The 55638-nt window shown below is 41.9% G+C and overlaps 3 protein-coding genes and 2 long non-coding RNA genes across 9 annotated transcripts; 3 read left to right on the top strand and 2 right to left on the bottom strand.

The window, feature by feature from the left end:
• The first annotated feature begins 9417 nt into the window (after nucleotides 1-9417).
• On the top strand, nucleotides 9418-11820 carry LOC146234858 (uncharacterized). Its single transcript, XM_084688289.1, has 2 exons — nucleotides 9418-9627; nucleotides 9968-11820. The coding sequence occupies exon 2, from the start codon at nucleotides 10204-10206 to the stop codon at nucleotides 11254-11256; it is 1053 nt and encodes a 350-aa protein (XP_084544415.1). The 5' UTR covers nucleotides 9418-9627; nucleotides 9968-10203; the 3' UTR covers nucleotides 11257-11820.
• Nucleotides 11821-13740: 1920 nt separating this feature from the next.
• On the top strand, nucleotides 13741-25727 carry LOC146234857 (uncharacterized). 4 transcript variants are annotated; one of them, XR_014741577.1, is made up of 5 exons: nucleotides 13742-14597; nucleotides 24285-24628; nucleotides 24710-24882; nucleotides 24959-25189; nucleotides 25289-25727. XR_014741577.1 is itself a non-coding variant. In XM_084688290.1 (3 exons), the coding sequence occupies exons 2-3, from the start codon at nucleotides 16798-16800 to the stop codon at nucleotides 18885-18887; spliced, it is 1866 nt and encodes a 621-aa protein (XP_084544416.1). In that variant the 5' UTR covers nucleotides 13741-14597; nucleotides 16562-16797; the 3' UTR covers nucleotides 18888-19206. The 4 variants fall into 4 exon arrangements, 1 of the variants encoding a protein (XP_084544416.1); XR_014741579.1 differs by having other exon boundaries at nucleotides 13749-14597; nucleotides 24572-24628; XR_014741578.1 differs by lacking the exon at nucleotides 13742-14597 and having other exon boundaries at nucleotides 19748-24499; nucleotides 24572-24628.
• A 1558-nt stretch (nucleotides 25728-27285) lies between these two features.
• On the bottom strand, nucleotides 27286-38664 carry LOC146234856 (uncharacterized). 2 transcript variants are annotated; one of them, XR_014741827.1, is made up of 5 exons: nucleotides 36815-38664; nucleotides 34340-36662; nucleotides 33623-34121; nucleotides 33286-33454; nucleotides 27286-27964 (listed from the first exon to the last, which is right to left on the bottom strand). It is a non-coding gene; the product is annotated as an uncharacterized LOC146234856 (long non-coding RNA). The 2 variants fall into 2 exon arrangements; XR_014741826.1 differs by having other exon boundaries at nucleotides 27302-27964; nucleotides 34340-38652.
• Nucleotides 38665-42087: 3423 nt separating this feature from the next.
• Nucleotides 42088-43609, bottom strand: LOC146234855 (uncharacterized). Its single transcript, XR_014741549.1, has 2 exons — nucleotides 42536-43609; nucleotides 42088-42430 (listed from the first exon to the last, which is right to left on the bottom strand). It is a non-coding gene; the product is annotated as an uncharacterized LOC146234855 (long non-coding RNA).
• A 6522-nt stretch (nucleotides 43610-50131) lies between these two features.
• On the top strand, nucleotides 50132-55350 carry LOC146234854 (uncharacterized). The gene is made up of 4 exons (XM_084689504.1): nucleotides 50132-53428; nucleotides 53895-53963; nucleotides 54719-54862; nucleotides 55183-55350. Exons 1-4 carry the CDS (start codon nucleotides 53324-53326, stop codon nucleotides 55348-55350), a joined length of 486 nt encoding a protein of 161 aa, XP_084545630.1. The 5' UTR covers nucleotides 50132-53323.
• Nucleotides 55351-55638: the final 288 nt, after the last annotated feature.

Below are 55638 nucleotides of genomic sequence, written 5' to 3'. Positions count from 1 at the left end.
TAGCTCGATTCAGTGTTTCGTCTTTATTAATGGGGATTCATAGGTTGTGGAAAGTGTGTGTAATATGATTTTATGTTATGTAGATGCAGACAGTCTTTTGATTCTCAATGTATTTACTCCAGTTTTGTGATCTTTAATTTGACCGCCCTCGTGGGCAGCATAAAGGTAGTGTGTTTTTGTTCTGTATTGCTGCGGTGGAGCCAACATAAATTGAGTACTCATAAACATTCCGTCATTTCTATTCTACATTTACATTCCATTTATTCATTTAGCAGACGCTTTTATCTAAAGCAACTTCCAAGAGAGAGCTTTGCAAAGTGCATAGGTCACTGATAATAATAACAAGATAGCCCCAAAAACATTGCAAGATAGCCCCAAAAACATGAAGTACATATTGTGAACAACCAAAAATAAGTCCCAAAGGAGAGAACCATAAGAGCATGTCGTTAAGCAGGTCAAAATTAAACAACATTAATCGCTATAAGTGCAAGGTTACCTGTAGAAAAGCAAGCAAAAATTATATATATATATATATATATATATATATATATATATATATATAGCCCATATATTTCACAGCGAGTACAGCAATTTAAAGCAGTTACCACTAACCAACAAGAGCAACAAGTCTCTGAGCAAGAGTCATTGTGATCCTTGAGGAAACTGACATTGGGTCCAGCAAACCATTCCTAAGGACTATTGTACTCCTGGAACAAGTGTGTCTTGAGCCTTTTCTTGAAGGTGGAAAGACAGTCAGTGTCTCTGATGGAGGTGGGGAGCTGGTTCCACCATTGGGGGGGCCAGACAGGAGACAAGCTTGTGTTGGGACCGGGCGGTCTTGAGCGGTGGGACCACCAGGCGGTTGTCTGAAGAAGACCGTAGGTGACGGGTGGGGGTGTAAGGCAGCAGGAGAGACTTGATGTAGTCGGGTGCAGTCCCGTTCACTGCTCGGAAAGTCAGTACCAGGGTCTTGAATCTGATACGGGTGTTGATGGGTAGCCAGTGGAGAGAGATGAGGAGCAGGGTAACATGGGAGCGTCTGGGTAGATTGTAGACCAGGCGGGCAGCTGCGTTCTGGATCCTCTGAACAGGGCATGTTCCACATGCTGGGAGACGAGCGAGCAGCAAGTGCAGTAGTCCAACTTGGAGAGGACCAGTGCTTGGACTAGCAGCTGGGTGGAGTGCTCAGACAGGTATCTCCTGATCTTCCGCATGTTGTAGAGGGTGAATCTACACGACCGGGAGACTGCAGCAATGTGGGCCGTGAGGGAGAGCTTGTCATCCACGGTAACCCCAAGGTTCCTGACAGAGGATGAATGGGTCACTGTCGCAGACCCCAGGGTGATTGACAGATTGTGGGAGATAGAGGGTTTAGCCGGGATGATGAGAAGTTCTGTTTTGGCGAGGTTCAACTGGAGGTGGTGCTTGGTCATCCAGGCAGAGATGTCTGTGAGGCAAGCCTCAATCCTAGCTGAGATCCCCGGATCGGTCGGGGGGAACGACAGGTACAGCTGCGTGTCTTCAGCGTAGCAGAGGTAGGAAAAGCCATGGGAGGTGATGATTGGTCCAAGTGAGGTGGTGTACAGAGAGAAGAGGAGGGATCCAAGGACGGAGCCCTGTGGGACACCAGTGGAGAGCTGGCAATGGTCTGACAGTTTGCCTCCCCAGGAGACCTGGTAGGATCTTCCCGACAGGTAGGATGAAATCCACTGGAGTGCAGTGCCAGTGATGCCCATCTCAGAAAGTCTGGAGAGCAGGATCTGGTGGTTAACCATATCAAATGCGGCAGAAATGTCCAGCATAATGATGATGGATGACCTTGAAGCCGCTTTGGCATACTGGAGGGCAGTGGTGACTGAAAGGAGGGCAGTCTCTATGGAGTGACATATCACAATATGAGCTTTTCTTAACATTTTCAGTCCGTTTGTTTCAGTACAATGCAATTCCGGATTTGGATGGATTAGCCTAAACTACGGCAGACATGCTACAAACACATTTAATTTCGTTAAGGCGGTACTGGGCGTGAATTAATACATGTATCGTCATCCTTGTCATCCATCTTTTGCCAAAATGGAGCCCTGACAGGATACCATGGGAGAATTCATAGTGTTAGATTTACTGCTTCAAATTGAAAGCTGAACACAGAATCATTATTATACAGGATAAATGTGTTACATCTTCAAATTTTCCAACAACACAGAGTTGATATTTTTTGTAAATTAAAATGTCTTTGTGTAGTCAATTAAAAGTCTAAACTTTACGAAGCATTTACAAAGATGATCAGTCCAATGCACACTGATCTTCTTCTCTCATTGTTGAAGAATATGGACAGACTTCTCTGTATTTACATTTGCATGTAAAGGATCAAGAGACTGGAAGGTTCTGAAACAAAAGGGTGTATTGTCCTATTTACAAGATGATAGCCTGATAACATTTACATTTATGCATTTAGCAGACGCAATTTATTCAAAGCGACTTCCAAGAGAGAGCTTTACAAAAGAGCATAGGTCACTGATAATAACAACAAGGTATCCCCAAACATTGCAAGCAGCCAAAACATGAAGCATACATTGTGAAAAACCAAATGATGCCAAAAGGGAAGAACCATAAGAGCATGCAGTTAAAGAAGTTACAATTAAAGGACATGAAACTCAAAAAAGTATACCTGTAAAAGAACACTCAACAGTAAAATAGTTCACAGCAAGTACAAGGGTTTAAATCCGTTATAACTAACCAACAAGAACAACAAGTCTCTCAATAAAAGTCATTGTGATCCTGGGGGAAACTAACATCAGATCCAGCCAAGCATTCTTAAGTGCCGATGTACTCCCGGAACAAGTGCGTCTTGAGCCTTTTCTTGAAGGTGGGGAGACAGTCAGTGTCTCTGATGGAGGAGGGGAGCTGATTCCACCATTGGGGGGCCAGACAGGAGAAGAGCATGTGTTGGGACCGGGCACTCTTGAGCGGTGGGACCACCAGGCGGTTGTCGGAAGAAGACCGTAGGTAGCGGGTGGGGGTATAAGGCTGCAGAGACTTGATGTTGTCGGGTGCAGTCCCGTTCACTGCTCGGAAGGTCAGTACAAGAGTCTTGAATCTGATGCGGGCTGTAATTAGCCTGACGTTGTCATACTCATAATTCTAGTCAGAATATGAGTCTGAAAACTCTCCGTTGGGCTGTGACTACGGGGCGTGTTTCAACCGAACTCGTGAAACAAATGCCTCTACGCTCAATTGGATAAACCTACAACCAATCAGAGCAACGTAACATGTTGTTTGTTGAAAACGAATTCAACCCAAGGGCTCTTTCGTGACGTTGTTGATTACGTTACTGTTGATCATCTGTCCATCATCGTATAAAACCCGCCCTGGCAATTTCATTGGTCCGTCCAGATCCTGGTTTTATGTAGTTGTTCCCAATACGAGTACCTCCAGACCCAACTTCCCGACCAAATTTTTTTGTGGGAGGGGAGAAGTTGGGCTGGCAGTCAGGCTAGGCCGTGATGGGAGGCCAGTGGAGAAAGATGAGGAGCGGGGTAACATGGGAGCGTCTAGGTAGATTGAAGACCAGACGGGCCGTCTCGTTCTGAATCCTCTGGAGAGGGCGGGTAAAATCAGTATAACTTATTAAACTAGGGCACTAGAGCCACTGCAGCTGGAGCCATGTTATTTTTACTATATCACCTTCAAACCTTACTGTTACACTTCCTGTGACAGTCGAGTTTCAGGAAGATCTGTAGTCACTATGTATATCACACACATGCACACACCCGCTTAAACACAGCACATACATACACATGGAGTACACGAACACCAAAGGGGAAAACTCAGTCTTTTGTGCAACCCGCCCCTGGTTCTCAGACACCCTGGTTCTTGTGACATTGTAAGGTAATACGACAGGGATGTCATTACATATGGATCATTTGACTGGAGATGCAGACAGCTGGGAAGGCCCTGGCAGTCAAGCACAGAAAGGTGATTGCCCTGAACTCTGTTCAAGCTGCTCCATAGAAGTGGACCTGCTCCCCAGGCCATTGGCCCCTGAACCTTGTAGTGATGGACCATTCTCACAGTTGGCAACATCTCCAGGCCAAAGCAGGAAGTAGTGTGCATCTCATAAGGTTATCTGTTATCCATGTCATTTTCTAAAGCATACATGAGCACATTGAGACAAATGTATATTTATCTTCATGGATATGTTAATTCAATTGTAATATGTGATATTATTCAAAACTTTTCTTCACCTTTGTAAATAAACTCATGATTCCCTGGTGATAGATAATGATTTATGGCGTGTGAGAACCACTGTTTGATAACAACCCCATTCCCCCTCCTACAATCCACCGTTTCTCTCTTCCTCCTTCTTCCACTCTCTGCCCTCCCCTCATCCAGCCCTCCCCCCCCCAAAAAAAAAAAAAACATTTTCAACACAGACAAATTGACCAAACTATGTGTCTAAAAACGTTATAAATGCTAGTGCTTTATCTCAGTTTTATACTGAAGTAAAGTGGATGTGTAGTACTATTAATGTGACAATAATTGACCTTTGTGTGGCTCCAGTCCTGATATGGAGATGGCACAAACCTAAACACAAACAGCTTAGCAATTACAAGGGAGGTATGACATAAATGACAATGTTTTTTTCTTTATTAAAACATTAAAAGTATTAATAGCTCTGTTATGCATTTCAGAGTGGGAAATGGCTACGGTGGTTGTTGTAGGGACAGGTCAAGGGTTCGGTAACAGTTTGATTTTCCAGCTACGGCAGCTAGCTCTGTTACAGAATACAGTAGTGGCAGAGAATGTCTAATATAGAGAGAACTGCCACTCTCGGGAAACTTCCGGGTTCTGAACTGGTTGAAATTCCATGTGAGGGCGCTAACGAGCGAGTGCAGAATGAATGGAGGTCTATGGAGCGGTACCCCTCAAAATCCACTTTTCTCAGGATATAATTTTTTGTCCAGTAATTTGAATTCTGAATTCGAAAGGGGAGGCCAAAAAAATACACACTGCCGGGTTTTAGATTTTTTGAAAGTCGCCTTTCTGTTCTAAAAAGCTTTTGAAAATGTCATTGACGTCATACACATCGTACGACCAGAGCTACTGCTTGACGGCAGGCTCTCCCTGTCAATACACATGCTTGAAAGAGTTTTGGCTTGCTAATGTTGCTAATGCTCCGACATTCTGATTCCGCTTCGGATGCCATCAAGCTATGGAACGCCGAGTTAGTCAAAATTAAATCAATAAATAAATAGGTAAATAAATAGATAAATACATACATAAATAAATATGGCTATGGAATACATTCTGAAATAAAAAAAGATGGCAATAAATATATAAATATAGCATTATATAATTACATAGCTGAATCCATTTACCGACATCAATAAATAAATACATTTATTTATTTCAAAATGACGTTTTTGTAAAGACAAAATGTATTTATTTCATGGGACTTTTACACGCCACATTTATTTCCACACTACATTTATTTCTGTGCTGTATTTATTTCAAATCTCACATGCAAACGAGAGGGGCGTGGTTATCGTCAGACCAACGCAGCAGATAGCTATGCTACCTGTATGGGGGTGACAGTGGAATCGCACTGCCGAACGGCATGGCTTGTCAGGATATATTATTTTGGCACAGATAGTAGATTTTGTAGAGGTACTTGGGCGGATAAGTGCTCTACAGAACATAGATATTGAAGTCTTAAATAGTTTGAGACTTATCGAGCACTGTTCGTGTGCAAGATGTACAGGTAGTGGGGGGTGATAAGTGCCAGGTAATGTTAGCTAACACAGCTAGCAACAAAGAAGACAATCACTGCCACCACCGCTACATCGCTCTGCTATTATGTGGATAACTAGGTCGATAAGGCACCTGATTATAACGATCTAGCCTCACCATTATGCCATGCATTATCATTTAGTGAGACGAGACCTGAAGTGAAGCCAGACCATTCCAGACATTACCCATACCTTTGGATTTACAGTAGGCTACTGCTTCAAATTGAAGTCAAGTTTCTTAACGCTTTGTTATTATTGGCAATTCAAAGTTGCAGCTAACCAAGACGTGTCAAGACCAAGACCCATTCAACACGGTACACAATAACCAAACCCAGATATTAGGTACAGGTTTATGGAATTATTCAATATTAAATCAAACCACTACCACTGGACTCGCTTTAATGACCATTCAGTGACAAAACGGGTTTGGCTGTTCATATGTGCCAATACAGCACAACACTACTAGCTCTACAGTAGCTAGCTCTAGCTGAAATGGCCACATTTCCCACGCCCCTCTCATTTGCATGTGAGATGTGAAATAAATACGGCACTGAAATGTGGAAATACATGTGGAAAAAAATTTGGTGCGTAAAAGTCTCAAAAAATAAATAAATATGGCATTAGGAAATAAAAGTCCCATGAATTAAATACATGTTGTCTTTACAAAAACGTCATTTTTAAATAAATAAATGTATTTATTTATTGATGTCGGTAAATGGATTCAGCTATATAATTATATAATGTTATATTAATATATTTATTACCATCTTTTTTTTATTTCAGAGTTTATTTCATAGCAGTATTTATTTATGTATGTATTTATCTATTCATTTACCTATTTATTTATTGATTTTTTTATTTATTAATTTTGACTAACTCGGCGTTCCATATCAAGCGGGAGCTCTGGTCGTATCAGTCCTTTACTAACCAATCAGCATTCAGTAGCAGAATGCTAGCGTGTTATGGGCAACAACGACTCACCATGTAAGAAATCAAAAGGACATAAGTACTTGTTCATTCAATTTTCGACCTATAATCCATGTTGAACATGCACAAACTACAATCAAATCGGAGATTTCTCAACGACAATCAGGCGAAAGAGACAAATTTAGCCGTTCAGCTCCATAGACTCCCATTCAACATGCACTCGCTCGCGATCACCCCCAGTGGAACTCTGGTGGAACTGCAACCAAATTCGATACAATGGGGTTTAATAGGGAGTGGCAAGGCTGTCCTTAAACAGGCTCTGGTAGTGGTGAAGGAATTGGCTAACGCAAATGCTAGCGATTGGTTATAGCAGATCAGAGTGGCTCTAGGCAGATCCAATAGTTTTAAACTTCCACAGAGTACCCTTCTACAAGGAAGTCAACACTGGTCAATGGAGCGAGACCAGACTCTCTGTACACATTAAATGTACGAGTCTGGTTAGGACTAGGCTAAGTAAGTGCAACTGTAGCATTATCTGCGTTGCTTTTGGCGTTGTATCTAGGATTTGCGACGTTGGTTTAAACTCATTTCGGTGCTACAGTAGCTAGCCAGACTAGCTTTACTTCGATTGTGTTGTTAGCTAGATTTACTGTTTCGTCCTTATTAATGGGGATTCATACGTTGTGGAAAGTGTGTGTAATACGATTTTATGTTATGTAGATGCAGACAGTCTTGAGTCTCAAGGTATTTACTCCAGTTTTGTTAACTTTAATTTGACCGCCCTCGTGGGCAGCAGAAAGGTAGTGTGCTTTGTTCTGTATTGCTGCGGTGGAGCCAACATAAGTTGAGTACTCATAAACATTCCATCATTTCTATTCTACATTTCCATTACATTTATTCATTTAGCAGACGCTTTTCTCCAAAGCGACTTCCAAGAGAGAACTTTGCAAAGTGCATAGGTCACTGACAATAACAACAAGATAGCCCCAAAACCAGATATTGTGAACAACCAAAAATAAGTGCCAAAGGGGAGAACCATAAGAGCATGTCTTTAAGCAAGTTACAATTTAACATGATTCGCTATAAGTGCAAGGTTACCTGTAGAAAAGCAAGCAACTGTAAAAAAATAATGTGTAAAAATTGTGTTGGGACCGGGCGGTCTTGAGCGGTGGGACCACCAGGTGGTTGTCTGAAGAAGACCGTAGGTGGCGGGTGGGGGTGTAAGGCTGCAGAGACTTGATGTAGTCGGGTGCAGTCCCGTTCACTGCTCGGAAGGTCAGTACCAGGGTCTTGAATCTGATGCGGGCCGTGATGGGTAGCCAGTGGAGGGAAATGAAGAGCGGGGTAACATGGGAGCGTCTGGGTAGATTGTATACCAGGCGGGCTGCTGCTTTCTAAATCCTCTGAAGAGGGCGGGTTGCGCATGCTGGGAGACCAGCAAGTTGCAGTAGTGAAACTTGGAGAGGACAAGTGCTTGGACTAGCAGCTGGGTGGAGTGCTCAGACAGGTCTCTCCTGATCTTCCGGATGTTGTAGAGGGTGCATCTACACGACCAGGAGACTTCATCAATGTGGGCTGTGAGGGAGAGCTTGTCATCCATGGTAACCCCAAGGTTCCTGGCAGAGGATGAAGGGGTCACCGTCGCAGACCCCAGGGTGATTGACAGATCGTGGGAGATGGAGGGGTTTAGCTGGGATGATAAGTTCTGTTTTGGCAAGGTTCAGCTGGAGGTGGTGCTTGGTCATCCAGGCGGAGATGTCTGTGAGGCAGGCCTCAATCCTAGCTGAGATCCCCGGATCGGTCGGGGGGAACGACAGGTACAGCTGCGTGTCGTCAGCGTAGCAGTGGTAGGAAAAGCCATGGGAGGGGATGATTGGTCCAAGTGAGGTGGTGTATAGAGAGAAGAGGAGGGGTCCAAGGACGGAGCCCTGTGGGACACCAGTGGAGAGCTGGCGATGGTCTGACAGTTTGCCTCCCCAAGAGACCTGGTAGGATCTTCCCGACAGGTAGGATGAGATCCACTGGAGTGCAGTGCCAGTGATGCGCATTTCAGAAAGTCTGGAGAGCAGGATCTGGTGGTTAACCGTATCAAATGCTGCAGAAAGTTCCAGCAGAATGATGACGGATGACCTTGAAGCCGCTGTGGCATACTGGAGGGCAGTGGTGACTGAAAGGAAGGCAGTCTCTGTGGAGTGACCAGTCCTCAAGCCTGATTTGTTGGGGTCAAGCAGGTAGTTCTGAGAAAGTTTGACAGTTGGTTAGATACAGCACATTCAATTGTTTTTGAAAAGAAGGGTAACAGTGATACTGGTCTGTAGTTCTGAAGGACGGCAGGGTTAAGGGAGGGTTTTTTAGGTGGAGGGGTAACTCTGGCCTGTTTGAAGGCAGAGGGGAAGGTGCCGGAGGTAAGAGAGGAGTTTAGGACATGGGGATGAAAAGTTATGATGGAGGGGGAGATGGTTTGAAAGAGAGGGGAGGGGACAGGATCAAGGGGACAGGAGGTGGGGCGATGAGAGAGAATGATGTCAGAGATCTCTGCCTCGGACAGGGGAGAGAGAGAGTTTAGACACTTAGTTGGGTCAGTCATGGAGGGTGAGAGGGTAGAAAAGGTGGGTTTAGGGAACCAACTGCAAATGTCAGTGAGTTTTTTTCTCAAAGGAGGAGAAGTCGTCTGCTGTCAGGGTGGAGGGGGGGGGAGTGGAGGTGGTGGTGGGTTAAAAAGGGTGGAGAAAGTAGAAAAAAGTTTGTGGGGGTTTGAAGCAGAGTAAATTTTGTTTAGAAAGTTTTTGCACCAGTTATGTGAGAAGAGAAGGATTTAAATAGGGAGTTATACTTATCAAGTTCCAGACCGTCTTTGGACGCCATCTCCTCTCAGGTGCCTGAAGGGGTGGACCGTTCTTCACAAATAATATCCGTAAGCAACGGGCAGGAGGGAGAACTTTTGTAACTATGCATTTTCAAATAGAAAATTAGACCCATGCCATAAAGTATATTAATATTATTGGATTTAAAACTTTGCAATTATAATCCAAAGTCATTTTATTGTTCATGTATATGTCATGCTTATTGTGTAGAAATTAATCATATAGGCTATTATTATTTTGAAGAAAATCAAATTAGTATGAGGAATTGTATGCCAGAGATTACGTTTTTATCAGACAAACATTACATATGCAAAGTGGACACTATGACAGACAAGAGTTCCTTCATATGTGAAAACTGAGTTGTCATTAACTTGGAACTGTTTCTTCCAGATCCACTATTGGCCAATCATACTTGATCATGGGCGGAGACTAGACGGAGAAGAACCTTAAGGCTCCAGAGAGACTACAGAGACCCAACCAGAGAGACTACAGACAGAGACTCAACCATAGAGACTCAACCAGACACAGCAGTAACCAGACAGAGGATCAACCAGGAAAAACAAGCTTCCAGACTCTAGATACGGGATCCAGAGAGACCAGACAGAGAACAAAGAGAGAGCTGAGTTATGAAGACACATCACTGTGATACATGTGGGAAGAGCCTTTCCTCATCCAGAGGCCTCAAGATGCACATGAAGATCCACACTGGAGAGAAGCCCTACAGCTGTGACCTCTGTGATAAAACCTTTATCAGTCTTAGCAATTTCAAAGTTCACCGCAGAATCCACACTGGAGAGAAGCCCCACAGCTGTGACGTCTGTGGTAAATCCTTTCGCCAGGCTGGTCATTTCAGAGCTCATAGCAGGATCCACACCGGAGAGAAGCCCTACAGCTGTGACCTCTGTGGTAAAACCTTTAGCAGTAATAGCACTTTCATAGTTCACTGCAGAATACACACTGGAGAGAAGCCCTACAGCTGTGACTTCTGTGATAAAACCTTTAGCAGTGGTAGCAATTTCACAGTTCATCGCAGAATCCACACTGGAGAGAAGCCCTACAGCTGTGACCTCTGTGATAAAACCTTTAGCAGTGTCCGCAATTTCACACTTCACCGCATAATCCACACTGGAGAGAAGCCCTACAGCTGTGACCTCTGTGATAAAACCTTTACCCAGGCTGCCAATTTCACAGTTCACCGCAAGATCCACACTGGAGAGAAGCCCTACAGCTGTGACCTCTGTGGTAAAACCTTTAGCCAGGCTGTTCATTTCAGAGCTCATAGCAGGATCCACTCTGGGGAGAAGCCCTACAGCTGTGACCTCTGTGACAAAACCTTTAGCCGTGCTAGCACTTTTACAGATCACCGCAGAATCCACACTGGAGAGAAGCCCTACAGCTGTGACCTCTGTGGTAAAACCTTTAGCCGTGTTAGATATTTTACAATTCACCGCAGAACCCACACTGGAGAGAAGCCCTACAGCTGTGACCTCTGTGGTAAAACCTTTAGCAGTCTTAGCAATTTCACAGATCACCGCAGAATCATTACTGGAGAGAAGCCTTACAGCTGTGACCTATGTGGTAAAACCTTTAGCGATGTGAAAAGTTTCACAATTCACTGCAGAACCCACACTGAAGAGAAGCCGTACAGCTGTAACCTCTGTGACTATTCAGGTAAATAAAATGACCATCTGAAGAGTCACCTGTGTGTCCAAAATAGAAGCCCAAAGCAGTGATGTCAGGGGCCAAGCTGTCCTAGCAGTTACCACCCACAGTATGACTGTATGACCACTGTATGACCCACCGCTGGAAGAACTACCAGACTACGACTAAAAAAATCCAAAATCCTCTGTTAGACTGCTCCTTGCAAGGTTTCTTCCATTTTGTTGTCCAACTTTTAATGATGTAAGAATGTTTAGCCTGTCTTAAAAACCTTGTTTAGGGGGGAAGGCTGTAACACTAGACAAACACACAAGACAGAACACACATGCAAACCGGGCGAAGGACAGAACACACATGCAAACCGCGCGAGGGACATTGAACAGCCTGTGTTCTGCACCTGAGGAAAGCACTGAACTGTTCCTCCCAAGGTTTCTTCTATTTATTCTCAAATTTTCCCTGTCTTTTCTAAAGGGTTTAGGTTAGTTAGGGGCAGTTCTATGGGCGTATGTCAAGCCCTCTCTGACACTGCTTGTAAAAATGTCTATACAAATAAACTTATGTCGTATGTCATAAAATGCATGTCATCACAGTATAATTTTGCAGCACGAACAGTAACGGTGGGCAAATATCACGATATGAACTTTTCTTAACATTTTTTGGCCATTTGTTTCAGTACAATGCAATTCCGGATTTGGATGGAGTAGCCTAAGCTACGGCAGGCATGCTATAAACACATTTAATTTCGTTAAGGCGGTACTGGGCGTGAATTAATACATGTTTCGTCATCGTTGTCATCCATCTTTTGCCAAAAAGGAGCCCTGACAGGATACCATGGGAGAATTCATAGTGTTAGATTTACTGCTTCAAATTGAAAGCTGAACACAGAATCATTATTATACAGGATAAATGTGTTACATCTTCAATTTTTCCAACAAAACAGAGGTGACATTTTGAGTAAATTAAAGGTTCTTTGTGTTGTCAATTAAAAGTCTAAACTTAACGAAGTATTTACAAATATGATCAGTCCAATGCACACTGAACTTATTCTCTCACTGTTGAAGAATATGGAAAGACTTCTCTGTATTTACATTTGCATGTAAAGGATCATGAGACTGGAAGGTTCTGAAAACAAAAGGGTGTATTGTCCTATTTACAAGATGATAGCCTGATAACATTTACATTTATGCATTTAGCAGACGCAATTCATCCAAAGCTACTTCCAAGAGAGAGCTTTACAAAAGAGCATAGGTCACTAATCATAACAACAAGGTAGCCCCAAACATTGCAAGCAGCCAAAACATGAAGCATTCATTGTGAAAAACCAAATGATGCCAAAGGGAAGAACCATAAGAGCATGCAGTTAAACAAGTTACAATTAAACAACATGAAACTCAAAAAAGTGCAAGAATGTACTTGTAAAAGAACAATCAACAATAAAATAGATTACAGCATGTACAAGGGTTTAAATCCGTTATAACTAACCAACAAGAGCAACAAGTCTCTCAATAAGAGTCATTGTGATCCTGGGGGAAACTAACATCAGGTCCAGCCAAGCATTCTTAAGTGCCAATGTACTCCCGGAACAAGTGAGTCTTGAGTGATTGCAGCCGCTGCAGCTGGAGCCATGTTATTTTTACTATATCACCTTCAAACCTTACTGTTACACTACCTGTGACAGTCGAGTTTCCGGAAGATCTCTAGTCACTATGTATATCACACACATGCACACACCCGCTTAAACACAGCACATACATACACATGGAGTACACGAACACCAAAGGGGAAAACTCAGTCTTTTGTGCAACCCGCCCCTGGTTCTCAGACACTTTTGTGACATCGTAAGGTAATACGACAAGGATGTCATTACATATGTATCATTTGACTGGAGATGCAGACAGCTGGGAAGGCCCTGGCAGTCAAGCACAGAAAGGTGATTGCCCTGAACTCTGTTCAAGCTGCTCCATAGAAGGTGGACCTGCTCCCCAGGCCATTGGCCCCTGAACCTTGTAGTGATGGACCATTCTCACAGTTGGCAGCATCTTCTGGGCAAAGCAGGAAGTAGTGTGCATCTCATAAGGTTATCTATTATCCATGTCATTTTCTAAAGCATAAATGAGCACATGGAGACAAGGGAGGTGTGACAAACTTTGTCATTTTTTTCTTTATTAAAACATTAAAAGTATTAATAGCGCTGTTATGCATTTCAGATTGGGAAATGGCTACAGTGGTTGTTGAAGGGACCGGTCCTCTCTGTCACGGAAGTAAGGTCAGGAAGCAGGCGCCTCTGTCTAGCCTCTACAGGTGAGTCATGCAGCTACAACAGAACGCCTTGGAGAGAGCTGCAGAGATCCTGCGGAAGAAGCCTTTAATGGACTTCTTCTTCTCCTGTTTCTATTCTCCTGGGACGCTGGAGGACTAAGCAGGATCTGGGCAGAAAATTCACCTTATTTCGCCCCGCCACTTTTTTCATCTTTTCGCACTTACGTTGTATTGGCATTTCCTGTTTACCGGTGATATCATTCAATTCAATGGAGAACTGCTGAGAAGTCCCGCTGCTAAAATATTAAATAATTTTGTGTATTTGTGCCAGATGTGCTATGTTCGTGTGCTACAACAAGTAGGCTAAACAATACACCCTTTCACTGGATGGCTTAAAAACGACTTTTAAGTGTTTACATTCTAATCCTAATTTGTTTGCTGGTCAGATAGCTGCCCTGTGCTATTGATATGATCAATGACATTTACTAAACAAGGTGCATGAAAGATAAGTGAATCAATCAACAAAAATAAATAAATAACCAAAAGTCACCTTTATAACCTGGGAATCCTCTACCCCTAGGTCAGGGGTAGGCAACCTTGGTCCTCGAGAGCCGCTGTCCTGCATGTTTTAGATGTAGCTTTTTTACCTTTCTGGTGTCACCTGGTGTTTCAAATATGCAACTGCATCCTGAGTGTTTGTATCATGGATTATATGAAGTATTTTGTTTGTATCCACGGTTACGTGAGCTCTAAATCAATGTAGTTTATCATGGAGATACTGTACGTAGGCTAAAGTTAAGTGTCTCTACGTTTAACGTTTATTTTGAGACCTAATGTATTTAAAGTTAACGCTCTGTTGCAGTTTTAACACCTATGAAGGTGAACAGTTTTGATTTTCCAGCTAGGGCAGCTAGCTCTAGTGGTGATGGAATTGGCTAAGGCGAATGCTAGCTAGTGGTTATGGCAGATCAGAGTAGCTCAAGCAGATCCAATAGTCCAACTTTAACAGAGTACCCGCCTACAAGGAAGTCAACGCTTGTCAATGGAGCGAGCCCAGACTGTTCAAATGAAATGTACAAGAGTCTGGTTTGGACCATGCTAGGTAAGTGCTACTGTAGCATTATATGCGTTGCTTTTGGCGTTGTATCCAGGATTTACGACGTTGGTTTAAACTAATTTCGGTGCTACAGTTGCTAGCTAGGCTAGCTTTACTTCGACTGTGTACTGTAGTTGGTTAGATTCAGTTTTTGTCTTTATTAATGGGTATTCTTAGTACGTTGTGGAAAGTGTGTGTAATATGATTTTATGTTATGTAGCTGCAGACAGTCTTGTGAGTCTCAACGTATTTACTCCAGTTTTGTGAATTTGACCGCCCTCGTGGCAGCATAAAAGTAGTGCTTTGTTCTGTATTGTTGCAGTGGAGCCATTATAAGTTGAGTGCTCATAAACATTCCGTCAGTTCTTTTCTATGTTGTAACCAGGGTTATAAATTAACTTTTTTGATCACCAGCCAATTTGGCTGGTAACTTTCTAAAGTTGATGTGATGCAAGATGGGAACCACCTTAACCACACGTAATGCGAGCGCGCATAGCGCGTGACCGAAACATTTTGGCCATTATTTGAGCGCAAAATAGTTTAATTGAGCTTTATGTAAAATAAACATAGACCCTTTTCAATTGGTAAAACCTTGTCTAGTGATGCCTTCACTCTGACCCTGCTCACATCCATCCTCGCTGACGCGTATCGTGGTAGGGCCCCCGGCCCAGCTATCGGTAGCCTATCTGAGAAAACGTTTTGGAAATGACGGGCTATAGACCCAACCAACTCGATTTGGGAGGGGAGAACTCCCTCACATGGTACGTTTTGTCCTAAGCAGGCATTAATTAAACTGACCTAATATACTCTTTATTATTAAGAACAGTGTATTTACATTACACTAGACAACATAATAAGCAACATAATTTTTCTTATGCGTAGACTACATGCGGCAATCCTTACAAAACATGACGTTTTCATCGTCCAACACAAGCCATTCCCGACCCGTCAGACAATTGGCATTAAATTTTATTTTCTTCGTGTCTCTAGTGCTATCAATATCCTCACCCCCCGCCTCGTTCCTCTACTCGCCCCAAGAAATTTGTCCTAACCACCGCCGCATTAAGTTAACTTTTTACTTTACTACTCTAGCTAGCTCTTATTACCTCCTATGATCCGCTATCCTTCGTTTGACTCCTTCCTTGTGTTTTCTGGTGGGCTCCGTTCGTTTCCACGGTTTCTCGCGCCGGTTTCACTTCAACTGCGCGCAGCCATTGGGCGTATAAAACGTTATCACGTAGCATTACGGCACAGTGTTCATGGCAAACTCAGGAAGTACTGCCAGGGGATAAATGACCAAGAATCATGCCGAGAACAGAGCTTTATGTATCATTCATGTAATGCCTCATGTATCACCGGCCAAACTGGCTTGTGAGTTTTTATTAACACCCGCCAAAATGAATTTCAACCCGCATTTGGCGGGTTGGCGGGTGTTAATTTAGAACCCTGGTTGTAAGTATCCGTTTTTAAATAGAAAACGAGACACGTGCAATACAGTATATAGGGGTCAGATGGCTGAGCGGTTAGGGAATCGGGCCAAGTGTCCTTGGGCAAGACACTTCACCCAACTTGAGTCGGGGGAATGTCCCTGTACTTACTGTAAATCGCTCTGGAAAATATGCTAAATGACTAAATGCAATGTAAATATTAATATTATTGGATTTAAAACTTTGCAATTCCAATCCAAAGTAATTTGATTGTTAATTTACATGTAATGCTTATTTTTTAGTAATTAATCATATAGGCTATTATTTATTTTGAAGAAAACCAAATTAGTATGAGGAGTTGTATGCCAGAGATTACGTTTTTATCAGTGTTGTGAGTTTCTCCAGTAAAAGATAAATCAGAGAAACTTCCTCCTCCCACCAAATGATCAACATTACATATGCAAAGTGGACATTATGACAGACAAAAGAGTTCCTTCATATGTGAAAACGGAGTTGTCATTAACTTGGAACTGTTTTTTCCAGATCCACTATTGGCCAATCATACTTAATCATGGGCGGAGACTAGACATAAAAGACACTTTAAGGCTCCAGAGAGACTACAGAGACTCAACCAGAGAGATTACAGAGAGAGACTCAACCATAGACACTCAACCAGACACAACAGTAACCAGACAGAAGATCAACCAGAAAAACAAGCTTCCAGACTCTAGATACAGAATCCAGTGGGACCAGACAGACAACAAAGAGAGAGCTGAGTTATGGAGACACATCACTGTGTTACATGTGGGAAGAGCCTTTCCTCATCTAGTAACCTAAAGAAGCACATGAGGATCCACACTGGAGAGAAGCCCTACAGCTGTGACCTCTGTGGGAAAACCTTTAGCCAGGCTGGCAATTTCACAGTTCATCGCAGGATCCACACTGGAGAGAAGCCCTACAGCTGTGACCTCTGTGGTAAAACGTTTAGCCAGGCTGGTCATTTCAGAGCTCATAATAGGATCCACACTGGAGAGAAGCCCTACAGCTGTGACCTCTGTGACAAAACCTTTAGCCGTGCTAGCAGTTTCACAGATCACCGCAGAACCCACACTGGAGAGAAGCCCTACAGCTGTGACCTCTGTGGTAAAACCTTTAGCAGCAATAGCAGTTTCACAGTTCACCGCAGAAACCACACTGGAGAGAAGCCCTACAGCTGTGACCTCTGTGGTAAAACCTTTAGCAGTCTTAGCAATTTCACTGTTCACAGCAGAACCCACACTGGAGAAAAGCCCTACAGCTGTGACCTCTGTGATAAAACATTTATTAGTGGTAGCAGTTTCACAGTTCACCGCAGAATCCACACTGGAGAGAAGCCCTACAGCTGTGACCTCTGTGGTAAAACATTTAGCCAGGCTGGTCATTTCAGAGCTCATAGCAGAATCCACACTGGAGAGAAGTGCTACAGATGTGACCTCTGTGATAAAACCTTTAACAGCTATAGAAATTTTATAGTTCACACCAGGATCCACACTGGAGAGAAGCCCTACAGCTGTGACCTCTGTGGTAAAACTTTTAGGCACGCTGGCAATTTCACAGTTCACCGCAAGATCCACACTGGAGAGAAGCCCTACAGCTGTGACGTCTGTGGTAAATCCTTTAGCCAGGCTGGCCATGTCAGAGCTCATAGCAGGATCCACACTGGAGAGAAGCCCCACAGCTGTGACCTCTGTGATAAAACCTTTAGTAGTGGTAGCAGTTTGACAGTTCACCGCAGAATCCACACTGGAGAGAAGCCATACAGCTGTGACCTCTGTGGTAAAACCTTTAGACATGCTAAAGGTTTTACAATTCACTGTAGAATCCACACTGGAGAGAAACCCTACAGCTGTGACCTCTGTGATAAAACCTTTAGCAGTGTTAGCAATTTCACAGTTCACCACAGAATCCACACTGGAGAGAAACCCTACAGCTGTGATATCTGTGGTAAAACCTTTAGCCAGGCTAGCAGTTGCACAATTCACCACCGAACCCACACTGGAGATACGCCGTACAGCTGTGACCTCTGTGATGAAACTTTTAGCAGTGGTAGAAGTTTAACAGTTCACCGCACAATCCACACTGGAAAGAGACGCTACAGCTGTGACCTCTGTGGAAAAACCTTTAGCAGGTATAGCAATTTCACAATTCACAGCAGGATCCACACTGGAGAGAAGCCCTACAGCTGTGACCTCTGTGACTATTCAGGTAAAACAAGAAGCCATCTGAAGAGTCACCTGCGTGTCCACAATAGAAAAACCCCAAAGCAGTGATGTCTGGGGCCAAGCTGTCCCATCAGTCACCACCTGAGAGAACTGCTGTAGTGTAAGCTCTGTGATAAAACTTTTAGCCGTGCTAGCAGTTTCACAGATCACTGCAGAATCCACACTGAAGAGAAAAGCCCTACAGCTGTGAACTCTGTAGTGAAACCTTTGGCCATGCTAAGAGTTTAACAATTCACCGCAGAACACACACTGGAGAGAAGCCCTACAGCTGTGACCTTTGTGATAAAACCTTTAGCAGTGGTAGCAGTTTCACAATTCACCGCAGAATCCACACTGGAGAGAAGCCCTACAGCTGTGACGTCTGTGGTAAAACCTTTAGCCAGGCCGGCTCTTTCAGAGCTCATAACAGGATCCACACTGGAGAGAAGCCCTACAGCTGTGACCTCTGTGGTAAAACCTTTTGTCAGGCTTCCACTTTGAGAACTCACCTCAGAATCCACGCGGGAGAGAAGCCCTACAGCTGTGACCTCTGTGACTATTCAGGTAAAACAAGAAGCCATCTGAAGCGTCACCTGCGTGTCCACGATAGAAAACCCCCAAAGCAGTGATGTTTGGCGACAGCTGGAATCTGGCGATTCAAGTCGAACTACATCTTCAATTTTCAATGCCGATTTGTCTCGTGGTGGCAAGGACACTAAACAATACACAACATATCCGCTGTTAAAACATTTGCGTTTGAAACATCAGAAAGAAATTCAAGAAATCTAAAAGGCTAATATTTTGGATATTGATTGCATCTTGAGATAGGGTAAACATGGTATTTGTCAATACGTGTTTTCTGGGCATAACGCTTGTCTTTGAAAACACACTTGTCTTCCGGGCATAATGTTGCCTATTCTTTTTTACAGTAAAAAAAAGAAGAAAACTGCTGTGGACTTTGTTTACTTCATTAATGTGTTTACTGTGTTAATGTACTGAGGATGGGAGTAGGATTCGGTATTCGGTCGAATCTTAACCAGTGAATTTGGTATTTGGCCGAACCCCAAAAATCTGGATTCGGTGCATCCCTAGTCGTTAGACTGCTCCTCAGGGCCGGCCCAAGGCATAAGCAAACTAAGTGGCTGCTTAGGGCCCCCATGGCCACCAGATGGCCCCCAAGAGCACATGAAATTACAGTTTGATGTACCGTGATCAGTGTTGGGGGTAGCTGTGATAATATTACATTTGTCTGTAACGCAGTAATGTGACAATTACTGTTTATAACTTCAGTAATCGCATTGCAGTCACTTATTTATTTTTTTAATTCGCTTTACTTGCATTACTGCAATCTGCAAATCGGGAGGAAAAATACATAAATCAAACTTCCCTTTACAGTACGTGTGTTTGTGTGACACACGTCACTTCACTTTGACCTTAGCACCACAATTCAAGAGGCGAAGCATGGCAGAGCCGCCTAGGACATCGTTTGAGGGATGGAAGTATGCACATTACTTTGTTTTAGTTGCGCAAAAGGGCAAAAACTTAATTGTACAATGTGCCCAGGTGAAAAACACCTCTCCACCGCCGTGAACACAAATTCAAATCTTTTAAAACATCTTCAACAGCAACATGCCAATTCCAGATTAGTAGCTAAAGATCAACGGAGTGACACTGATGCCGATAAAAGTTTGCCGTTGCCGACAACAGACAATCAGCTACGACTGGACTTCCAACAGCAGGTTACCAAATCAGCGTTAAACAGGCTTAGATGCATTTATAGTTGAGGAAATGTTGCTTGTTTCGACAGTGGGATCGTCGTCTTTCCGTAACATCTTGTGTATGTCCTCATTATAATAAGAATTTGAGTACATATATGGTAGCCTATATATTGTTCTTTGGCAAGTGCCAAACTGTTAGTTGGCAACCACTATAGTGCATCTAAGGAGATGTTACGGAGTAATCCAAAAGTAATATAACTAGTAGTGTAACTAGTTACTTTCAGCTGTAATATAGTAAAGTAAAGCATTACTTTTTTTTTTAAGTAACCAGTAATGTCTAATATATTACCTTTTTTGAGTAACTACCCCAACTCTGACCGTGATTCTTCAATTAAACGCTGCTCTCGATTAAACGCTGCACCAAACATGTACATAGTGTAATAAACACCGCCCCAGAAATACGGTAGGAGTAGCATGTCCTGAAATACCCAGTAGCAGCATGTCATTTTAATGAACATTCTGTTGTGTTGCACTACGGGCCCGCTGTTAAGGTTGGGATAGGCTGCATTAGAATGGAAGCTTCCGAAAAAAATAGCTCGAAAAAGAATAGCAGTCTAGCCTATCTATTGAAAGAACTGGAGAAGCAGGTGCTCTAGCTTGCGTTAAAAGCTGAACTAGTTTACAGCATAGACATAATAAAGAGTAAATTCTTTATTATGTCTATGGTTTACAGGCTATACTACAGAAGGTCGTCTGTGTTTTCGCTATCTAGCTGTTCTTGCATTCCTTGCAAATCAGCCTTGATAAAAAAAAAGATGATATAGAGCTGGCTAGTCTAACTGACATTGATATTTGCTCGTAGCTTAATCGGTGATTAAGTAGACGGTACTGTTAAAGAACATTTAATGTAGCGAACTAACACATTAGCATGCTAGCGCAGCTAGCCTATATAATACCGTATTTCTTCAAGTAAACGTCGCCCTCAAATAAATGCCGCCGTCAAATAAACGGCGCAACAAAATTATGGGAAAAAATTGTGTAATATATTTAATAGAAGAATTACGGTAATTAAGAAAAAATAATCATAATTGGCGACACCGACGGGCCCCAAAATAAATTCTGCTTAAGGCTCCATAAAGGCTTGGGCCGCTGCTCCTCCTAAGGTTTCTTCTATTTGTTGTCTAACTTTTACTGATGTAAGAATGTTTAGCCTGTCTTATAAACCTTGTTTAGGGGGAAAGACTGTAACACTAGACAAACACACATGCAATACGGGTGAGAGACATGGAATAGCCTCTGTTCTGCACCTCTCTTTCACCAACGGACTTTGGAGGAGGGGAGCACTGAACTGCTCCTCCCAGGGTTTCTTCAAATTTGTTCAAAAAATGTCCTTGTCCTTCTAGAGGGTTTAGGTTGGTTAAGGGCAGTTCTATGGGCATATGTCAAGCCCTCTGACATTGCTTGTAAAAATGTCTATACAAATAAACCTTAAAAATAAAATCAACGATTTGAATTTAATGATCAGTTGCCCAATGCACACTGATCTTTATCCATTGTTGAAGAATACAACACACTTCTCTGAATTACATTTGCAAGTAAAGGGCCAAGAGACTGGATGGTTCTGAAACAAAAGGGTTTATTGTCTTATTTACCATATGATAGCCTGATAACAGGGTGTTTACACCCTTCTCTCTTACTTCACTGGAAGATGAAGACTGGAACAGAGTTGTCTTAAACCTAGTCCTACCATGGAGACCCAGCCCTATGTCCTAAAATTTACTTCATCACGGTATAATTTTGTAGCACAAACGGTAACGGTGGGCTAATATCACAATACGAGCTTTTCTTAACATTTTTAGTCCATTGGTTTAAGTAACATGCAATCCGCACTGGCCATTATCTGTCAGATTTGGATGGAGTAGGCTACGGGAGGCATGCCTGAACAGTGTTGGGTGACGTTACTTTTTAAAGTAACTAATTACAGTTACTAGTTACATTCCTTGTAAAGTAACTAGTTAAGTTACTTAGTTACTTGCGGTAGAGAGTAAGGTGTTACTTTAACTATTGTGTTACATTAGGAAAAGTATTTTATTTCCAAGACAATTCACATTGGTCTCTCTTATGCCCATAAGGCACATTTAATGGGTTGACCTCAGCAATACCACATATTGTACTGAATATTCAGTGTCACTCACATATAACATGATCAATCCTCATTATACAGCAAGACGGATCAAGGTAATAATCCACCATAGTCAAAAGCATGAAATATTTGCATGAAGTTCTTGAATCAAGAAACTCTTTAATCATTAAATAATGTTGTAAAATGTTAGGCAGAAGTCAAGTAGTTAGATAGCTCTTCTATTTTCCAAGTCAAGAGTTGAATCTCGGAGCAAAACGAAGCTAAGCTATCGCTAGGTATATGGTACCAAAATGGTGTTTACTTATGTACTGAACCAGACTATTTTACTTACTGTTCTATAATCTTAAACCTAAACCAATGAACGATACAGCAACACATCACACAAGATTGAGTTCATGACATTATTTAATGTGACATTGCGTAGGCCTGTACATGCAAGTCTTAAATAACTATTTAGCTGGTCGGCTCCATGACGCCGGGTAAATAGGTCTCGTGAGACTACTCATCAAAAGAACGAATGGGAACCCGTCTAGCAGATTAAGACGTCAACATTCAACCGACGTCTCAACCTTCCAAGACTTTTAGCTACATGCTGAGGGCTTGCGACTAAAATACTTAATTAAGTAACACGTTACTTGTTTGAACAAGGAACTACTAACGGATTCATTAATTTAAATATGTAACGGTTTAAGTTACTCATTACCTAAGAAAAGTAGTCTGACTACTTTTCAGCTAACTCTGGCTATGAACACATTTAATTTTGTTAAGGCGGTAGTGGGCGTGAAGTAAGTCACGTATTTTCATCCTCGTCATCCATCTTTTGCCAAAACGGAGCCCTGAGGATACCATGGGAGAATTCCTAGTGTTAGATTTACTGCTTCAAATTGAAAACAGAGGCGACATTTCGAGTAAATAAAAGTTTATTTATGTATTGTCAATTAAAAGTCAAAACTTTACGAAGCATTTACGAGGCAAGTTTGTAGGAGTAAGGCGAGTTACTCATAGAGTTACGTGGACCAGGATGGTTGTTTGGCTATCGATTTTTACGTTTAACACGCAATTTATACTTTTGCATACGTTGCCTACTATTTGCTACATGCTTCAATAGCCAAACAAATGTCCAGGTGCACGTAACTCTGTCAGGCTATTGCATTTTGTACTTCTGTCGATCAATTTCTTATTAGTTACTGCATCCATTCAGCAACGAAGTGGAGTAACGACCCTTTCCGTTTTGAGTTAATGTAATATGTTTTTGAGTTAATACAATCTCGTTTCCCATTTGGGGGAGCATGTCTTTGTATTAAGGGGGGGTGAGCACACCCTCCTATTTAGGGGGAGTGTTTTCATTTGGGGGATGCACTCATATTGGCCGGGTTTCCCAGATTCGTTAAGAAGCTCGTTGAGAACTTCTTAGGAGTGTTCTAAGAGCGTTCTCAGAACCCCCTTAAGAAGCTCTTAGCGTTAAGAGCTTCTTAACGAATCTGGGAAACCCGGCCATTAGCGGTTGTGATTTGCACTTTAGGGCCACCATAAAAACCTGACCGATATATGTCACAGCAACCTATTTGAACCTATGAAAAGACAAAAGGTGCGTTCGACATGGACTGACTTCATGCAGCCGGCTGCAGGCGGCTGAATTGAAACAGTGAATTCTGGTTAGATTTTTTGTCCGACTTGTGGCGGCGCCGAGACTAGGTCACTGTGACGTAGCCATCAAAGTACCTTGAGATCGATTTGAGAACTGCCGGCTGCGAAGCCGAGCAACTGCGCAGGTTCTAATGACGACACAGCTATTTCATGATTTGCCAGACTCACACACGTCAACTTTGTTGTTCAGTTTCGCCAATGCTCAAATCCGAACCAAACAGTAGGCCCTACAATTGAAATATATATTTGCCCTAATTGACTGACTGCAGTAATTGTTGAAGAAAGTCGTGTAGACAAATTGTAGCTGACCTGCAGATGTGAGAGTGAGTTTAAACTTGGCCAAAGACATTAAATGATCAATTCATACACAGTGGTACTAGCAAAGTCTCTTTGTGGCATAAAGATCAGAGGACATATTGTTTCCACACAATATCCAAAGCTATAGACTACACATGGGTAGGTTAAATAATTTATCATTCCATCATTAAAACACCATTTCAATCATTGGTAATTTAAAGGTAACTGAAAAGGAACATGGATGCACTTGGTAAATACTACTAATAATGAGGACAGGTGGTAGCTATTCCCCATGATTCTTATGGATATAAAAGCACCTCCAGCCACCTGTGCATAACCAAGCAAAATGGACAATGTTACAATCCACGGAAAGGACAGCAGAGGCAACACTGTCATTCTTAAAGTTCCAAAGATGTTGCAGAAAGGATGAAGAATGGTAAGTAAAAAGCAAAACTGAAATTAATAAAAATCACCAAAGATTTTTAAATTATTGTGTTTATTTTTCCAGATCAAAAGTTCCTCTCCAGCATCCTAGAACAAATAAACCATGTAGAGACAAAGCCAGGTACACACTGTTTACCTAATTAACAGGCACATGGTGTTAATATTTTATACTTACTACTTCTGCAATCTTATCCCTCAACAGCCACCAACACCAACCAGACACCAATTTTGAACCCTGGATCCCCTGCACCCTTACATCTCAGTATTGCTAAACTCCCACCACATCCATCCTCCATTCAACCTTTTGCAGTGCTAGAACAGCCAGAGAACCTCCAACCTTTGACTCCATCCAGACGGGCAGTCATGAGTCACAAGGTATTGCATCTAAAAGTTGAAGGTAGAGAAATGTCTGTGGTAAATGTGATGTATATGATTTCCCCCTCATCCATAGGAATAACACATCAAATCACCCTGCTTTGAGACCTGACAAGAACCCATCAGCCAATCTATTTCCAAAACAAATTATTTTCTACAAAACCATTCAAACAGTGTTCTCAAAAAAGGGTTACAACTGGTCAACAGACAAAATCCGGACAAAACCAACATGCTCACCACTTACAAAAGAATAAAAGACAGACGCTGTGCAACTGGGAAGGGGACACTAACCTGGGAGTATTATACAGTAAGTATATGCCTGCATATCTGAAATGCAATTTTTATGTCTGATAAAATATTAATGATGCATTTGCAAGGTACATTGACATGTTTATTCCCCCTCCAGAAAATTGATGACTTATTTGGGACCTATGGGATCGGTGCTGCACCACCAGACACTGTTTTTTCACTCCTCTGGGTCGTGGAAAATACACCCATACACACCACACCCACAATCTCAAAGCCACCACAAGCGAACCCAGCAGGTGAGGGTGTGTGTTCCAGACCCAGAGGAGTGGAGCACCAGCACCAGCAGGCAAAGACCAGGACAGTCCTTCGTGGACACTTATGAAGCACATGCAGAGAGGACTGCTGTGCTGGAGTCCCTGGTCAGGCCGGACCTGGAGAGATGGCGGCGTCTAAAGGAGAGGCATAGGCGTACCTTTTGAAATGAAGATCTTGGCCAGCCTTGGAAATACAGGGGAGCAACTCCAAGAAATAGGTCAACAACAAGAGCAGTAATCGAGCTACTGGAAAACCGATCTCAATAAAGCTTTCATATTTCAGATCTTTGTGTTGCTAATTGTTGATAACCAAAAAATGTCCACACAGACATATCAATTACAAGGTGGACGTTCTCATCTTAAGATGTGAAACTGTTAAACATTCTGGTGGCCTTTTAACTTTGCTCTCAACAATGTGAGCAGATATAGCCTGTCATTTTAAACCTTTACTTTAATTGGTAGTTTAACATCAATGGAACTTTATTTTAGCAATTCTAAATTACAAGTATGCACTCACAAGTATGGAATAATGCAACATTCAGTCTCTTACATTTCAAAGCAAATGTAAGATGAAATGGGAAAACTGACAGTCCAGGTTGATACAGTAGAGTTGTGAACATTTCCAATAAATACGGAAATGCTTGTGCTTGCTGTGTAATATAGTTTTGTTGCTTGCTTTTATCCACGGGCACACCCTTGCACTTTTGAGGTTCATGTTTAATTGTAACTTGTTTAAATACATGCTCTCATGGTTCTTCCCTTGGGACTTTTCACAATATATGCTTCATGTTTTGGCTATCCGCAATGTTTGGGGCTATCTTGTTGTTATGATCAGTCACTAATGTAAATAAAATGAATACATTCTATGTCCCTCTGCTTAACTGTGTTCAGCCAGTGAAGTTTCATACAGGTCTTGATTCAAATAAGGACATTTTTAATTAACTAAGGGTCAAAAATGGGCTATGGCCATTGTTCAAATTTCTTTACATTTTGGCCACGTTACATGCTGTGACAAATCATGTCTTTATAGAGACATGCATCAGCATTGTGGAGTTGCGGGGGCTGAGGTTCACCATCCAAACCTTTATGCGGCATATCCACTTGGTCATTGGGCTATAAACAAAGATTGTGCAGGATGCAGCATGCAGAAACTGCCTCCTAAACTTGGATTTCAAGATGCCAAATGTATTCTCAATGAACACACAGGCAGAATTGGGATTCCTGTTAAGCGCCTCTGCCTTGCAGTCAAGTGGCCATTATCTCTGTAAGGCTTCATACGTTGAGGCAACAGAGGATAGGCAGAATCCGCAATTATGTGCATTCCCTGCGGGACAAGGGATCTTCTTCAAGAAGATGAGTAACTTCCTTGGGACAGAATGCTCTGGCATCATGCCAGCTCCCAGAGTTGACCTACACTGACATGGCAGAAGCTGACTGTCTCAAAACCCAGTGAGAATGACAGATTAGAATTGATTCTGTGATAGTACGCCAGGGGATTGAGAGTCACGGGGTGTGCTTTATTGAGCATAAAGTACTGTATGGTGTACAGGTGTTTACAGTACGCCTGTTTACATTTGCCTTAAAATAGAGCGTTCCATATTAGTGCGCACTCAAAATAACGGTTACATTTTTGGTTGTCATTGGTAATTTTTGTTGTTACTTGGTTGTCATTGTCATTTCAAGATTAACAGTAAGCAAACATGTTTTATGTTTACTTCGATCTTTTGAGGGGAAGAACTTTTGACGAGTGGTTAGCCGAAGATGATTATTCAGGTGGGCGTCATGCTATTATCGATAATAAAGAAATTGAGGTCTTTGAAATGTTGCGGAACGAAAAAAACACTGTCACCCAAACTAAGGTGGCAATTAACTGGTTCACCAACTGGTGTCAAGAGATAGGCAAAACAGTACACCTGAAGACCATAACCAGGGAAGAAATGAATGAAATACTGCAGGATTTTTCTATACAGAAGATATTTTAATCAATATATATAGGTAACTGAAGACGAAAAGGCAGTTTTTTACACTTTCATTGTGTTAAACAGAGTTCTTCTACAAGAATATTGGAATGGAAATTATCTCCAATATGATATGTTTGTGTAAACAGAATGTGTCGTTTCATGTAATCATATAGCATGTAACCTAAAGAAAACAATACTCAACTAACTCTGTATGAATAGTTATTTTAACAGAGTTTCTAATTAAGTCGGTTGACAGAAGTTTTAGGTTGTTGATACAAAAACAACGGTAGCCTTTACATATCAGCATGGGTTAATGGGATTACTCACCTTCGTTGCTCATTACACACAATTTCTTGCAAAACCAAGGGAATTTCAATGGCGTCCACCTCTTCAGCAATGAAGTTAGCAAACACAACTTGATTGACCATGACTGACGTCACCGCAGCAAACGAGAAGCTGGGATGTCCAACGTCACAGAGACGTTTTTAACTCCTCCCAGACTTCAAGAGGCTACTCTCACCAGTCGTTTCATGCAGCCGCAGTCCATGTCGAACGCACCTAATGCCAAAAGAGACACAAACGACCTGATCAATGAGGCAGACCAGCATGACCTGGGTGTTGGTGGTCCACCAATATTACTGTAGGGGCTAAATCCCTCAGAGCGTCATGGACGGCAATGGACGGCGATGGACGGACAGCAATGCTGTTCAGAGTGCCGTCCCTGATTAGCAGGGACGTCCGTGACTAGGGGGAGCATAGAGCATGGACGGCGATTCTGTTTACGTCATGATATGAATACTCTACAGCAGTGGTTCTCAACCCTGTCCTCAGGGACCCCCTGTCCTGCTAGTTTTAGATATTTTCCTGTTCCAACACACCTGATTCAAATGCATGTTTGTTACCAGGCTTCTACAGAGCTAGATAACAAACTTTTTATTTGAATCAGGTGTGTTGGAGCAGGGAAACATCTAAAAAATGCAGGACAGGGGGTCCCTGAGGACAGGGTTGAGTATCCATGCTTTCAGGCATCAAGAAATGTGCCGCTATGGCTGATTTATCAATTTAGCAGGAAAGCTATCTAGGAGACGGGTTCTATGCTTTCATTTATGTTACATTGTTTGATTTAATATTGATGGTGGGGTTTTGCATTTGAATAAAACATTTAAGGCCAAAAACTTTTTTAATTTCTATATTTAATTGTAACGGTTATTATGCTTTTAATGTTTCGGAGGTCCTCTACGATTATAATGTCAAGTGCAATTTTATTTGGCCTACTTAAAGCTATCTGCTTTTGCCTTACACTGCTATTAGCGTTTTTTTAATTTAAGGCAATGTTCATGCTAGATATGGATTCTGACGTAGGCTACAGCCAGGCCACAACTACAACCGGCTCGCATCTACATCCCTTCCCGACCGTCCAATTGTACATCTGGCTCAACATTATCGTCTGTCCTTCCAGGGACGGCCTTGTCAACATTCAGCTGCCATCGCCGTCCATCCATGCTCTGGGCATCCCCTGGCGACGTACATCAATGCTAAACAGGGACGGCCCTCAACGGGATGTTATGCTGTCGGACGTCCGTCTATGCAAAAAAGGGCCTATAAAGTTTGGTTTCTGCTATCATAATTGGTCTACTAACAACTTCATTAAATTACCCATATATGTGTGTTGAACAGCCATGTCAATTTATGATGTTTAAATAACTGTAGACCTTCTGGCTCAATGCTAACTTTACCGGGTAAAATAACATGTCGCCAGATCCATAGACTTTTGCTGGTGCTATAAGGCTAAATGCATATTTTAAAAACTTGACTTGTCGCATAGCATGGTATTGCAACGTTTAGATTTGTCTCCGCTGAAAGTGTTTCATGTGCAAAATTGGAATGACTGATCGGCGGCTCCAAATCCAACAATAAAACACCTTAATCTGATGGTTTAACTTTAACAGACCTGAAAAACATTGTATATCAAATGGTCATAACACAATGTTTAATCTTTAAACAAGTCTTTATTAACAATTCACTAAATAATTTAAATAAATGTAACCTATATCTAGGCAAACCCTTACCCTATATATATTATAGTTGTCTTTAAAATCTATTTTGGCATGAGATTTTATTGTTGATTGGCCTACTTCTGTACGTAAAAAATAAAGGTTTCGGCCTATATGTATATATAGCCTACACATGCATGCAATTCATACAAAATAACTAGGGCTGTCGGTCACAATGACCGATGGGTCAGAATGACCCAAAGATAACGCTTGTGTTAAGAGATGTTGTCTCATAGCCTACTTTGATATCCTGCTCCATAATATTCAAATCTCACATAAACATACTTCAGATACTTAACCCTGTTCTTCATCAGTCATTGTGACCCACTGTCGTATCGCGGCAACTTCACCGCATACAAAAACAAAGTGAAGCATTTTATTTTAACTGTTGGGCTGTCTCAGACCCCCCACATTGCGAAGGTTAAAAGAAAATTATTTTTATTTGTTATTGTATTGGGTAAAAACAACGATGGTTTGTTATGAACCTTTGGGTCATGTGACCCGAAAGCAGTACAAGGACCACAGATTGACCTTAATATTGAACAATACAGTTTATATTTTGTTGAACCCAGTCAGCCAGTCACCTTGTGTGTTGTCTGCCATATATTACCAGAGCGAACGCTGCTGCTGCTACCGCCGCTACTAGCTGAGTGCTTTGCTTGCATGTGATAGTTTAGGCTAGAAGTACTCCGGTGATAACTAAACTCAGCCTGACAATCAGTACACACAGCCGTAGTTGTCAACCGAGCTGTCTCGCAACTTTTTGAAATTAAACTTCCCATCTAAAAGCCCTCTCTCCATCATTCAGCTCCCGTCGGCAGTCGAAGTCACGACGACAGGTGATTCCCAGGGTCAAAAAAGAAACCTGCGTAAACGGCACCATTTTTTTTGTCGCGTTAAAGTAAGATTGCGTTAACGCGTTATTAACCTTACGGAGCTAGCTTTGTGCGTTAAATTATTACTAATATTATTAGGCTGCAATCATATCTGTGAATTTAGGAGCTAGAGCAAGCTATTCCAAAAACGGCAGTGTGAAGCCTATGTAGCATTAGCGTATTTAACAGGTTTATAAATAATCCACTTCTGTTGAGTGATCACTGCAAACTCTGAATCTGGGGGCAACTGGCTTTGGCGCTTCATGGCTACAAGCCATTTTCATAAAACCGGTTGCTGCTTGAGGGGTAGGACATGACAGTGAATGCCTTCTATCCTGTAAAATTTGTTTGTACAACCTGGGGCTATACAACCCTTTGCATCTTTTTTTAGCCGGTTCGTTTGAAGCCATTTCTACCTCTGTGTTGTCAATCTGTCAATGACTGCTAGTTGTCAGTCACAGTACCTACCCATTCTCGTGACGTCACAGACATGACAATTCAAAGATGGCCGCGCCCGATAGTTAAGTAGTCAGGTTTAAAACGTTTTTATTAACAAATGGAACATTTTGCTCTTTTAGTTGTCAGATACAGTTTTGTGATCTTACTTTGATAATAATATGAGCCGTACTTCATAAATCGGTTCAGTTCCACTTTAATATACTTAACTGTTTTTTTCATTAAAATTTGGATGGGTAGTTAGCAACACATTCTTCTGTGGTGTGATAAACTTAAAACTCGTTTTCAATTCCACTTTACAGGATCTTTAAGAAGAGGAGTAAGCTAGCAAGTTTCTCTTTTGGGGGGGGGGGTTTCAGTTCTATGTCCCCTGATGCTTCCAGTGAATTTGTCCCGGGGAAAAACGCTAGGTTTTCTCCTTTTATTGTATGCTCGTAGACTTGTAATTTAAATAAATCTATTGTGTCTACACAACACTGTTTTCAACAGATATACTAGATCATCATTTGAAATTATTACGTTAGTTATTTCCACTTCTGTTGTCAAAGCAAACAGGATCGCCACCTGGTTTGAGAAACCCGATCTTAAAGACGTACTTTTAGTCATTATTTGGGTAGCACACATATTCTGAATGCCTTCGGGGGAATTTAAATGAGCCATTTCAATCTAAATTAATCTAGATTAACGGCAAGATTACAGTGATATTAATCTAGATTTTTTTTTAAATCTATGCCCACCACTAATAATAACCAATCAGGCATTTTGGATTATATCGGCATTCGGTAACAACAGGACTAGTGACACAATACTTATTATTAGTAATAGCTTAATTTATAGCGGCTGAATCTGGAATGTCCAGCAGCTACATCGAGTCAGATCGGGAACATTTTGTACATTTGTTTGCTTGTTGTTAATCTCCTTTCTTATGTATGTATTTCTTTCATATTATCTCTTAAACAGTGAGGTAAAACATCACACAAAAGGGTTTGATGAGAAACATTTGTACATTTATAGAAAAAAAAAAGTTTCAAATTTCGATTAGTCGATTTTCAGAAGTCTTAAGTTGAGTCTTGGTCGACCAAAGAAAATCTTAGTCAGGGACAGCCCTAGAGTCTATGGAGCTAAATGGCTAAATTTGTCTCTTTCGCCTGATTTTCGTTGAGAAATCTCAGATTTGATTGTAGTTTGTGCATGTTCAACATGGATTATAGGTCAAAAGTTGAATGAACAAGTATTTATGTTCTTTTGATTTATTACAGGGTAAGTCGTTGTTGACCATAACATGCTAGCATTCTGCTATTGAATGCTGATTGGTTAGTGAAGGACTGACTACGACCAGAGATCCTGCTTGATGGCATCCGAAGCGGAACCAGAATGTCAGATCATCAGCAACAACATTATGTGACCTATGCTCTTTTGTAAAGCTCTCTCTTGGAAGTCGCTTTGGATAAAAGCGTTTAGTAAATGTAAACATTAGCAGCCAAAACTCATATATGGCATGTTTATTGACAGGTAGAGCCTAACCTGTCAGCTGTGTTGTCGATGCCTTGAGAGAAAAAAAGGAAGTGACCAAAGCTTGCAGTAAAGCAATAGGTGCGTTTGACATGATCCGACTTCATGCGGCGCTGCACCCGGCTGCAGGCGGCCGACTTGAAACAGTGAATTCTGGTTAGACTTTTTGTCTTGAGACGGCACCGAGGATACGTCACTGTGACGTCGCCATCAAAGTACCGTGAGATCAATTCGAGAACTGCCGGCTGTGTAACCGAGCGCATTTTCGTAAGAGCAACTGCACGGGTTCAAGTGACAACACAGCTATTTCATGATTGGCCAGACTCACACACGACAACTTTGACGCGTGTTTTGTAATATTCGGACACCTTCAGTTTCGCCAATGCTTAAATCCGGACCAAACAGTTAAATTGAATTAAAAATGTATGGAAGAAAGGGTTTTACTCCGCCTCTTCACTAATGGAACGTTAAATTATCAATAGAGTAAAGTAAGCAAACAGCCCTTAATCGGCCGTGACTGACGTCAACGCAGCAAACCTCGAGAAAATGAAATGTCTGACTTCACAGAGCCGTTTTCAACTCCTCCCCGACTGCTAGCGGCTACTCTCCCCAGTCGTCTCATGCAGCCGCAGTCCATGTCGAACGCACCTAATATCTCTGGTCGTATGATGTAATTGATTTTTGTTTTTGAAAATGTATTTTTAAGACAAAAGATTTAACACCCAGCAGTGCGTATTTTTTTGCCTCCCCTTTCAAATACAACATTCAAATTACTAGACAAAAAATTATATCCTGAGAAAAGTGGATTTTGAGGGTATAGCTCTATAAACCTCCATTCATTCTCCACTGGACCGTTAACGTCCTCATATGGAACTAGAGCGGAACTACAACCAGTTCAGAACCCAGAAGTCTCCAGAGAGTGGCAGTTCTCCCCTATAGAAAAAAGGCATGGTTAATATTTCTTACTTTCTAAACTGTATACCTGGTTGCTGCTGTTGAAAAGCAAGAAGACTGGGGATAGCGAACTCTCTTTATCAGCGATGAAGAGTTATTTGTCCTGGCTGCCTCATGAAATGCTGATGCAGTAACTCTCCCTACTCTCTGCTCAAACCATACCCTGGACTTTCTCTTCTCTCTTGTCCTTTCCTCAACTAACAAACAATCCAAAAATAACAGAATCATCAAAAGGGTTGTAATGGTAATTATTACAAAAGCATGATGTGGTACAAGTGGAGCTTGACAATTCCCACCCTCCAAGGTGGGGAATGACAAGAAAAAGTTTGAGAACCACTATTAAAGAAGTATTTTTCATATCTTACCTGCTCCGGAGTGAGATGCAGCCCCTAATCCAACTCAAGCCTGGAGCTTGAGTACAGACTAGGAGGAGGTGGTGGCATGTCCAACTGTACAATCTTTGGCATGTATCGATAGAATGTCAACAACTGACAAAATAGCACTTTTCTTAGGGATGACCTCCTGGTTTTCACTGGGGTGGAGCTGTTCAAAAAACTGCTTGAGCTCATCAGTGGATGGTTTCATGTGATACTGCTCATCTTGTTTTTAGCTTTATCCTTATTTTGAAAGATGTTTGACAGCTCATCATATTTCACAAGATTTTGCCTTGACTTTTCCCATCCACGTGCTTTGTCTGTGCATGCCTGTCCCTCTGCGCTCAACAGCAGGTAGGAGTGAGAACATTAGTGCTGTGGCGTGGGAGCACACCTTTCCCAGCTCTGCCATACAAGTGCAGTGTGCCATGATGACAGTCCCTGCCTCCTGCACCACTACCCATGGACTTGTTGGCTTAGTGTAGAGAGCCTGTGAACGATGAGCATTTGGCTGTGGTTCAAGATGTCAGAGGTTTAAATCCTCCGTGTGTGTGGCTTTGAATAAATAAGTCTGCTAAACAATTACATCTACTGTTTTCTACTCGTACATAATGTTTTCTACGCATGCATACTTCGAACCCTGTCTTGTCCTAGACTCAGTTCAGGTTTTACCCTGTGCTAGTGTGTGTGGAGTTGTTTTCACCTTACCAATGTGAACCATCTTTGGAGGCTGGAAGGTTTGGTCTTTCCAAGATGGCCCAGATTGTCCCCATCTGGGCAGGAGTCCAGAGCCATGAAGCTCCTGGAAATGGAGGAGCTGTTAGAGGTTTTTGAGGGTAAAGAGAGAATAAATCCGAGGTGGAGGAAGAAGAGGAGTGGCAGAACCAGGAGGTGGAGGACAAATCAGAGGTGGAAGAAGAGGAGGAGGATGAGGAGCTATCGTCCTCAGAGTCCTCCTCAGAAGACCTATCAATCCTCTCCCAGGCGCTCAACAAGCCCGAGTCTGCAGCTGGAGAGGAGAGGGGACACTTTCTGGTCTTCACTATACCAAATGTGTAACATCTCTTCTCAACCTTCCTTTCTGCATTTATCTTCACCTGGGTCCCACTGGCCTTTTCCGAGCCAGAAGACTCCATCTCAGATCCGTCATCTATCCTCACATTTCTTCTGAAAGAGCTGGAGCTTCCATCGGCCTTTTCCAAGCCAGCAGAGTCCTTACCATTGTCCTTCTCCTCACAACCTGTTTCAAAATGGACTCTAACATCCAACACAGCAGGAGCGCGCCAGTCCTCGGCGTGGCGGCAGATCACCTTGGCGATGGTCTCGGCCAGGCAGCAAATGGCTCCCGCTTCTCCATGGCGAGCAGAGCGGGGCTGGGCCCTGCTACTGTTGCAGCTGGGCCCTGCTTAGGGAAACCTGAAAGTCCATCTTCCTCGATATTCATTTCTGTGGCAACGTTGATGTCTTTGGTCAGGCAATCTGACATTTCTTCCTCTTTGTGGTAATTATAAACATAACCAACTGTATCATTGTTGGGGACAATGATATCAGCCTTTTCTGACTGGCAAACTTCCTGGTTGGTGAAACTTAAACTCAACTCTGGGTTGGGACTTCCTGTTGTCCCTTCCTCGTCAGTGGCTTCAGAAGAAGAGCTCCTAAGGAGATCCTCCAGCCTGGCCATGGCCTCAGCATCAAGGCCTAGCACAACAAAACACACTCACACTTTTAAGTATCCTATTATTATTATAGCTATTACCTATACTTTACTTTAAACAGTGATTGACTTTGATCGCTAAAATTAATATTATAGTTATTAACCATACCTACACTGTCATTCAGCAGTACTGTAACACTAGAGTTAGAAAATAAACATGTTATCTACCATTCTCAACAGGACCGTTTTGATGAATTTCTACTAACTGTAACAAGAACAGATGTGTTACACTCTGAACAGTACAATGACAACTAACGACACATCGTGACATTGTGTTCATCAGGGTAGTAGCCTAGAGGACATTAACATCAAAGAGTATAAGTTATTTGTTAACAGGGACATTCACAAAAGGGACATAATAGCTTCAAATAGAGGCTGGGGCGTGGTCTCCCGGGTCACTGGGTCATCCAGGGTGGGAGGTGAAGACGGTGGAGACTGAGCTGGAGGTCGGCGTGTAGTAAGAGGTGGAGACGGAGGTGATGTGGGTGCAGATGAAGGTGGAGGTAGAGAGAAGTTTGTTCTCTCCCCACTCTCTGGTGTGGACGTGCAGCTTAGGGTCTTGGGTTCCTCTGGGCTGAGTGGCACAGAGGCTGATGGTCTTATTGGTGGAAGAACACCAACATGTAGTGGAGAGTCACAGTGTGATTGGTGGATCGCTCTCTTCATAGAAAGTGATAATTAAATCATGAATTATCGTCCACCCAACCATTTTCAATGGAGAAATGTCAAGTTTGAAGCTATGGAAGGCAGACGATACACATACAATTTGAGAGCGTATTTACATACTCAGATCTCAAAGTAAGAAGCTGTAATTTGGTGTGTAGCAATATAAGATATGTACATATCGATTAGTTACTTTTTTCGTTGCTGCTGCATATCTTATTTTAGAAATTAACGGAAGAAACGGTTGTGGACGATAATGGGGTCTGGAACGTTGGTGAGTTTGAAAGGACGATAATGGGGCCGCTTACTCCAACACTTATCAAAATTATATAATATTGTATTTGAGATTATGTTAATGTGACACTATCTGGTCATATGCAGATGTCATTCCCTGGCTGTAACCACTGGGAATACTGTTAAACTACAATACACTTCGGATTCTTGATTATCTGCTGCACTTACTTTTTGCAAATACTATTAGCATGTCGTTTTGGATCAAAGGAGACTGCTAAATGAATATAACGACTGTGTTGAGTTTCTCCAGGCAGCCATTCTTACCTGGAGGAGGTTCTGCTGTTCTGGGGACTTCCTGTCATGGGGCTGCAGGGTCGGACACTTCAGTCCAGGCTATGACCAACAGGGTGGCAGGGGCAACTGGGAGGCAGTTGTGTCACGGAGAAGCGCAGGATGGACACACACATGTAAACACAACTGTCTCCCAATAAACAGATATTTCTCTTTAAAATAAAGAACCAAATATTTTCATGTTTTAATCGTTTTAGCTACTTCAGAATAAGCAGACTTACCTTCTGTTTAGGCCTCCATACTAATAGTTTTTTATGTTTTGAGATGTCGTCCATGTTTTTATACTCAGTAAGGATGACACATTAGGAAATCACTTCAACAATATGTTTCTTGACTACGGAGCATTTCCTTCATAACTGGCAGATGTGATTTTTTGGGATTAGTTACTTGCTGAAGTGCGTCACAATCCCTGTATGCCGTATTACATCATAATTTGACTTGATTGTGCGGCACCTCTCCCACACAATGCATTTTGGGCAGAAAAGTCTTTCCAATTATTGAAAGTACTTTTTCCCCTTTGGGGGTGAGGGTTGTAGCACCAGGTGCGCCACCACCCGTTGGGGGGTTTGGCTTTGGAATTCCTGCAAGGCACAGAAAAAGATGGACCTCCACCTGGTCTTCATCATGCCAAAAGCCCGCTCAAATGAATGACATGTAATTACTCTAATTATTCTCTGTGACATTGCAATTAAAATCACATATTTCAATGTAGCGACCTCTGTTGTGCCACTCCCCTGAGTGGATTCTTGTATGGTGTGATTAGGGAAATGGGCCTCTCCAGACAGGGGGTACCCCCCATCACCCAACAAGAAGGTATCAGGGGGTGGGCACGCGGCAGACTAGAACAGGGGGCTGTGCCTCAGGACCCGGGTGCCGTGGACAGAACCTGGATAACCCACAAACACATCAATGAAGCGCCCTGCATGGTCACACACTGGACCGACTACGTGGCAGTTAGTCACTGTACTGTATTGTATTTACCTCAGGAAGCTAAGGTCAATGGTAGCTACATGCTGTACGTGGTGATTGTTACTCGACAAAAACTACATACTATTGCAGAATTATGTTACATACAGTGATAATTGACATTTTACTATAATCACGTATTTCCAAAAAAGATGTTAAGATGCTAACCCTTACCTCAAAGAAATACGCTGCCAGCATCTCCATCCTTACGCGATAGGCTCTGTGCTGATGGACAATCGCAATGTTCGCCATTCGAAAGTATTTTAAACCTTACATTTGTTAACTAACTAAAGCTCAACTTCTCTTAATAACTGAACTTTAAAACGACTTACCTTAGTTTAGCTTACCTTAAGTTACCTAAGCTAACCTTCACTTACCTTGCCGTAACTTAAATTACCTTAAGTTTACCTAACACTAACTTAATCGAACTTAATGAAATCAAACTTAATATAAATGTGAGCTTAATTTAAGTTGAAATACACTATAGATTTAATAAACTTGTGTGACAATAAACCCTCTCAAGTTGCAAAGTACCAGTCTGTTGAAGAAAGATGCAAGTGACTCCCGTCTGACAGAGAGCGGTAGTGCGAGCACATAAGTACACGCAGCACGATGATGTACATCCTGTCGTAGACTGTTCGAAATCAACGGTTTTGGAGATACCTTCCCTTGAAAGGACCTGTCTAGTTAGACACCTGTCTAGTAAGACATCAAGGATTAAGACAGCTATCTAAAATTTCGAGGTGGTAGAAGCCACCTCCAGGAAATAAGTCTCTGCAGGTTGGGATGTCTGCATTCTGCAGAAGATTGCAGCTGACAGCAGCTTTCAAAAAAAATGGGAGAAATGGATCCCACAGAGAGTCCCTAAAAATGATCTGCCAACTCAGAGCAAGAGCTATGGACTTTGTAGTTTGAATGGTTACAGCCATGAGCCTAATGTAACTACGAAAATATGTATGGAATTCCTACAATGATTGTTTGCAAATATTACCTGTCATTATGTTTACCAGCAGGTTATGTATAGGACCAATTACATTTTTACAAAGGAATGCCCATTTAAAAAATGTTGATACAATTTTGTGAATTATGTTAGGCTGCCATAGCCTATATCACCATGCCTTGTGTTACTAAGACAAATGAGAAGAGAACCTTGTTTCATTCTACACTTCATTTTTAGTATCTTGTAAATGAGTTACAACAAATTTCTGATTTTTAATTTTATCAATCCTGAACTAAGTATGCATACTTAATGAAAATATACAGAAATATCAGTTGTAAAATGTCAGTATACTCATGGATATTATTTGAAAGTTTGATATTAGTATGAACAAAAGACTTTAAGGTGATACAGTAATAATAATGGTCCAGAGCTGGAATCAACACAAGTACACCTCAGAATTCCCTTGTAACCTCCATAACTTCATCAACTATTGTGTTATTCTCTGCAAACCTAAGCAATTGTCTGTGGAACCATATGCGTTCTTGGCCCCAAAATACCACCAGAGCCTCTCACTCACCTTTGTTTGACATGAGTTTTAGAGCTGCGACTCAAGACAAATCTAGCGACTTTCCACTATTTTGGGAATCTCCATTTTCGTTGTTGAGCAGCAAAATAACCTTTACCAATTTGAGGACGATGTCATGTTTGTCTTTCTTAGTGTTCTAGCTTTCCCAATGTGTATAGAAGTAGGTTATTTGATCTGTAATTGTACTAATTGCATCTAGAGATTTAAAGGTTGACTCAATACATGACATTACATAATTAAGCAACATTTCAGAGTGCCAATAGCGACTTCTGGTGACATGTACTTGGGCACCACTGTTAATGTTCATTAATTTAAGTTTGATTCAGTAGAAGTTAGAATCTTTATTACGCCGTGTGACTGTGCCTTTGGCAAGGCACAACCTATACTCTATTATTTTTGCCCGACCTAACTCATCCCAAAATGTTTGCACTAAATAGACTGTCGGTGTCAAATTGTTTTTCTTGATCCTGATTCCATTGCTTGTGTTTCTGTTACGTTCCGTTGCACGGTTTGGGCCTAATTAAAGTTTTTGAAGCGAAAACTGCAGCATCATGTAGATAATTAGCCAGCCAGTCGAACGCCATCTTGTGCAACGGACAGTCCTTAATGAGGCCAAAGGAGAATTTTGCCAAACTTTATTCCAGATCCCCAAAACAAGCACACGCCGTCCGGGTCCAAAGAAACAGACAGGGAAACGAGTACGACAGACAGGTTAACACAAGACACAGAACGGGAAGCGACCAGCAATGGCAGCAGCGCAGAACACAAGGTAATCAAGGAAGCGTTTGCATGCATGTGACGTCTTTATAGCACCGCCTGTCAAGCTCCCAGGTGGCAAAATTTGTCTGGCCTATCTCTGGTCAACATCCTTGCTCCTGTTCTAGCTGGTTCCCCGGCCCAAAACTGGTCCACATACTGACAACAGACACATACAATGTGTTCTGGCCCAGATGCGGCCCCCACCCTGTAAAATTGTAATATTGTGTTACGTGGCCCAGGTCTGGCCCAGATACTGTAAGACTGATATGGCTGAGTGTCTGCTTGGTCCCCGGCCCAGTTCTGGCCCAAACACTGTAAAGCACCTATGGGTTGTGTGGCCCAGGTCTGGCCCAGACACTGAAAAGCACCTATGGGTTATGTGGCCCAGGTCTGGCCCAAACACTGTAAAACTGTTCTGGCTGACTATTGGCCTGGTCCCCGGGCCAGATGTGGGTCAAAAATGTCTACATGTGTTCATTTAATTCATTTTAGAAGGAAAAAATTTATTCTAACATTTTAAAATATACAATCTTTATAAAAATATAGTTCAGTATCAGAAAAATGTAAAAAAAAAAAAAAAAAACGTAATAAGAAATAATTATCTTACATTATCTCTCACACCCACCCACCCATGTTACAACCATTTGAAACCACTATGGACAAATCACAATTAAAAATAATGTATTCAACATATGTACAGCAAAACAGAGATTGAGAAAAAAACTGATTGAGAAATAATTTAAAGTAGAACATAAATCAGGAAAACCAACCAACAAACTGAAAAAAAAACCAATAGAAAATAGAACCAATAATAACAACAAACTTTATATATAAATACATTTAAAGACCCTCCTTTAGCATCAAGCGTCTTTTTCTTCCTCCTTCCCGATCTGACACCAGCTGAAGCCACCTCTTCATGGTGGCCTCAATGTCCGCCTCATCAGCATTGGCTGTCAGAGGATTTCTTCTAACAGCAGCTTTGAAATAATGTAAAGCAATACATTTTGTAAGATTACTGTGAAATCTCAAGCATTGGTTATGCTTCTACTATGGTCTTTTTTGCACAGGTTTGATCACTTAAATCTAAATCAATGCGCTGCCAACGTACACATGCACACATGTGATTAGACACTCACGCATACAGACATTCCTTGCTTCCAAGTTATGCATTATGCACACCTAGCCGGGATTAGTCCTTACATATCATCTGGAAGAGACAGGTAATTATGTTGGTAAACAGATGTATTTACCAATCACAACCGCCCTGAGCTGCAGATTGGCCAGGGATGTTTTTCAGTTTATTCCCCGCCAGTTCATCCTGATGGCGAGAGAGTTGGAGATTACCCTTTTCAAGGTTCTCCATCCGCCCTCCCAATCAGTCCCAACCAGTTGACCTGAAACGGATTTTTAAAAACGATGTTATAATTATGTAGTAATATTCAAAGAAATTATGAATAAACTTCAACTGTGTCTTCAGTTAACCTGAATATTGCCATTACGTCACGTCCATTCATATTTCTGTTATGAAAAACTTCTCCCATGCCGCCTTTTCCATACTCAAGCGCTCTGTTGATCAAATTACTGTAGCATTCTGAAATGTGACACAAACTACTACACAATCTTACTGTAGTCTTAGAGAAAAAATTATTGATCAATAAATTGAATTCCAACTTTATTTTATGACCCCATTCAAATTTAGAGTCATACATTAATAAAAATTACTATGATTTGTATAGCTGGGATATATATATACTTCTAGTGCCGCTATATGGCGCAACACTTGCCGCCGTTTTGAACCAACAAGTGCATGTGTGCTAAATCAAAGTAGAAGCCTATGGGCTAGGAACACAGCGATGGGTGGTATGACACTGCAAGCTTCTGATCTTTACCTCTGTCTCGTACAACTTCGAACCTCTCTCTTTCCCATCACTGTCTAATCTCTTTCTTTTTACGCAGAACCTCACAGTCCTGTATGAACTGATCCCTTTACTTCAGTTCCTTTAGTAAATCCACAACAACCATGTTTACATCCCTGACACATTCCAGTTCAGCTACTAGCTCCCAGGTCTTCTCCTGTGTGTACTAATCCAAACGAACTGATGTCTCTTTGAAAGCCTCCCCTTCTCTATGTTTAAATCTATGATTTTTTGACAAAGCTCTCTTGATGTACAGTGAGTCCAATATGTATTTGATCCCTTGCTGATTTTGCCGGTTTGCCCACTAATAAAGACATGATCAGTCTATAAATTTATGATAATATGTATTCAAACATGGAGAGACAGAATATCAAAAAAAATATCCAGAAAATGAACCTAAGGAATATATATTAATTGATTTGTATTTCATTGAGGGAAATAAGTATTTGATCCCTTAGTATTCATTAGGAGTTCTGGCTTTTACAGACCAGGTAGACACTCCCAATCGACTTGTTACCTGAACTGAAGCCACCTGTTCTCACTACTCACTCGTGTGAAAAACACCTGTTCACAGAATCAGACAATCAGACAGATTCCAAACTGTTCACCATGGGGAAGACCAAAGAGCTGTCTCAGGACCTCAGAGTCAGGATTGTTGATCTCCACAAAGCTGGAATGGGGTACAAAAAGATTAGCAAGGTGTTGGATTTGAAGGTAACAACCATTGGTGCAATTGTAAGAAAATTTAAAAAGCATAACATGATCATCAACAGACCTCGGTCCGGTGCTCCTAAGAAGATTCCACCTCGTGGGGTAGCAATGATTCTGAGAACGGTCAAAAATCATCCTGCAACCACTCGGCAGGAGTTGGCAAATGACCTGAAGGCAGCTGGGACCACAGTTTGCAAGGAAACAATAGGCAACACTTTGCGCAGCAATGGGTTAACATCCCGCAGTGCCCGAAAGGTACCCCTTCTCAAAAAGGCACATGTGGACGCGCGCCTTAAGTACGCCAATGATCACCTGAAAGATGAACCAAGTTATTGGGAGAAAGTTATGTGGTCGGACGAGACCAAAATTGAGCTTTTTGGCCTCAATTCTACCCGTCATGTGTGGAGGAAAAAAAATGCTGCTTATGACCCCAAGAACACTGTGCCCACCGTCAAGCATGGAGGTGGAAGCATAATGTTTTGGGGGTGTTTCTCCGCCAAGGGTACAGGGCCACTTCACCGCATCACTGGGAAGATGGATGGAGCCATGTACCGTACAATCCTGAAGGACAACCTCCTCCCCTCTGCCAGGAAGCTGAAAATTGGCCGTGGTTGGGTCTTCCAACATGATAATGACCCGAAGCACACAGCAAAGGCAACAAAGGATTGGCTCAAGAAACATCACATCAAGGTCATGGAATGGCCCAGCCAGTCACCGGACCTCAATCCGATCGAAAATCTATGGAGGGAGCTGAAGGTCAGAGTGGCCAGGCGACAGCCCACCAACCTTCATGATTTAGAGAGGATCTGCAAAGAAGAGTGGGCCAAAATTCCACCTGGTGTGTGTGCTAAACTTGTGGTTAACTACAAAAAACGTCTCACTGCTGTGCTTGCAAACAAAGGCTTTGCCACTAAGTATTGAGTGTGTTTGGCCAGAGGGATCAAATACTTATTTCCCTCAATGATATACAAATTAATTAAAATATATTCTTTAAAGTTATTTTCTGGAATTTCTTTTTGATATTTTGTCTCTCCATGTTTGAATACATATTATCATAAATTTATAGACTGATCATGTCTTTATTAGTGGGCAAACCGGCAAAATCAGCAAGGGATCAAATACATATTGGACTCACTGTATGTGCTTACCCACCTCCCTAGGGCACCCTCCAGCTCGTACCAATCAGGGGTGTGGCGGCTGTGAAGGTCTCAGGAGTGGCAGAGGGCTCGGTGATGAGTAGCACAGGCACAGGGCCCCTGTAGAGCATGGGCAGAGGGCCCCTGGGCAGCACAGGCACAAGGCCTCTGGGCAGCAGTGCTATAGCACTTTTCGGCAAAAATCACAGTTTTTTATGGGAAAATGTAATCCACGTGAATCGTGTAGATCCAACAACAATTTCTCATTAACAGGAGTTTCAAAAACCTACTGTGGTCGTCTTCACAATTGACCGTTCCCGAAACGTTTCCCTGAAACGGCCCTCGTCCAATCGTACCTTAGCAACCGCTACTAAGAGAAGAAGGTCCTTCAAGCTTTGACTCAGAAGCAACATGGTTAAATGGTGTGCCTATGGGACGTGTCGATCTGACAATAGATATCCCAAAAGTTTAGAGGGAGGTGTGGTATTTTTTCCATTTACAAAGCCGAACACTCAAGAGGGAAGGTGCCGGCGGTGGATAAAACAGTGTGGGAGACCCCACTCCCAACTTAATTTAGAGAACATCACCAAACATATAGCATATGTCTGCTCCAAGGTAGCCAGCTAGCGTTAAGCTGCTAGTGAACGATATCTAAGATCTTAGTTGAGAGAACATCCCCAAACAGTTATGGTTCATGTAAACTTGTATTATTGCCACTACTAGTGCATAACTAGTGACTCCAACAAATGTGTCAATGTTAAAATCAAAATGTTAACGTCTGTTCAATTGCAAGCTGAGCCAGCCAACGAAAGTCAGCAAGTTGCTAAGAGCTTAAAATACTGTATCAATGTTGGACAAAACGTCAAGCCATTAAAACAAGCCATTATAAACTTATTTTATTTTAATCTTTGTAGAATTATATGAGTAGGCGACCTATTCCTGAGTATCCCAACCCTGTGCTTGCTGTTCAAGTGCCGGGCCAGGCAAGGCTACTTGAGACCTGTATGCTTTGGCTTTGATTTTTGTTGTTTCCCCTTCGTTGCTAACTTTAATATTTAGAATATATCCTTCCACTGCATATTGCAGTCCCTTCTGCCTGGATCTGGAAGATATCACAAAGGTATTACTCAAAAAATCCTCACACTGACAGATGTAGCGCTTATCCCCGTACGTGCCATGGCTTTTGGGTTGACAGTTCCGGGAATTGTGTCGGACGTAGCAACAATAACTAAGGGGGCGTGGCCTGGGGAACGGTCAATTAAACATTCACTTTGGTGAATGTCACGTAAGTCATTTGGCCAATCACAATCAAGAAAATGCGTCTTCTTTGAAAATCCCCTGGCTGCAGCTTTCCCGCGGGTGAATTCTAAACATTCTTATTCACTAAACACATTTTGCACTGTGATGCACTTGTGCTGCAAAACGGTAAACACCTTCCTTTCTTGCTCCTCCTCTGTTTCCTTCGTCCTCTTCCGGAATCAGCCATGGGTGGAGAAGAACTTCCTCCGGAGTGGGACGGTCCTTGGGACACTTTGCTAAACATCAGATCAACAGGTTCTCACATTCTGGAGAGAGAAAGAAATAAAAAGAGAGATAGCAGATGTGAGAGAAGTAGAGGAGATTGTGGTCAAGATACAGACAGAAAGCATGTGTGTTCCTCATTTGTGTGTGTATGTTTTTTTTTTCTCGTCTGCGTGTGGATGTGTCTTACAGCTGGACATCCCTTTCATGACAGGCTCACTACAAAGTAACTCATTGTAGGATCCTTCTTTGATGCCACAGCCGAGGTTTATAATCCCAATGTGTGGAACAGCAGAACCTGTCTCAACCAGAAGCTTCTCTGATTTAATGTCTGAAGACATCCCAGCAGTGAAATTGTATCAAGGCTTCAACCAACTGCCTCAGAATGATCTACAGATAGAGACAGAGAGAAATATGAAGGAGAGTTGGGGGAGGGAGGGAAAATGGTGGTAAACTTGAACTTTCATAAATAGCTCTCTTAATTTGGATGGTTGTGATGAACTAATCTGATCCTCTGGGAGATATCCTACCTCTCTCCTGGATATAATCAAACAGGTCTACAGGGGTGCCTCTTCAGAACTATGATTATCTCCTGGTCCAGCTCGTACTAGTCCAGTAGCTCCTCTGCTGCCTGACTGTCTCCTCCTCCAAACCTGGCCTCACTTCCTCACCTCACCCCTGACCTTCTTAGATATGTCACCGCCACCCTGTCCTACAATTAGTAGAAACTTTATTTCTAGCAACACCACAGTGCCCCGCCATATGCTGGTGCCCTTTTCATTTTTCCTGCCCCTGCCTCTCAGATAGCCTGACACAGCCACTGGTCATTTGGAAAAGTAGTAAGTCATCCGTTTAAGCCTACAGTTTCTCGATTGCTAAAACACATTTCTTGAAACAGTCAACCATTTTCTCAGAACTGTAAACACGAAACCAAATATTCAAACTCAATTTCCAAAACCTCTGACTCTTCTGGCAAAATCAAACACTCGCCCCTAAACCATTTAACGTGTGCTCAAAATCAAACTATGCTTTCAAATCATATATAAACATATAAACACTATGCCGAAATCATTAGACACAACACAAAAAAATGGAAAACACAGCATCCAGGGCATGTAGTTAAAGAACATGTTGTTTATTATTGTATATATACATAGTACGTAAATCCCATTTGCAATAAAGAAAATAATACAGTAACCATCACTTAGTACTGTCAAAGAAAATTCTAAATGAAAAGCATAATAAACTCAAATGTTGTGCAACTGAAAAGTCTGTTTTACACAATGTATTCGGCCTCAGCGTCGTGTCTTCGTGCTGGGTCTGGCCAGAGGACTTCATCCACTTCACAGGCAATGTTGTCCCTTGCCCGGCAACGGGGGAAAACCCTCTGGTGTCGGATCCAGCCTTGACAACATTCCACTCCGATGTCACCACATGCCAATTCCATAGCCTGTAGAAGACTTACCCCGTTATATGGGTTTCAGTCATAGACCTTCCACCGCCACGCAGAGAAAAATTCCTCGATTGGGTTTAGAAAAGGGCTGTATGGTGAAAGGAAAACATTTAAGAATTGCTGGTTGATATTGAACCATTCACGTACACGGACACTCCGGTAAAAGCTGACATTGTCCCAAACCACCACATACACAGAATGCACTGCCTGCTGATGATCCTGGTGCTCACGCTCAAGCAGAACATCCCGAGACTACCCAGAAATGTTAAAAGATGTTCAGTGTTGTATGGCCCCAGGGTTGCATGATGGTGGAGAACCCCACGGTTACTTATGGCTGCTCAAAGGGTGACATTGCCACCACGCTGGCCAGGGACTCCCACGATGGCACGTTGGCCAAGGATGTTCCTGCCTCTCCCTCTCCTCTTTGCCAGATTCAACCCTGCTTCATCAACGAAAATGCATTCATGGGGCCTTTCCATGGAATCAAGTTCAAACACTCTACACATGTAAAAAAGGATACATACAGTAATTAGTTTACAGTAGTAAGTGATACAGACAGACAAACTTCAAGTGTCTTTGTATACACACCTTACAGTATTTACACAGCCTACAATAGTATAAAGTGCAGTTTACAGTAACGGTTGGCTAGTAGGATAGCATTGTACTGTAAGTCCTCCTCTTACTCTGCCTCTCAGATTGTTTCCAACCATTCTTACATCACCCAACACACCTGTGCCCCTCTGAACTGGCTTATATTCTGGGCAATTGGTTTGGGTAATCACATCATTAGAAACAAGTGTGAACAATTTTGAGTCATTGAGTTTTACAGGTGACAACTGTGTTGTTGTTGTGTTTACTGTTTGCCGCCTGTGTTTACCGTTTTGCAGCTCAAGTGCATCACAGTGCAAAATGTGTTTAGTGAATAAGAATGTGTTAAGAGTTTTGCCAAAAGAGTGTCTGATTTGACAAATCGGTTTAGTTCATTGAACATTTTATTCAGAGAATGGGGTTTAGTGTTTTAGCAATCGAGAAAAACTGTCATTCATGACATTACTGTTACAGTTTTTTACAGTCACTAGGACATACTTCTTCAAAACTCTTCACATTGTTCTAACCAACTTTCAGCTCGGCACAGCAGTTCATTTCACATTCAAAATGCACTAAAACTACAAAATCCCTTCATACATGTCTTAAATCAACTCTTCCACAACACCAGTGACGTGCGGTAACAACATTTTTGTATTAAAATCGAGCTTTGAGAAATTTCTCAGCTCTATGATATCGGCAGATACCGCTGCTGTCATTTTGACTTTAAATTTCGCAGGGATTACGCTTAGCTGGTATAATGACTTAAGCTTTCGCAAATTTTCAGTAATATCTCGATTTTTATTGGTCCATGTTTGATACGTAACGTAGATGATTACTGGCATAACATATTTTCGTGCATAGGCACAGCAGAGTTGTGCCTTTCAGCGTACATGTTAAAGAATTTAATAAACATTTTTACGTTTGAATTTTGTCAAATTTTGTCTACCCTGACTGCACGTCACTGCATAACAGTAGCAAAGGTTGACAGATACATATACAATAGGAATGCTAATGTACTCGGTCTTCTGCATTTAGCCACAGATTCTCATCCATATCACATCTTACAGTATGTAATCTAGGGAAATACACCTAGGAAAGAATCTTCTGGCATGCCTGATCCATCCATGGCAATCTTCTACTGATATGTCCAGGCATCCGGCATTCATTGCGTCCAGGAAGGACATTTGATCATGTGGATGGTGGTCATAAACCTTCCACCTCCATGAGGAAAATAATTCCTCTATTGGGTTGAAGAATGGAAAGTAAGGTGGGAAGCAAAGTGACACCATTATGGGATGGCCTGCAAACCACTTGGTGACTGTACAGGAGTGATGAAATGCCACATTGTCCCATACAATTATAAATGATGTCTTGATTTCTTCTCTCTGCATTCATTTCCTCACCTATCACAACCCTTCCTTAGTGGTTTGTGTAACAGCTGTCCATCAGTGGATATTGCTGCGCACATTGTGATGTTGGCACCCCTCTGGCCCCGGGACATCCACTAAGGCTCTCTTCCCAATCACATTCCTTGCTCGTCGCTGTGTTTTGGCCAAGTTGAAACCCGCCTGGTCCTAACCAGACTCTCATACATTTCATTTGTACAGAGAGTCTAGCCTTGCTCCATTGACAAGCATTGACTTCCTTGTAGGCGGGTACTCTAGGCGGGTTCAAGTTTAAAACTATTGGATCTGCCTCAAGCCACTGTGATCTGCCATAACCAATCGCAAGCGTTCGCCTTAATCAATTCCTTCACCACTACTGTAACAAAGCTAGCTGACCACCAACAAAACTCAGCAAAACTTGTTCTTGCTCCGGCTTTAGCTTATGGATATCCGGTAGCGTTGCCACAACGGACCGAATCTGGCTTCGCTCGCATCTTTCTCCGCCGTCATTACGGAACTACAACACAAACTAGCATACCATCAACATCATCGTTATCAACTACTCCCTCTGTTTGCTGATTGGCAGGTTGAAAATCAACCAGAAATATCTGACTTACATAACTAACGGCCAGACCTAGTACAGAAGCTAAATAAAAATTGAATGGAAGTACGCAGGAGGGCAGAGCCAGGCTAGTGTTTGCCTGCCTTCAATCTCCATGACTCTAAAATAAATCCACAAGGCAACATAATTAGGCTATTAGAGTAGTATACATTACCTAAAAAATTGTCTGTGTGTGATTGGTTTTGTTCAAAAACAGTTCTGTATTTTATTGTTATCTTACCTGCGGGGTAATTTACTATAAAAACAGTACATCAGAACAAGAAAATGAGTTGATAATAAGTTGAAAATATTCCATATGCAGAATATACAGTCCTTGAAGTCATTGAACTAATTAATAATGGAAATATCTCTGATGTTGACTTTATGTGAAGCAATGAGGAAGTTGGAGATGCTGATAGATTTTCAAGAGTTGGTGAGTGTAGAAAGTCAGTGAGGAAGAAATGTTACATTGCAAAATAGTCTCAGTATCACATATAAGATTAAAAAATATATATATAATAGGAATACAAACAAAGTTTAGGGCCCTTACATACTCAGGGTGTGCTATGTCCCCATACTGTTGCTATGTCAATCTGTGATGGTTGACATAAGCGCTCCATATATGTTCATATATTGCTTACTAACATGTTATGTTTGGTTTATGAATGTGTTATGAAGTTATGTAAGAGACCTAAACTAAAGTGTTGCCAAAAAGCCGATATAGACAAATACAGACAGATAATGTTTTGTGGATGATTTTAGGGGAAGACAGGGATGAGGCAGAGGTACCACTGGCAGGGGAAGAATTTGAGATTGAGGCAGTGGTGGCAGATAGAAACCTGTTTACTTGAGTTTGACCCTCTTGTAAAGCCATGGAAGGGTCGGACAAGGTTGATCAACTCATCAGCCTTTACAGGATTGAAATCCGGTCCCGCAAATGGCCACTGCGCATGATTACTGATGCCTTTGATGTTACTTTAGTGAACAGCTGGTTTGAGTATCGCAGAGATAAAAAAACAAAACGCCAGGGCACTCGGCCACAGCAAATCATGGATCTCCTTGACTTCAAAATGAATGTGGCAGAAGCTCTTGTGCGGGTGGGGAAGACCCACGCATTGAGAAAATGAGGGAGGCCGAGCAGTTCCAACACACCCAGTCCATGTACAAATCCAACTCCTCATGATGAGCCATCAAAAAAGAGAAGAGCCATGGAACAACGGCCCACTCAAGAAGTGCAGACCGACATGCTGGACCACATGCCAAATTATGATGAAAAAAAAGAAGTAACAAGGTGCAAATTGCCAGGCTGTTCCGGAAAAACGCATGTCTACTGTGACAAGTGCAAAGTGCACTTCTGCCTTGTGTCAAAGAGAAACTGCTTCAAAGATGCAAATAGAAAATGAGGCTAAAGAGACAGAATTGTGAGATTCTGTCACTTTGGGGAGTCAGGTGGCTGAGCGGTTAGGGAATCGGGATAGTAATCAGAAGTATTCCGGATTGATTCCCTGCCATGCAAAATGACATTGTGTCCTTGGGCAAGGCACTTCACCCTACTTGCCTCTGGGAATGTCCCTGTACTTACTGTAAGTCGCGCTGGATAAGGGCGTCTGCTTAATGACAAAAAATTTTAATGTAATTAAAATGTAATTGTAAAATAACAAACAAAAAAAACTATTATTTTTTGTTATATGTCTACACCTATAACAGAGGGAACCCGACCCCTGCCACCACTAAGGGACTCTCAGAAGACAGTAAAAGGTGCGTGGAGCAAGGAGTGCGAGCAAGGACGCAGAAACAGCTGGTACCGTAATAATATTGGGCTTTATTTTGCCGCCCAGGTACAGTAATCAAAATCAACGGTAATAATAATATTAACAATAAGCAGGGACAAGGGGAGGGCTGGACAGGACCAAAGGAAATAAATCAACATAAAGTTCCCAAAGCTAAACATGTGAAGCTGACACATGAATGAGGTGTCCTACACAAATACAGTAGTAGTTTGCCCAGGGGCCTGAACTACAAATCAAGATCAACCTGCTCTGGATCACTTTCAGTTACCCGGCTACGCGAAGCATAACAATCGCAATAAGTGGTTTTAAGACGGCGGTTATCATCTCTCTAACTCAACTCTCTAACTAGGAAAGTTTAGGCTATTTTTCGCTAGGTTCCTACGAACGTCGTAATCTGCCAGACAAGTGGGTTCCCCTTCGTTCTTTTGGTGAGCAGTTTCACGAGCTTTAAGAAATTTCTTACCCGGCGTCATGGAGTCTTGCAGCTAACCTAAATACTTAATTAGCACTAGCGTTGCTACTGTATCCCTGCATGTGTTCGAGCTGTTGCGCTGTTCTACTCAGCAAGTATCGTGTTGTGGTGTCGGAGGACTGATTGAAAAGTGCATCATACATTTAAGTCATTAACTAAGACTTGCATGTACAGTAGGCTACTTTATGTCACATTCAATAATGTATTTAAACTCAAGCTTATATGGTGTGTCGCTGTATATCAGTTGTAAAAATGACAGTTATAAAACTGACCCATCTGCAACCGACGCAGTCACACCCCACAATTTCACCAGAAATTGTCCCAGGGGCGATTCTAAGATCAGACTCAGCCCCCAATGAGAATGTGACATGAATACAATGCCTTGCGAAAGTGCTAAACGTAAACCCCTTGCTAATATAAATCCCTAATTTCACTGGATAACAATTAATACATTTATGTATTATTATGCAAAATATTGAATGAAAACACTAAGGATGTCCCTTTCTTCATGAACTACCAGCATCAAATGATAATAAACAATATATTTTACAAATATATTATTTTTAGGGGTGGTGAGATTAAATTTAGGGGTGCTTGAGCACTCCTACAAAGGGTCTAAACCATTGCCACTAGCCTCGTTACATTAATAAATGCATTACAGGTCAATATAAGGTGTGCCCCTAAATGTTCAGCTTGCGCTCCTAAAATTTTCAGTCAGGGGCTACTGTGCTCCTAGTAAAAAAAGTTAGTCTGGAGCCCTGCAATATGTCTTTCGTTAACTATTGACGTGCAGTGTGTACTTCACATACAAATAATTTCTAAGATTTTTTGAGGGCCTTAGTTCAGTAAAGCCAGTTAGCTAGCTAGAACTTCAGATAAATATAATTTTTTTCAAACTAGATTAAATAGTCTCCCAGTTACGCTGACATACGTTGGACTTAAACTAACTGTCAAATTCGATGTATTCACTCATAACTCTTTCTACAAAAGTTAATGGTCAGAAAAATGAGATATAAAATGGGGGTTCTATTAGAAACTGAGGTAAAACATTAGCTATTATGTGCGACAGGAGGCGCGCAAGACTGACCGTTAGTTCCAACTACAGTTTACAGCGCCGACTTTAAATCATAAAATGGCCTGCCATACTAATGTTTGACACCTGTCAAGCACCCCCCAACACCTTACACTGGTCAAACTTCAAATGTTTTATTGCTAAAGATTCCGATGGCTCACTCCTACTGTCCCTTGATTTCTTTAAAGTGCCCGTTTGTAACCAGGTGTCCATTTTGATGGTAGTAAGCTTAAAAATAAATGGATGATCACTTAAACTTAAATGTAATTTCCCACAGGGTAATTGAATGATCCGGCAGGAGAGGGCTATTAGGCAGAGTGCGACAGGGGGCGTGAGACGGACCGTTAGTACAACTACAGTTTACAGCTTAGACTATATATGTGTATGTTATGTTTATATGTGTGTTATCTGTATATATATGACATGTGACTCATATAGGCCTACATATACATGAGTCACATGTCAAGTCATTCTTCTTCTATTGTAATTACAGAATGGCAATGACAGCGACCCTCTGTACCACCAAACCCAGCCTGTATTACAGGCTCCCTGAGCTCCAGATCAAGGTCCTGTTAAATAAAGATCAGGCACGAGTCATCGCCTGGGAGTTCAAGGAGAGCTCTGCGGTGGCCAAAACCACAAAGAACAGCAACATTGTGGCCATCACGGATGGGGAGACGGTCACAATGTTCGAGGAGTCCTCCTCAAAAATAATGGAGGAGAAAAGTTAGATTATGAGGGGGCACTCCTTGCGGGGAGAGTCCCCTCCTTACTTTATTTTAGTAACCAGGGACACCAAGTTCTTCAGGAGCTCTTCTCTGTAAGGAATGGCTTATGGAGCAGGCGAGAGCCCTCCCCTGTCCCCCGTCCTTACAAACAACACTGGAGAAGGTGAAGGACAGCAAGAGCCTCCTCACAGTGGAAGGGGACATTGTGCAAGTATGCTGATTATGTTCATAAGCGTAATACACTACATTTACATTCCTAGTAGTTTCAGTCTGTGGACTTAGCTTATCCTGTTGTAATTCACAGATATTACGTTTTTAGGTAAACAAAGTAATACAGTAAGTGTAACGGAGTTAGAACCGTGAAACTCACTCCTCAGGTATGTAACAGGCCACCCGCGTCAACAAAGAGCTAGCTTTTCTTTGGCGTAGCTGGTAGTGGTCACGCTTGACAAGTCGGAGGTCATGCGTTTGAGCCCAGCGAGTGGCGAGCGGAGCCTTGTCGTGACGGAGCGTGGCTACAGCTGTCACATACCCGTCACATAAGAATCTGAAACAATGGATCTTCTGTAGTTTTTTTTTGTTCAACCAGACCGATATTATAAATGTTTTTGTACTTAAATGTCACAGTGAAATGTTTAGGTCTAATTAAATAAGTAAGTGATGTGCCTTGTTGTCAGCTTTCAGCTGTGAAAAAAGTCTGCAGTGGGAGAGAGGAGGTGCCACTAAGAGAGCTGAAGCTTCAGCAGGTAAGACATGAGAATGTGAGGATGAGACAGGGACTACCCCTTCAGTTACAAAATGCAAAATCTCTCTTGAAAAAGAGAGTTGTCATACAAAGTTGTCAGTACTTTCTAACAGCTCCATGGTGCCAAGTATTTAAACAGTTTCCTGCCAAACAATAGAAATGGCTTTTTAAGCATTTTCTGCATTATAATGTGTATTGCTCACTATGTCCATGTAATATATCACAGCATTGCTTAGTGGAAGTAGCTGGAACTTAAGCAGTTAAATTACATGTTGGAGGTTTGTTGGATTGCTAAAAATCTGAATACATTTACTGTAATATCTTTATATCAACAAATACTAGTGAAGGACCTGCTAAATATCAGAATGTCTGTGTTGAATTATAAAAGTTTTGTAGCAGAAAGCAAAGACATGGTTACACATACTGAATTAAATTCATTATCATGATTTTCAAAACTATTGCTCATTGTTTTCTTCTAGGACTTCAGGGGCCAGTTGCATTAAAATAGACCTAGTCTTCGACTTAAATGCAACTTCAAGTCCGACTTGCCATAGACACTTAAATTTACCTGTTGCATGAAGCTTTACGATCATTGACTAACATAAGACTGACTTAGATAGCCTGTTGCGCGTTGCGTTATGGGTAAAATAAGACACTTCGCGAAAAAAAGAAAAGATGGCAGACAAAACAGTGACACTTAACGGTGAAAGATTGATCCTTATGTAGTTCTAATATATAATTCTATGTTATTTCCAGGATAAATCTGATGTCACCATCAACCTGTGGTGTGATGCTGCCGTTGAGGAGCTGGTGCTTGGCAGCACATATAGCTTCTCACACACGACAAGTAGGGCTGCAGGGGGTGATCAGCTGCAGTCAACGGCCCACACCAACATGAAGGTAAATCGCAATTGCTATTGACAAGGACATTGATGGAAATAAATGTGGGTTAAATTCAATGCTATACATGTAAAATAATCTATTTAAACAGAAATGTGTGTGGTTTATACAGACTGACATTCAGGATAATTATGTAAAAAACTTGAATGTGTTGAATTAGGTATACAACCATAGGTGTCCTTGTTAGGCATTAATCTCCTGAGCAGATCATGAGTATATTTCAGTAAGTGACATGAAATGTATCATGCAGATATAAAGGGACAAGTGATATCACAAGATCGCAAGATGTCATGAGACATAAGTAATATTTATTTTGGCAGATGGTGACTGTGACACAGGAGGCAGTCGGGGTGGAGGTCCTGGGTGTCGCAGAGGGCAGCACGGAAGGACAGCTGAAGGTCCTGCTGTCCAACGGAGCTCTCCTGGACATCCAGGAGAGTTTGTGGGAGCCATTAGAGGCTTTTGAGAAAAAGCCAGGCTTTATGTAAATATTAAATGTACAGGGAGAAAAATTACACAAATGGTGGCGGTACAAAAACCCTCACCCCCATTAGAGTAGAATTTAACGTTTGTTACGTTGTAACGTTGAGTTCCTTATTACATTTTGTTAAAAATAAAACCCTTAGGTTGAATGTTCTGTTTTAAATCGTATAATAATAATGTAAATAATAAAATCATTTATATAATAAATATTGCGTTCCAAATTTGATTCAGTTGTAGTGTTTTAGCACACTTGTATGCAGTGTTCCTGGTAGGCGACACTTTCAAGCGACGGT

The sequence above is a fragment of the Hypomesus nipponensis genome, chromosome 23, assembly GCF_054491055.1.
Source record: "Hypomesus nipponensis isolate SF chromosome 23, ASM5449105v1, whole genome shotgun sequence".
NCBI classification, from domain to species: Eukaryota; Metazoa; Chordata; class Actinopteri; order Osmeriformes; family Osmeridae; genus Hypomesus; species Hypomesus nipponensis.
Note: the sequence above shows the minus strand (reverse complement) of the source record. Positions and strands in the feature narration are given on the sequence as shown.

Excerpts from the sequence above, each read along its gene's own strand:
- LOC146234857 (XM_084688290.1), top strand. The coding sequence starts at position 16,798 with ATGGAGACACATCACTGTGTTACATGTGGGAAGAGCCTTTCCTCATCT. Across the intron at positions 18,254-18,477 it reads CTACAGCTGTGACCTCTGTG|GTGAAACCTTTGGCCATGCT; the intron begins ACTATTCAGGTA and ends GTGAACTCTGTA.
- LOC146234858 (XM_084688289.1), top strand. The coding sequence starts at position 10,204 with ATGAAGACACATCACTGTGATACATGTGGGAAGAGCCTTTCCTCATCC.
- LOC146234854 (XM_084689504.1), top strand. The coding sequence starts at position 53,324 with ATGGAGCAGGCGAGAGCCCTCCCCTGTCCCCCGTCCTTACAAACAACA. Across the intron at positions 53,429-53,894 it reads TGGAAGGGGACATTGTGCAA|CTTTCAGCTGTGAAAAAAGT; the intron begins GTATGCTGATTA and ends CCTTGTTGTCAG. Across the intron at positions 54,863-55,182 it reads CGGCCCACACCAACATGAAG|ATGGTGACTGTGACACAGGA; the intron begins GTAAATCGCAAT and ends TTATTTTGGCAG.